At 43.3% G+C, this 72,089-nt stretch overlaps 2 long non-coding RNA genes across 2 annotated transcripts; both read right to left on the bottom strand.

Annotated features, from left to right (window-relative positions):
* Positions 1-407: 407 nt before the first annotated feature.
* LOC120638257 lies at positions 408-4,286 on the bottom strand. The gene is made up of 2 exons (XR_005659824.1): positions 4,225-4,286; positions 408-1,323 (listed from the first exon to the last, which is right to left on the bottom strand). It is a non-coding gene; the product is annotated as an uncharacterized LOC120638257 (long non-coding RNA).
* Positions 4,287-23,239: 18,953 nt separating this feature from the next.
* On the bottom strand, positions 23,240-54,113 carry LOC114810256. Its single transcript, XR_003757975.2, has 4 exons — positions 53,922-54,113; positions 30,309-30,434; positions 24,798-24,967; positions 23,240-23,416 (listed from the first exon to the last, which is right to left on the bottom strand). It is a non-coding gene; the product is annotated as an uncharacterized LOC114810256 (long non-coding RNA).
* Positions 54,114-72,089: the final 17,976 nt, after the last annotated feature.

Below are 72,089 nucleotides of genomic sequence, written 5' to 3'. Positions count from 1 at the left end.
CGTCCAATAGAGGACATAATGCCTTGGAAAACGTTAACAATCCCTTCACTGCCCCCTCTCCTTTAAAGTAAAGAAATGACCTGCTTTATGCCGGACAGAGAAAGAGCCAGGGTGAGACATATCCTCCAAAGAATGTTGGTTAAGTGCATTCCTTCAGGGTTTTCATAGAAACTGATGTGGAGCTGCATTAGTGGCATAAGATGTGAAAATGCTGGAAAAAAAAAACCTCTCTCAAAAGGATTCTAAAATAACATTTTGCATCCTCAAGTAATTCCCAGCTCTCCCTGGCAACCATTCATTTCTTCCGAACAGCAGAAATTTGCAATATGAAAGTGGATTGGCTTGCTTGTCCCATGGGGCCCCTGTATCTCTTCATCCAGCGCCTTGGGTAAAAAGCAATGCATACGTTTACAATATAAATGTGATTTAATCGACCTCCCTGTCAGCGAGAAATGGCAAGCATATCAAACAAGCCCAAGATGTTAGAAAGAAAAATCATAAATTATTCCAGTGATGAGTTTCTGAGCAGCATTTTGGACTACCAGATTATTCTATATAAGGCTGTTCCTTGAAACAATAATTAAGATAATTCTGTACAACAAGGAGAAAAATGTTTGGCTTTGTATGAAATGTGCTTTATGTTAGCAAGCCGACTAGTCCGTATTGATCAGAGCTACCCTCGGCCTCTGCATGGCAAAACTGAAATTAATTGAATGATGCAGCATCTTTTCTCTCAAATCCTTAGTTACCGTATGCACCTCTTGGAAACCCAGCAAAGAGGGTTGACTTCTCATTCAGGAGATTTGATATGTTCCTTTGAGGTGTCTGGAGAAGAAAACTTACCCTGTCTAAAATGAAAGCGGTTATGAGCGCTGACTACCGTGCCACCTATAAATCAAGAACAAGTTCCATTTTCAAAAAAAACTTCTGGGAAGTCTGAATATCTCAATTAGGAAGTAAGGCTTTCCCCGGTACACAAAAGAACTGTAGAAGAGTTTCTTCCATCAGATGCAGCTCCGCTTCAGGCCGCACGGTCAGTGATGATGTGTTCCTTTGTGGAATTCGAGGTAAAGAAAGTTTCCTCTGGTCTCCTCCTCTTCTACGGACCAAGTGATAAGAAGGAATCATGGCCCCTCTCCTTCCATTTCCACAGCTACATCCATTTTGCTCTTCAAATGTCTATTCCTACTTTATGGTTCTTGTTCGATTTGCTTTCTCAGTGACCTGATAGCATGGAAACAGCCCCTTGGAAGCTCTTCCTGCAGCACTCAGAAAGCCTCGGGCAGTTAATCTACATCATCGCCTTCTTGTGCGGAAGGGTGGCTGTGGGGATAATTGTCATATTTGAGTGAAAAAGCAGAGGTAGAGAGTGAGATGGTTTTGCTTAGAGTCACAATCTCTAGGAAGCAGGATCCGCAGGACCTAAGGGCACTTAGGTGTCTTAGACTACATCCTTAAGAAACAGTTTGGCCTAGTGGCGAGAGCATGGGCCTGGGAGTCAGAGGACCTGGGTTCTAATTCTACTTCCACTACTTGCCTATGTGACCTTGGTCAAGTCACTGAGCTTTTTTATGCTTCAATTTCTTCATCTCTTAAATGGAGATTAAATACCTATGTCCAACCTAGTTGGTATCTACCTCAGCATTTAGAACATTGCTTGGAACATGGTAAGCACTTAATGAATACCACTATTATTAATATTATCATTATTATTCATAAACTTACGCTGAGATCTTAAATGTCTTTACTCCTGAATGTTGCTCTACCTTCCAAATTCAATTTCAATCAATCAGTGATATGTATTGAGCAATTACTGTATAGAGAGCATTGCGCTAAGCCCTTGAGAGAGGACAGTTCAATAGAGTTGGTAGACGTGTTCCCCACCTACAAGGAGCTCACAATCTAAAGGAGGGGACAGACATAATTAATCAATTATACTTGTCGAGCACTATGTGCAGAGTGTTATATAAGCGCTTGGAATTCATTCAATCGTATTTATTGAGCGCTTACTGTGTGCAGAGCACTGTGCAAAGCGCTTGGAAAGTACAATTCAGCAACAGAGACAATCCCTGCCCACAATGGACTTATGGTCTAGAAGAGGGGAGACAGACATGAAACTAGTAAAAAGGCATCAGTAGCATCAATATAAATAGAATTATAGATATATACACATCATTAATGAAAATAAAAATAAATAGAATTATATTTATAAATATGTACATATATATACACACCAGTGCTGTGGTGGGAGGGGGTTAGAGCAAAGGGAGCAAGTCGGGGCAATGGGGAGGGGAGAGGGAGCATTATAATAGAGCTGGTAGATGTGTTCCCTGCCCACAAAGAGCTAACAATCTAGAGGGGGAGGTGGACATTAATATAAGTAAATAAATTACCTAAGTGCTATAGGGCTGAGGGTGGAGTGAATATCAAATGTTTAAATGGTACTGATCCAAGAGCTTCAGTAGTATTTGTTGAGCATTTACTTTGTGCAGAGCACTGTACTGGATGCTTGGGAAAATACAATAATAGAGTTAATAGATGTGATTCCTGGCCCCAGGGTGCTTATATTCTAGAAGGGGAGCCAGGCACTAAAATAAATTGCAGGTAGGAGAAAGCAACCAAATTTAAAGGTACATAAATATATGCTACTGAGGGAGAGGAGGGGAGTAAATACCCAAGGGTGATATAGAAGTGCTGAAATGAGAGTGGGGAGGGAAATAAGGTGAGGAAATAAGGGTTTAATTGGGAAAGGCCTCCTGGAGGAGATCGGATGATAGAAGAGGTTTGAAGATAGGGAAAGCAGTGGTTTGCTGGATGGGAAGGGAGAGGGACTTCCAAACTAGATGGAGAGCATGAGCGAGAGATTGACAGTGAGAGAGATGCGACTGAGGCACATTGAGTATGTTGGCTTGAGAGGAGCGAGGCACGTGAGCTGGGGTGTATTGGGAGAGGAGTTAGGAGAAGTGAGTGGGACAAGAAAGCTGACTGATGCTTTAAAGCAGATCGTGAGAGTCTCCTAGATGTGGGGAAGAATGGGCAATGATTGGAGGTTTCTGAGGAGCAGGGAAGCATGCCCAAAATGGTGTTTTAGAAAAACGACCCTGGCAACAAAGAAAAGTATGGACTGTTAGCTCATTGTGGGCAGGGAATGTGTCTTTTTATTTTTATATTGTACTCTCCCAAGTGCTTAGTACAGTACTCTGTCACAGTAAGTGCCCAATACATACAATTGAATGAATGAATGCCTGGAGAAGGGAGAGGAAAATAACCTGGCAAGCACATCCTTTTGAAGAGGAACGTTCTTCTCCCTGCATCTGACACAGAGCTGGAATTGACACTCACAGCTCCTTGTGGACAGGGAACAATTCTACTAATTCTGTTATATTTCCAATCAGTGGTATTTATCGAACAATCATTGTGCAAAGCACTGCATTAAGCAGAGCACTGTAGTCACCACTTAGGAGAGTATAGCAGAGTTGGTAGTCACGTTCTCTATACTCTGCACACTGAAAGTGCTAAATAAATACTATTGACTGATTTATTGACCTAGTGATGTTTACCACATTTATGCTTAGTGCATCAACTCAAGAGCTATTTCAATAGTGAAGTGCGTACAACTGACTACCAGTTTTTAATACTGGGATTCTGGAAAGTTTTCACTTCTGCTTTTAATGGGTTAGCACATTCATTTAATAATAAAAATAATAATTTTTGTATTTGTTAAGTGCTTACTCTATGCCAGGCACTGTACTAAGCTCTAGGGTGGATAAAAGCAAATTGGGTAGACACAGTCCCTGTCCCACATGGGGCTCACATTCTCAATCCCCATTTTACAGATGAGGTAACTGAGGCACAGAGAATAATATTATGGTATTGTTAACTTCTTACCTTGTGCCAGGCACTGTACTAAGCGCTGGGGTGGATACAAGCAAATTAGGTTGGACTCAGTCCCTGTCCCACATGGGGCTCACAGTCTCAATCCCCATTTTACAGATGAGGTAACTGAGGCACAGAGAAATGAAGTGATTTAGCCAAGGCCACACAGTAGACAAGTGGCCGAACTGGGATTAGAACCCATGACCTTCTGACTCCCAGGCCTGTGCTCTAGCCAGTATGCCAGAAGTGAGTTGCCCAAGGTCACAGAGCATACAAGTGACAGAGCCGGGATTAGTACCCATTACCTTTGAATCCCAGGCCCCTGTTCTAGCCTGTTCAACTACTTACCTCAAGTTAGTTAGCAGGACAAATGTTGAGATGATCGAGTTGGAAAATTGCTTTGAGCTCCTGGGTGTGATGGATAGGATGGAGAGTGAAGTCACAATACAAGAACTAGAGAGGAAGATCCCACTGCGTACTTAATTCCGGAGTTAATCATCAATCAATCAATGGTATTTACTGAGGACTTGCCAAGTGCAGAACACTGAACTAGAACTCGGAAAAGACTAGCATAACAGAGTTGGATAGATATATTCCCTGCCTACAGTGAACTTACATGCCACTAAGTAGACACAGTCCCTGTCCCACATGGGGCTCACTGTCTCAATCCCCATTTTGCAGATGAGGTAACTGAGGCACAGAGAATAATAATTATTGTGGTATTTGTTAACTTCTTACCTTGTGCCAGGCACTGTACTAAGCACTGGGGTGGATATAAGCAAATTACTGTGTCTACTTACATTACCTTACAGAAGGTTATCCTTCTGCTACCCAGGAGGCCTGTAAAGCTGGGTCATTATTTGGTAGGGCCTGACAGTGGAAAATAGAACATATTTCTTTCCTTTATTCCCCCTGCACTTCATTACTGCCAGAGTCTCTAATATTATATATACCCTGTAACTTAGACACTGTGTCCCTTATCCTTTCTCGTCCCTAACATCCTGTCAAAACTCAAATTCCTTGCCTTAAGCCAATTACCCCTCTGATTAGCTCCTTCTTCTGGATCACTAATGAAAATCAGCATCAGAGTTTTTAAGACCCAATTATTCTCTTTTGAACATGAATATTTTGAATTATTCCTAATTTGGAAGGCAATTAGTAAATTATTATTATTAGTTTCTTATTTAACACTGCCCTCTTAGAAGCTAAACAACTCATTGTCTTCTGATTGCTCAGCTGTAGTGATTTAATCAAATTTCTTCAGCAACTGAAGTACTTTTTAAGGAAATTGAATAGCTGATAGAAAGATACATGCTCTTTGAAAAACTAAAGCATTATTATCATTATTATTATGGTTATTGCTATTAATGGCAGCGCTGGGTTAATTTCACATACACCTCTCTGGCAGCTTACAAGTTAACTCAGCTCTCTCCAGACCTGTTCTCTTCTAGCCTCTCACGAGTTTATCTGGCTTTAAGCGCGTGCAGACTTCAGTTTAGTGAAGGGTTTCTTCCTCAGCGAAGCACTGAAGCAATCCTCCATCATTTCATTTCCATATCACACCACCATTATCTGAGAAAGAGGATCCTCTGGCAAATGTCAAAAAGAGAGACATATAAATCTGGGGAAGAATGAAGAATATCTCTGGAGGGAAATGTGGGTTCCAACCTGGTTTAAAGATTCGGATCCCACCAGTTTTAGTAATAGTACTAGTAGTGGAAAAAAAAAAAAAGATATTTGTTAAGCACCTACTATGTACCAAGTACTATTCTATGAGCTGGGGTAGATACACGGTATCGGGTTGCCCCATGTGGGGCTCACAGTCTCAATCTCCATTTTACAGAAGCAGCGTGGCTCAGTGGAAAGAGCACGGGTTTTGGAGTCAGAGGGCACTTTTATTTTGCTAATGAATTGTACATCGCCTTGATTTTATTTAGTTGCCATTGTTTTTACGAGATGTTCTTCTCCTTGACTCTATTTATTGCCATTGTTCTTGTCTGTCCATCTCCCCCGATTAGACTGTAAGCCCATCAAACGGCAGGGACTGTCTCTATCTTTTACTGACTTGTTCATCCCAAGCGCTTAGTACAGTGCTCTGCACATAGTAAGCGCTCAATAAATACTATTGAATGAATGAAAGGTCATGAGTTCGAATCCCAGCTCTGCCACTTGCCAGCTGTGTGACTGTGGGCAAGTCACTTCACTTCTCTGTGCCTCAGTTACCTCATCTGGAAAATGGGGATTGACTGTGAGCCCCACGTGGGACATCCTGATTCCCCTGTGTCTACCCCAGCGCTTAGAACAGTGCTCGGCACATAGTAAGCGCTTAACAAATACCAAAATGATTATTATTATTATTAGATGAGGTAACTGAGGCACAGAGAAGATAAGTGACTTGCCCACAGTCACACAGCTGACAAGTGGCAGAGCAGGGATTCGAACCCATGACCTCTGATCCCAAGCCCATGCTCTTTTCCACTGAGCCATGCTGCTTCTCAATAATCATATTTGTTAAGCTCTTACTGTGTGCCAAGCACTGATCTAAGCGCTGGTGTAGATATAAGGTAGCAGAGTGTCCCACGTGGGGCTCAAAGTCTTAAGCTCCATTTTACAGATGAGGGAACTGAGGCACAGACAAGTTAAGTGACTTGTCCAAAGTCACACAGCTGACAAGTGGCAGAGTCAGGATTAGAACCCAAGACCTCTGACTCCCAAGCCCATACTCTTTCCATTAAGCCTCGCTGCTTCTCATAAGGCATTTGCTAAGCATTTCCTATGTTTCAAGCACTGTTCTAAGAGCAGTGGTAGACATAAGATAATCAGTATGGACACGGTCCCTGTCCCACATGGGGTTTACTGTAGAAGTAAGAGGGAGAGGGATTTAATCCTCATGGATGAGATGAGGTAACTGAGGCACAGAGGAAGTACAATGACTTGCCCAAGGTCACATAACAGACACGTGGCAGAGTCAGGATTAGAACTCAGGTCCTCTGACTCCCACCTGACTTCCCAGTGTATCACACTGCTTCCCACAGTGATAATCAGAGTCAATGAGAATGGTGGCGATCCTGCTGTTGATCCAGGAGAAAGAGTACTGCTCTGGAAATCAGGAGACCTGGGTTCTTTTCCTTGTCTTACCTGCTGGGGCTATACTAGCAGTAATGAAGATTTCTGACTGAAGAGCCCCATAAAGTGTTGCACAATGTGGGGACTGGAATGGGAATCTTGAAAATAGCTGGATAACGAGGACAGCAGAGACCACAACAGGTAGCGAGACAACTGCCTGCTAGGTTACGGCGCTGTGGCTTAGTATCGGCATCATATTGTGGACACTCAGATGTAAGTAAACCTGGGTTCTAATCCTGGTTCTAATCCCAGCTTCACCACTTGCCTGTTTTCTGTCTGACCTTGGGCAAATCACTTAATTTCTCTGTGTCTCAGTTTCCTCATCTTTGAAGTGGGGATGACATACTTGTCTCCCCTCTTTCTTAGACTGTGAGTCCCTTGTGGAACAGGGGTTGCGTCTGGCATGGCTTTCTTCTCTCTACCCCAGTGCTCCATACAGACCTCGGTACATGGTAAGCATTTAATAAATACCACAATTATTATTATTAAATAGGTCCTGCATGTGAAAACACTTTGTGAGTATTTCACAATAAGCTGCTTCACTATCCTCCTACTAGCGTCTTTTATTTTTAAAATACGGTATTTGGTGAGCACTTACTATGTGTCAGGCACTGTATTAAAAACATTGGAGTAGGTAGAAGATAATCAGATCGGACATAATCCAGGCCCCACATGGTGCTCAGAGTCTTAATCCCATTTTATAGATGAGGTAACTGAGGCACAAAGAGATTAAATGACTTGCTCAAGGTCACGCAGAGGTGGAATTGGGCTTAAAACCTACCTCTGTCCTCTGACTCCCAGGCCGGGGCTCTTTCCACTAGTCATGTTGCTTCCCTAACTTGTCGCATTCTGCGATTAGGCAGGGAATGTGTTTGGAATGGAAGAAAAAGGGCAACCCAATTACCTCTGTATTGGCTCAGTGGAAAGAGCCTGGGCTTGGGAGTCAGAGGTCATGGGTTCGAATCCAGGCTCTGCCACTTGTCAGCTGTGTAACTGTGGGCAAGTCACTTTACTTCTCTGTGCCTCAGTTACCTCATCTGTAAAATGGGGATTAACTGTGAGCTTCATGTGGGACAACCTGATTACCCTGTACCTACCCCAGTGCTTAGAACAGTGCTCTGCACATAGTAAGATTATTATTAGTTATTATAGTAAGATTATTAATAGTAATTATTATTATTACTCCAGGTTAGTATAGTGCCTGGCACAAAAAGAGCACTTAACTTCCACAATTATTTTAAATATTACCAGCAACTGCTAAAGCACTGTCAATGTAATCGCTGCGACTGCACTAGTTCTGAAGAGAAAGAGAGAGGGAGAGAAAGAGGTAGAGAGAGAGAGAAGAAAAATGAAAATGAACCATAAAGGACCATGAAAAAACATCTGATTCAGCCAGTGCCCAGCTTTCAGGAAAATGAATGACTGAACTATTTACAATATTTATTCTTTTCTTAAAAATCCCCTGGGTTTAAGAGATCTGTAATCCATTCGTAAACTCTTGTAATCTCTTCCAGTTTTATTTCCTTCATAGTCAAGATAGACAAAAAGTTGTTCCACCTGCAGTTGTTTTGGGTCTCAATTTTAACTTATTTCTTCTTATTCATTCTTGATATGAGAACAACTGAACAACATCTCCCCATAAAAATTTTCCTTGCACTTGAAGACAATATTTGTCACCCCTTAGCATTCTCTAACCTTGGTTAAAAAATTCCAAATCCTTTTACCTATTCCTCAGAGGAAATATTTTATATTCCTTTAATCATATTTGTCACTTTTCCTCTGGAAAAGTGAAATGGGAGACCACCATTAGTCGCAGAACTAATAAGGGTCTGGCCAATGCAGAGAATAGTAAAATCAATCACTTAGTTGATCAGTAGTATTTAGTGAGCACAGCACTGTACTAAACACTTTGGAAAGGACAATATAATAGATTTGATGGACACGGTCCCTGCCTTCAAAGAGTTTACATTCTACTGGGGAGGACAGGGAACGTGTCTGCTTGTTGTTATATTTCCACTTTCTCAAGGTCTTAGTACAGAGCTTTGCACACAGTAAGTGTTCAATAAATATGATTGAATGTATGAACGAATGACAGACATTAAAATTAATTACAGAGTAGAGGAAGCAACAGAAATGTAGAAGGATATATACATAGGTGTCATGGGTCTGGGGTTGGAGTGATTAAAGAATACAGACCTAAGTGCATAGATGACAGAAGGGAAAGAGAATAGGGTGGGGAAATGAGAGGCTAGTCAGGGAAGGCATCTTGGAGGAAATATGATTTTAATAGGGCACTGAAGGTGGGGAGAGCGATGGTCTGTCAGATATGAATGGAAAGGATGTTACCAGCAGGAGGGAGAGCCTGAGGAAGGGATTGCAGTTGAGAGAAGAGAGATCAAAGCAGGGTACGTAGATTGGTAATAGAGGAACCATTCACCGTAGTGAGGGATGTTAGAGATTCTATCTGAAGGAGGACTTGATTGAGTGTTTTAAATCCAATGGTAAGGAGTTTCTTTTTGATATGAAGATAGATGGACAACCATTAGAGGTTTGTGAGGAATGGGAAGAATCACACAGATTTTTTTTTGGAAAATGATCCAGGCAGCAGAGTGAAATGTGGGCTCAAGAGGGGAGAGGCTGGAGGCAGGGAAGTCAGTGAAGAGGCTAGGGCTGACGAAAGGCGGGACATAGACTGTACGGTAGCAGTTGGAATGAAGAGAAAGAGGTGGATTCTAGAGACGTTATGAATGAAGAACAGACAGGATTTGGTGATAGAATGAATATGCAGGTAGAATGATGGAGATGAGTTGAGTATAATGGTCAAGATTACCGGCTTGTGCGAGATAGTGTTGTCTACAGGGACGGGAAAAGGAGGAACGGGTTAGGGTGGGAAGATGAGTTCTGTTTTGGACATATTTAGTTTGGGGTGTAGGCAGGACATTCAGGTACAGATGTATTGAAGGCAGGAGGAAACCTGAAACTGCAGAGAAAGAAAAGAGAGAGATTGGGGCTCGAGAAATAGATTTGGGAGTTACCTGCATAGAGATGGTAGATGAAGCTATGGTAATGCGTGAGTTTTTCCAAGGGAGTGGGTGTAGATGGAGAAAATAATAGAACCTAAATTGAGACCCAGAATCAACTCCCGAGGGACTCCTACAGTTAGTGGTGGGAGATAGAGGAGGACCCAGTGAAAGAGTGAGAAGGAGGAGAGATAGAAGGAGAACCACTAGAGGACAGTATCAGAGAAGCTAAGGTTGGAATGATTGCTTCCATGATTCTTAGTTATTCCCCTGTCGATAGGAGAAAGAGGAAGAGAGATAACGATGCATGAATGTCTGTGAGAATTAGGTATTGTTAGTGGTAATGATGGCTATGATCAACACAATCAGATTCATTAGAAAATTATTCAAGCTTTTGTCTTGCTCTCCAAACACTCTGTGCCTCTCTAAAACCTAAGAACTCTTCACTTACTTTGTTTCTTTCATGGACCCACTCACTAACCCTTTTTTGGGGGCCATTCTTCATTGGAATTGAGCCAGTAAAAACAGGGCCCTCTGTCCAGTTTCCACTCCCTCTTATCTGGCAGCTATTAGATCTCTCTTGTGCATCCTTACATTATGAATTCCACTCTTACATCTCCATCTCTGATATCATATTGCACCAGGATCCATCCATCTGCATAATCATCTTAACCTGCTCCCCAAAGAGAGTTTAAAAGGTCTGCACTGTTGGAAAATGACCATTAAGTCAGGATGAGCATATCATTTCAGCAGCAATGCCAACATCTAGCTAAGAGTAATTAGATGAGAAGAACAAAACTAGCCAAACACCACATCTAGTAGCTATATCGTTCTGGGGGTCTATTATGCTTGGGGAAAGTGGATAGACTAGAACAGCAGTTGTTTTCTCCATCCTACATTTTCCTAATCTGTTGTCACTAGAGATTTATCCATCCATCAGTGGTATTTATTGAGTGCTTACTATGCACAGAGCATTATTCTAAGCACTCTGGAGAGTACAATACAAGAGAATTAGCGGACACGTTCCCTGCCCATTTCAAATTTACAGTCTAGAGGAGCAACAGATTCCAACTTCCCCCCACCCCACCTTCAACACACTCAGTCCTAACGTACCGGGAAACAGAACCTAAACACCTTTTGAGGGGGAAAATGCCAGACAAATTTCATTAAGAAATAACTTCCCTCCTTTTTTTAAATTCTATTGCAGAGCAGCTGGGTGTAGGGAGAGACAAGCAGCCTGCTGAACCTACAAAAAACAGTTTCTCAGTTGGGGAAGGAACAGGGAGACTGGATTCCGAGGATATGGGGATTATCAAAGTGCTTATGGGGTATATTCATCCATTCATTCATTCAATTGTATTTTTGAGCACTTACAGTGCAGATCTTTCTAAGATTTAGTCCGAGTTTACACACTAACAGCTAATGATCTGTTCCCCAATCAGCTCCAGGCCTCGCTTTTGCTGCCAAAATAGATCTCCTCCATTTTTTTCTACAAATAACAAATAACTTAAAAATTAGCTACAAACAGTATTTGCTAAGAACTTACTATGTGCCAGGCACTGTACTAAATGCTGGGATAGATACAAGATAATTGAATTGGACACAATCCCTGTCCCACAGTCTTAATCCCATTTTACAAGTGAGGTAATAATCATAATAAATAATAATTATGGAATTTGTTAAGTGCTTACTATGTGCCAAGCACTGTTCTAAACACCAGAGTAGATACAACGTAATCAGGTTGTCCCATGTGGGGCTTACAGTCTTAATCCCCATTTTACAGATGTAGTAACTGAGAATGCACAGAGAATGTAAATGACTTGCCCAAGGTCACACAGAAGACAAGTGGCGGAGCTGGAATTAGAACCCACGTCCTCTGACCCCCAAGCCAGTGCTCTTTCCACTAGGCCATGAGGCAAATAGAAGTGACTTGTCCAAGGTCGCACAACAGACAAATGGCAAAGCTGGGATTAGAACCCAAGTCCTCTGATTCCCAGGCCCATTCTCTTTCCACTAGGCAATGCTGCTCTCCTACTTTGCTAGGAGGATTGCTATTCTTTGAAAATGAATGACATAACCTGAAGGTAAAGACTAGAAAATGATCCTGCCTTAGGAAGTAAAGAAAATGAAAGCAAATCTCATGACATGAATATCTACTGACCATATATTGTCAGTGGTATTTATTGAGCTCTTACTATATGCAGAGATTTATACTTAGCATTTTGGAGCGTATAATAAGACAGTTAGTAGACATGTTCCCTGCCCACAATAAACTTACAGTCTAGGGGGTAGATAGACATTAATATAAATCATAAAATTAGGCTATGCACATAGGTCTGTGGGGCTGAGGGTGGGGTGAATACTAAGTAGTCTAGAGAGAAGCTAGAGAGAATACTAGAATACTAGAGAGAATACTAGAAGAGAAGAGAGAATACTAGAGAAGCAGCGTGGCTCACTGGAAAGAGCGTGGGCTTTGGAGTCAGAGGTCATGGGTTTGAATCCCGGCGCTGCCACTTGTCAACTCTGTGACTGTGGGCAAGTCACTTCACTTCGCTGTGCCTCAGTTACCTGATCTGTAAAATGGGGATTAAGACTGTGAGCCCCTCGTGGGACAACCTGATCTCCCTGTGTCTACCCCAGCGCTTAGAACAGTGCTCTGCACATAGTAAGCGCTTAACAAATACTAACATTATTATTATTATTATTAAGTGCTCAAAGGACAGCAGCAGCAGGTCCCCTTAACTTCTGACAACACTAGCTCCTTTCATTTCAGGGGTCCCTAACATTGGTGTTTGTTAAGCGCTTACTATGTGCAGAGCACTGCTCTAAGCGCTGGGGTAGATACAGGGTAATCAGGTTGTCCCACGTGAGGCTCACAGTCTTCATCCCTATTTTACAGATGAGGTAACTGAGGCACAGAGAAGTTAAGTGATTTGCCCATGGTCACACAGTTGACAAGTGGCAGAGCTGGGATTCAAACCCATGACCCCTGACTCCCAAGCCCAGGCTCTTTCCACCTAGCCACGCTGCTTCCCTAGGCACCGGACCCCCCTCCCCAACCCTACATACAGGCAAATCTCAGTTATTCGACTCTAGGCAACTCACCTCAGTAATCTCTAGCCCACACAATCCCCCATACAATCCCTCTCTGAGGTTTAGGTTTCAGTTACTAATGTTCTAATATAATGTGCATTTCCTGGTTTCAGTAAGTCAGATGCTATTCTATTATTTCTTGAACTAGCAAAATGTATTTCCTTCAGACTCATGCCCATACTGTCAATTTAGACTAAGGCACGTGGTTTCCTGACTCTGACCCACTTTGAGTTACAAATCATTCTCTTTTAGTCTTGAATAAATTGCCATTATGACTCAGAGACCTGCCATTCAGTCTCTTTTACTGACCCCCTTGTTCTTTATCAGCTTGAAAATGTATTGTTTTTAGTCTTTAATCTCTCTTTCTTCTTCTATCATTACTTTGTCATGCTCTTCCAACTTTAACCTACAGTTTTCGGCATCTTCTCCCACCTGGCCTTTTATTTCTTTCCTTCTCTCCATTTCTGTGTTGGCAAAATTTTGGGCTCTTTGGCCTTTATTCTCCCCTAGACCGTATATGCTGCCAAACTCAGGTTCTGAGATTGAACTCACGGTGGAATTTCTCCCTTAAGACCGAGAAGCGTGTTCCATGTAGATGCAGCAACTCTCTCACCCTACAGAAGTAACCAGGAAGTAGGGGTAGGTTTTGAAAGTCAGGAAGCAGACACTGCTGAGCTGGGTTATCCCTTTTAGGCAAAAAGAGGTTACTCCTCCCTACCTTGAACAGCACTGAGTGTCAGGAACCCAGTTGTTGTAAAAAAAAAAATTCTTTACTGCTCTTTCCTGCAGTATCACAACACTAACTGCTGTTGATGCTTTTTCCTGCAAAGCGGGACCTTTCCTGACCATGAGCTAACTCCCAAAGTGTTGGGTTGAATCCTGGAATTAGAATACTCTTTGTTCAATCAAGCAATTAATCAATCAGTAGCATCTATTCAGCATTTACTGTATGCAGAGCACCTTTCTAAGCACTTAGGAGAGTATAATACAACAGAGTTGGTAGACACCTTCCCTGCTCACAAGGAGCTTATGGTCTAGGAGGGAGACAGACTTTAATATAAATTACTATGTTCATAAATGCTGTGGGGTTGAGGGTGGAATGAATATCAAGTACTTAAAGGACAGAACTTCGGGCAGAGATTCCAGTTTATTGCGCGGAAGGCGGCAATAGTAAACCACTTCCGCATTTTTACCAAGAAAACTCTATGTATCAGTTACCAGAATAATTGCAGATGGAGAGCAGGGAGTTCTGGGAGAGATGTGTCCGTGGTGTCACTATGGGTGGGAAACGACGTGCCGGCATAAGACAAGACAAAGGGTACAGACTAAGTGCATATGTGACACAGAAGGGAAAGGGAGTAGGGGAAAAGAGAGTTGAATTGAGGAAGAGTTCTTGGAGGAGATGTGATTTTAATAAGGCTTTGAAGGTGTATATGGATGGGAAGGGAGTCTTAAGTCAGAGGGAGGACAAGGGAACGGGGCAGATGAGATTGAGGTACAGTAAGCTAGTCTTAGAGGATAAAAATGTGCAGATTGGGTTCTAGTAGGAAGTGAGCCAAGGTAAGGTATGAGAGAGTGAGTTGATTGAGTGCTTTAAAGCTTGTAGTAAAGAGTTTCTGTTCTATGTGGAGGTGGATGGGCAACCCCTGGAAATTCTTGAGGAGTTGGGAAACGTGGACTGAGTGGTTTTGTAGAAAAATGATCTGGGCAGCCTGGTGAAGTATGGACTGGAGAGGGGAGAGAGGAGGCAGGGAGGTCAGTGAGGAGGCTGATTCTGTAGTCAAAGCTGGATAAAAAATTGCTTGGATAAGGATAGTAGCAGTTTGGATGGAAAGAAAAGGCAGGTTTTTAGTGATGTGAAGGTAGGTCACTGTTCAGATAGATTTAACTGGGCTGCTCACCAGTACAGTAGATTTTAAATCTGACCAATCTGAGCTTACTCTCAATCAATCAGCCAATCCTAGTAGTAGGAAATTGTTTATTAGGTGCCTTCTTGATATGGTTCATTGTAATAGGTCCTTGGGAAGTACAAATAATAATAATAATAATGTTGGTATTTGTTAAGCGCTTACTATGTGCCGAGCACTGTTCTAAGCGCTGGGGTAGACACAGGGGAATCAGGATGTCCCACGTGGGGCTCACAGTCTTAATCCCCACTTTACATATGAGGTAACTGAGGCACAGAGAAGTTAAATGTCATACCCACGGTCACACAGCTGACAAGTGGCAGAGCCGGGATTCGAACTCGTGACCTCTGACTCCAAAGCCCGTGCTCTTTCCACTGAGCCACGCTGCTTCTCTTACATCCAGGAGACATGTTTCCTGCCCACAGGGACCTTACACTCTCACAGGGGAGGCATACATTAAAAAACGTATAATAGTTAATATCATTTAGTGAGCACTTATTTGCAGAACACTGTATTAAGCAGCATAAGAGAAGCAGCGTGGCTCAGTGGAAAGAGCCTGGGCTTGGGAGTCAGAGGTCATGGGTTCGAATCGCAGCTCTGCCACGTGTCAGCTGTGTGACTGTGGGCAAGTCACTTCACTTCTCTGTGCCTCAGTTACCTCATCTGTAAAATGGGGATTAACTGTGAGCCTCACGTGGGACAACCCGATTACCCTGTATCTACCCCAGCGCTTAGAACAGTGCTCGGCACAAAGTAAGCGCTTAACAAATACGCTTGATCCTTGTCATCGAGGGCTTTACAATCTAGAAAAAGACTCCCCAGTCTGACACTTTCGGTCTCTTGAATCCTCAGCCGTATTTTAAGCTCCAAACTTTGATTGATCACTTTAGCAATCATCTCACTCTATCAACTTGAAGTCTCTGCCCTAGGCTCTACTTGAAGAGCATCCCTCCACCTCATTCCCACCACTACTGACTCCCATCCAATCTGGCTCCACCTCTAGACTCATATCTTTCACTGGTTTACCTTTCTAGGGTCAAGAACCAAAGATGGCTGTCAGACCAACAGCCTCACTAGGTCTTACTCTTGCTTTCAGTGAGAAATTTTGTCACCTGTATCAGGTAAGCAATATTTGCTCTTCATTCCTCTCAGCCTTTCTCCTTTTCTGCCCCTGCCCCAACCACATTTGCCTTGCCCTCCCCTTCTCCATCATACTTTTTTAAAAACTTGCAACTCCTCCATCCCTCTGTCCCATCTCCGCCAGTTTAATGTCAGCCCCATCCCAATCTTACTGTGGCCATTCCCCATTCCTGCTACCTTACTGTGTCCCCTCCCAGACAGGTTCCCTGCCCTTCCCTCGTAAAATGCCTCCAAACCAGTCGCCCAAAGCCTCAGAGATGGTAGGTGGTAGAGATGGATACATGAGATAAGAACTGGTGAGATGATGAGGGCTCAGAGTTTTGTAAAAACTGCTCCAGCCCAGGAAGGACTCAAACAGTAGTAGCATAAGGCCCTCTCAATTTTTGCAACCCTCAGGTCACTGGGGTAGCCTCCACTGTAGTTTTTGAGACTGTCCATCTGACCCATGAGGAGCCTGAATTCCTGCTGCTATTTTTGTGTCCTTTTCTTTTATATTTTCTTTATGTGTCACCATCCCCCTTCCTGCTTTATTCTTAGGTCCTGACCCTTTGGGGGCCAGGGACCATGTCTATATCCCATAAAAATAATTATGGTATTTATTAATTACTTTTTATTTCTGACATTATGTGCCAGGTTAACAGTGGGAGTAGACATACTACAATAAGATCAGACATTGTCCCAAATAAGGCTCACAGTCTAAAGGGGAGGGAGAGCAGGTATTGAATCCCCATTTTATGTTTTTGAGGCCCAGAGAGGTAAAGCGATTTGCCAAGATCATACTGCAGATCTATGGCAGAGCCACAGAATCCCTATTGTCTGACTCCCAGCATTGTGCTCTTTCCACTAGGCTGACCTGTCGATCTCATCTATGCATTGTTTCCCAGCTCACAGGATTTTGTACATAGAAAGTACTTAATATTTTTTATGGCATTAAAGCACTTTATATGTGCCAGGCATTGTACTAAGTATTGGGATAGATACAAGCTAAGCATGTTGAACACAGTTCCTGTCCCATGTGGGGCTCACAGTCTTAATCCCCATTTTACAGATGAGGTAACTGAGGCCCAGTGAAGTGACTTGCCCAAGGTCACAAGGCAGACAGGTGGCAAAGCCAGGATTAGAACTCAGGTCCTGCTGACTCCCAAGTCCATGCTCTTTCCACCAGACCATGCTGGTACCCAGCATAAACTCTTTTATGCTCATAAGCTCCTCCTCACTACTATTACTCGAAAGGTAGTCTGGCTGAGGTTGGCATAGTGGAAGGGTAAGTGGGCTGAAGAAGAAATGGTTTATCTGTCGACACTAATCATGCTGGACGTAGTAACGACACCCGGCACCAGAATATGGCGACAGCCTGAACCACTTCTGTGCTGTCCTCTGATGGCTTCTCCGCACCTGCTGTGCACCAAAGATGAAGGTAGATTTTATCTGAAACTGCAGGCCTCTTTCTCCCTTCTGCATCACCCGTGCATTTGGATTCGCACCCTTTATTCACTCCTTCCTCTCTTCACATCAGTAGAAGCTTTGAAATCAGGCAGTATGAAGGGAATCTTCCTTAAAAGTGCCTGTTTACATGGTGACAGTTAGATTTTCAAGAGGATAGCAGCTTATTCATGTTGAAGAAGATAAAATCAGAATTCCAGGAAGTTAAAAGGCAATATATGAAAAATGATAGTGAAAAATAGACTTTAAAATGCCTTTCCAAGGAGTGGTGTCTTCCTAGGACTGGTGAATTTAAGAATCCAAAGACATACAGATATCCTTCACTTTTTACCGGGTTGCACTGTAGACAAGGTCACCAATGATCTCCTTTGCCATATCCAATGGTCTCTATTCCATCCTAATCCTCTTCTACCTCTCAGCGGCCTTTGACACTGGAAACATTATCTAACTTTGGCTTCATTGACACCATCCTCAAACATTATCTAACCTTGGCTTCATTGACACCATCCTCTCCCGATTCTCCTATCTCCCTGGCCACTCATTCTCAGTCTCTTTTGCCAGCTCCTCCTCTGCCTCCCATCTTCTAACTGTGGTAGTTACATGGACATCCCACAAACATCTCAAGTTTAACATATCCAAAACAGAACTCCTCATCTTTCCATCCAAACCCTATCCCCTCCATGGCTTTTCCATCACTGTAGACTGCACCACCACCCTCTGTCTCATCAGCTCTAAACCTATTCAATCTGTCACCAAATCTTGTTGGTTTAACCTTCAGAATATTGCTAAAATCTGCTCTTTCCTCTCCATCCAAACCACTACCATGTGTAATCCGATCATTTAACCTATCCCGCTTTGATTATTGCATCAGCCTCCTTGCTGATCTCCTGCCTTCTGTCTTTACTACCTCCAGTCCTACTTCACTCTGCTGCCTGGATCGTTTTTCTAAAATAAATTTTCAGTCCACGTTTTCCTGCTCAGGAACTTCCAGGGGTTGCCCATCCACCTCCTCCTCAAACACTCAATCACTTTGCCCCCTCCTATCTTACCTCACTGATTTCCACCTACATCTCAGCATGCTCACTTTGCTTTTCTAACACCAGCCTACTCACCGTACCTCAGTCTCGTCTATCTAATAATAATAATAATAATGATGATGATGGCATTCGTTAAGCTCTCACTATGTGCCACATACTCTTCTAAGCGTGGGGGAAGATACAAGGTAATCAGGTTATCCCACATGGGGCTCACGGTCTTCATCCCCATTTTACAGATGAGGTAACTGAGGCACAGAGAAGTTAAGTGACTTCCCCAAAGTCACACAACTGACAAGTGGTAGATCTGAGATTAGAGCCCATGACCTCTGGCTCCCAAGCCCCGACTTTTTCCACTAAGCCACACTGCTTCTCAACTGAGCCCTTACCCATATCCTGCTCCGGCCCTGGAACTCCCTCCCTCTACATACCTGAAAGATAATCACTTCTCCCACATTTAAAGCCTTGTTAAAAACCACATCTGCTCCAAGAGGCCTTCCCCGACTAAACCCTCAGTTCTCCTACTCCCTCTTTCTTCAAGTTCACCATTGAACTTGGATTTGTACTTTTCATTTACCCCAGCCCCTCAGGACTTATGTACATAGGGAAGCAGCATGGCCTAGTGGAAAAACACAGGCCTGGGAGTCAGAGGACCTGGGTTCTAATCCCAGATCTGCTATGTATCTGCTGTTGACCCTGGGCAAGTCACTTCACTTCTCTGTACCTCAATTCCCTATCTGCAAAATGGGGATTCAAAACATGTTCACTCTTTTACTTAGACTATGAACCTCATGTTTAACCTGATTATCTTGTACCTACCCCTGTGCTCAACACAGTGCTTGGTACATAGTAAGTCCTTAACAAGGATCACATTTATTACCATTATTATCTGTAATTTATTTATTCATTTTGATGTCTGCCCCTCCCCAACCCCAGTAGACTGTAAACTCCTTGTGGGCACAAAAAGTGCCTACCAACTGTATTACATTGTACTCCCTAGATTTTAGGACAGTGCTCTCTGCACATAGAAAGTACTCATAAATATGATTGACTGATTGAAAAGAACATGCCAAGTGAATCAGGGTACAGTGAGTTTATATATATATAGTTAAAGGAGAGGTTAGGCTCCTGCTTCTCTCTGCTTCCTACTTTACCCCACCAAAGCAGTAAAGTGTATGTTGATGGTTGGCTCTATCACCCTTTCTGGGCTGCACTCCAGAAAACAAAAACAGATTTTCCCCTCCAGGGAGTTAAATAGCAGAAAGCTCACTGGGGGAGGCAACTGGTACCCAGATTCAATTAATTACTTAGAAACTTCCCTGACATGAGGCTGGCTCTTTGAAATGTACTTTTAAATGGATTTTTCCAGCCTCTGACACTGTACCGTTTTTAGCTCCTGTGAAGTGTCAGCTGATCCTAAAGTGAGGCACCTATCGTTGAGACTGGATCACAAATGACATGAAAAAGCAAACTCTGTAAGTAAGCAAAAGCTTTAATATATCTGTCATAACTGAAGAAACACTGTAGTTAAATGGCACGCAGGAACTGATTTTCATGAATTGGCTACAGAAATGGCATGTGTCAATCAGAGTATGTACTGGGTGACTGATTCAAGGAGAATAATTGAAGATGTATATAGATGCAAACCAGCATGTGAATGAATACTTAGTAGCAAGTGGAAATTAAGTTCGCCTTGGGAAAATGCTTGTTTTTCCTTCAGAAGAGATTTTTTCACCTATTTAAAATGTGGAAAATTATCCTCTTCTTCATTAGATTAATAGTGCCCAACAGTTGAAGTCACACCATAATGTCAAATGAATAGAAGTAGTACTAATCGTGCTTATTAAGTACTTACTGTCTGCAGAGAACTGCACTGAATGTTGGGATAAAATACACAGGTGAGAATTAAACACGCTCTCTGGCCCTGTCTGATGGGTCTCTCTGTCTAAAAGTTTAAGTTGGGAGAAGGGATTGGAGACATATACAATGGGAGTGATGAAATGTTAAAACACAACCCACATAAACAGAAGACAAAGATCCTTAAAAAATCCCACCATCCCACAGCCATTTGTCCTTAAAAATAGTATGGCAAGGAGAGACAGAGCAAGCCCACAAATCAGCATTAAGTAGCAAAGAAACTGTCTTCTTGAACAATAAAACATGGTAGTGAAAAATCTGGTACTTTCTTTGTAGCAGTGCGGATATTGCTGTAAGCAGATGGACTTTAAATGTCTTGTAGTACAAGTCTTTTTTCTACTCACAGAGCACGATGTATGGAAACTCCAAATTTATCAATCAACTAGTCCTTATTGCTAGAATCAGTATTTCTCATAATGACAAACATAATAAAAATTATGGTATTTTTGAAATGCTTACTATGTGTTAAGCACTATACTGAACGCTGGGGTAGTTACAACAATCAGGTCAGATCCAGCCCCTGTCCCACGTGGGACCCCCAGTCTAAAAGAAGAGGTGGAGCAGAGATTAGAACCCAGAACTTTCTGCCTCTCAAGTCTTTACCCTATTCATTAGGCCATACTCTCTCTTGACTCTTCACTTGATTGCTGTGTGACCTTGTCTAAATCACTTAATCTGTGCCTCTGTTATCTCATCTGTAAAATGGAGATTAAGACTGTGAGCCTTCTTCATTCATTCATTCAATCACACTTATTGAGAGCTTATTGTGTGCAGTTCACTGTACTAAGCGCTTGAGTACAATACAATAAACAGAAACATTCCCTGCCCATAATGAACTTACAGTCTAGAGGCAGGGAGACAGACATTAATATAAATAAATTAAAGATATGTACATAAGTGCTGTGGGGCTGGGGGGGGGGCGGGGAGGAAAGTACAAAAGGTGAAAGTCAGGGTGGTGCAGAAGGGAGGGAGAAGAGGAAAGGGGGCTTAGTCAGGGAAGGCCTCTTGGAGAAGATGTGCCTTCGATAAAGTTTTGCAGGGGAGGAGAGGAATTATCTGTCAGATTTGAGGCGGGAGGGCATTCTGGGCCAGAGGCAGGTTGTGGGAGAGGAGTCCGAGGCTAGATAGACGAGATCGAGGTACAGTGAGAAGGTGAGATTAGAGGAGCAAAGTGTGCGGACTGGGTTATAGTAGGAGAGTAGAGAGTTGAGGAAGAGGGGGCAAGGTGATTGAGTGCTTAAAAGTCAATGGTGAGGAGTTTTTGTTTGACGTGAAGATGGATCGGCAACCACTGGAGTTTTTTGAGGAGTGGGGAAACACGTCCTGTACGTTTTTGTAGTAAAATGATCTGGGCAACAGTATGAAGTATGGACTGGAGTGGACTGTATCCGACCAGATTATCTTTTATCTACTCTAGCGGTTAGTACAATGCCTGGCACATATTAAGCACTTAATAAATACCATAAATAAAGGTCAGGTTTCTCCATCCAGGAAACTTTTTTTTTTTTTTTTTTTTTTTTTACAGTAATTCAAGTTTTGCCTTTCGTATCTAGACCTCTTATTCACTTTGCCTAACTCGAGACAGTTTGATTTTAGTTACAGGAGGAGAACTCGATGCTGAAGACTCAGGTGTTGGGATATTTAAATTCATCTGGATTTGGATATGGTCTTCCATTCTGGGGTCTCTTGCAAACTTGGATTAAATTAGGAAAACCCAACACTGATGCTAAATCCTTTCCAGAACATTCAAATCAACTTCCAGGTGCTGCCCTAATAAAGCATATTGGTTTAACACAGAATGAATTTTAGTCAGATGTAGGAATTGGTCACTGTCATGATTCTAGGAATCCTCAGCTGAGTTACTAAGGGTAGCCTTAATTTCAGTTTTCCAGTCTATCGGATTAGTGAATTCTCTGTGTCGACGAGATTCCATAAGGCTGAGAGAGGCCCGGGAAACCAAAGTGTATTTCTCACTCCAAGAGGCCTTAGAGTTCAATCAGTTAATCAATAATTACAATACAGAGCTAAGTGTTTAGTTCAGTTCTCTGCACACAGTAAATGCTCAATAAGTCCCAACAGTTGATAATTAATGTGTCTGGCACAAAGTGAGCTCTTTACACACGCCACCATCATTATAATAAATTAAAATCCATAATTACAATACTTTCCAGATACTTGCACATATAAATTTATGTATAGAAATTTGGAGCTGTATTTTTTGATTTTCCACTTTTTTCCTTACCCTATTCTCCCTCCATTCTGTGTTATCTACGCACTTGGGTCTGTGCTCCTTAAACACCTTGTACTTCCCACACTCCCAGCCCTAATTGTCCATATCCTTATGCTCTGCTGCTTTCCTTATCTGTAATTCATTTTAACATCTGTCTCCTTCACTAGATTGTAAGCTCCTTGGGGGAAGGGATCATATCTATCAACCCTATTGTATCGTACTGTCCCAAGCACTTAGTAGACAGTACTCTGCACACAGCATGCACTCAAGTACCACTGATTGATTAACTGTGAAAATTTCTGTTCCTACGCCTTCGCCATTACAGGGAAAGCTCTTTATGGATGGAGAGCACTTTCACGAGCCCCGGGCCCTGAAGCAAATGTACCAACCAGGTGTTTCCTACACCGGGTACTCTGTGACAAGTCCCAAGTGAAAAACCAAACCACCACTGTATACTGTGCAAAGCTTTACTTGATTCCCAATCTAATTGCAGGAGAGGGACACACACACATAGTCACACACACTGTAACGAATGTAGCTGTCCGCTCCGCTGTTTCATCAAATCCCTGCAGATGATCCCATGTCGGAAGAGTTGGAGAAATTCCTGGCTGTTCGGGGCGGCCGTGCTGGCTGAAAGCAGAGGTACAGACTTCTGATGCAAGCCTCCACAACTTCCTTCTCACTTTCCGATTCAAAGCGGCCGCCATTTATCTGCCTTGAGCATTGCAGCAGTTCTACCTGACAGTTGTTGATTGGGCCAAGCCCGTTACTGGGTAGAGGAGCGAGGAAAGGCCACCTCTCCCACTTGCCTCAAGTGCGGATCGCCTTTGCGGCAGTCCGTCTTGGAATAGAGCAGCCTAGCTCCTTCGTGAATTCGTTCATCGCTGCTGCGCATGGGATCCAAAACTGTCACTTGTAAAATGGCTTCCTCTGTGCTCACAGAAAGCACTTCTTGTGTTCCTGTGTTAGCTAGTTATGGGCAGGGAATAAGTCTTTACTGTTACACTGTACTCTCCCAAACGCATAGTACAGTGCTTTGCACCCAATAAATACTTAACAGCTTATTAGAGTGCATTGCATTCAGGAGGAGCACAGTAAATTCCACTATTAGTATTGCTGTAATTACTACTACCATTCTTCCTTCTCCTACTATTCCTACACTTCCATACCATTACTAGTATTTCCACTCCTCCTGTTCCTCTTGCGCCCATCATTCTTACTACTATTTAATTCACTCACGGATATGGAGCTAGGGAAGGATCCCACTGAAGAATCTCACCAGTCCAGGTCATATCTCGATTCTATTTATTGCTATTGTTCTTGTCTGTCCGCCTCCCCCGATTAGACTGTAAGCCCGTCAAAGGGCAGGGACTGCTGTTACCGATTTGTACATTCCAAGTGATTGGTACAGTGCTCTGCACATAGTAAGTGCTCAATAAATACTATTGAATGAATGAATGAATTTCCGGAGGTGTGCATGACCTGCAGAGTAAAGATGATGGTGGATAATCCGTCTGGGGGCTAAATGTGATACAACAGGCTGTTGTATTGGAGTCGAATTGAGCAATCCCAGTCACTTTGCTGATAATTACTACTATGACTCCAGGGAACTGTTGACAGAGTTGTTTGGTTCGAGATCATATAAATATCAAAGAAGAGATTAGCTTGGAGCCCTTAACGGTGTTCTATTTGCGACCATTGTTTGAGTATAAACGCCTCCGATGCTGTCAGCTTTATATCTACTTCTTTTCATCAATACCAGCAAATAATTCTCTAGACATTTATCATTTTAAACTGTCACAGTCCAGTGCTTTTCCCAAAGACCAAAATCAATACTGATCTTGGTTTGAATACTTTTCTGACAAGGTTCTTATTTGTAGATTCACAAGTAGAACTAATGTGTGTTAAAGCTATTCCGCTTGGCATTTTGCAGCCCCATTGACACATTAAATATAGGCATTCACCATGACTATTAACCTTACAACTATTAAGTAATAAAAATCCCACATACATATTTATTAGTTGAATATCATCCTTCGGCAGATGCCCTACCAAACAGGAGGGAAAGAAGTGCAGACAGGACTGTGGGAAGTTCAGCTTGCCGTTAGCCCATAGGTTTCAGAACTCCGTAAGTCTTTCCCCTGAGGAATGGAAACCATTCTGAAAAATCAAAGGGTTGATCTGAAATGGAAATATTAGGATTAAAGGAGCCTCTCTCTGATTTTACTGGAAGAAAGTAAGCTACTAATTCAATTTTCAGTCCATTGCTTGGGCCCAGAAAATGTCCCTAGAATAATATAATTCAGGCATTTGTCTATCGACAGTTCCCTCTTCCCATTATTTTTTTTAAGATTGAGAGCCCTCCTGCCCTCCGAGGGATAAGAACTATGCCTAATCCTACTTGTGTATTCTTTCTCAGTGCCTAGTACAGTGTCTTGCACATGATGAGCATGTAACTGTTACCTCTACATTATGAACAAAGCATTTCTCGATCCATACATAACATGTGGGTAAACATTTATGGATCCCAAACTCTGTTTTCAGAATTTAGAAAGCAGATGAACCAATAGGATTTACTGAGCCTTTACTCTGTGCAGAACCCAGTACTAAGCACTTGGGAGAGTACGATAGTGTCAGTAGGCATGATTCCAGCCCTCAAGGAGTTTACAGTCTCAGAATAAAATGGCCTTTCCCTGATTGGGAGTGCTCTGCACACAGTAGGTGCTCAATAAATACTACCGAATGAATGAACCTAGGTTTTGGTGGTGAAGGCACCAAATCCTGACCTCCTAGACCAGAGACTGATCCTATGAATGTATTTAACAGTCTTCAAACATTAAAATGTGTCCATTAACCGAAAAACTGAATTCCTCATCTTCCGTCCTAAATCCTCTCCTCCTTACAATTTTCTCATTGCCTGGAAGTAAGAAGGACCCAGGTTCTAATTCTGGCTCTGCCACTTGTCTGGTGTGTGACTTTGGGCAAGTCCCTTAACTTCTCTGCACCTCCATTCCTTTATCTGTAAAATGGAGAATTCATTCATTCAATCGTGTTTGAGCGCTTACTGTGTGCAGATCACTGTATTAAGCACTTGGAATGTACAATTGAGCAACAGTTGAACAGTCCTGGGGAATGAGATTAAGAGCCCTGTGTGGGACAGGGACTATTTCCATTCAATTGTCTTTGACCTACCCCAGAGCTTAGTACAGTGCCTGGCACATAGTAAGTGTTTAACAAATACCACAATTATCATTATTATAACTTTGCTACTAGTTCATCAATGAAATTAAAATGATCAGGTGTGAGCTCTCCAAAATCCCCCCAATCTTATCCAATTCTTCTCTCCTTCTGCGCCTTCTTCAATTTTTCCATCCTTTCAAGTACATGTCAAGAGATCTCCTGTCTCCTCTCAAATTCTCCCCTCTCTCCCTGTGCCTTCTACCTTACCCTTCTGTGTCCTGTTAAAACACTTGCCCGCTCCTTTCTTCCCTCCCTGACCTCCATCTTCAATTGCTCACTCTCCAAAGGCTCCTGCTCCACTGCTTTTAAATGTGCTCATGTATCCCCTAGCCTAAAAAAACCCCCACAAAACTCTCAACCCCATGGCTCCTTCCAGCTATTGCTCTATCTCCCTTCTCCCATTCTTTTCCAAACTCCTCGAGAGTTGTTTACACCTGCAGCTTTGAGGTCCTGTCCTGAGACTGTCTCCTTGACAACAAGCATTCTGGCTTCCACCCCCCTCCAATCCATGGAAACTGTCCTCTCTAAGATCACCAATAACCTCCTTTTCACCAAGTCCCATGGTCTCGACTCCAGCCTAATGCTCCCAGACCTCTTAGCTGCCTTTGATGCTGTAAACCACCTCTTCCCCTGGAAATGCCATCTAAGTTTGTCTTCACTGATGCTGACCTCTCCTGGTTCTCCTTTCTCTCTGGACTCTACTTCTCAGCCTCTTTCACTGGTGCCTCCCCTGTCTGATCTCCTAAATATGAGAGTCCTTCAAGACTTAATTCTGAGTCCCCTTCTACCTTCTATTCTCCATCTATATCCACTCTTTTGGGGAACTTCCATAGTTTCAACTACCTCTCTATGTGGATAATTTCCAAATCTACCTCTCCAGGCCTGTCCCCTCTCTTAAAAGCCTCACATTAATTCCTGCCTTCATGACCTTTCTTGGTTGAATGTTTCACTGACACCTTAAACTTAACATGTTCAAAATAGAATTCCTCACCTTCCCACCCAAACCCTCTCCTACCTGTGACATTCCCATCATTATAAACTATTCTCCCTGTCTCATAAGCCCATAATTTTGGCATTATTCTTGACCTACCTATCTTATTCAACCTGCATATTCACCAATTCCTCTTGGTTTTATCTTTACAACATCTCTAGAGTCCACCTCTTCCTCTCCACCCAAACTGTTACCATGGTGGTCCAAGCACCTATATTCCAACTATTGCATTAGTCTCCTTGCTGACCTACCATCCTTTATCCCCCTCTCTCCAATTCATACTTCATGCTGCTGCCTGAAGTTCCCTCCCCTTTCCTAACCTCACCTCACTCTACAACCTATCTCTCTAACACCAGACTACTCACTGTGCTTTGCTCTCATCTCTTTTCACTGATCCTTTGCTCACACTCCCCCTTCCTTCCTGGAATTCCTTCCCCATTCGTATCCAATAGCTTACCATTCTCTCCATCTATTTAGCTCTCCTAAAATCTCCTTTTCTCCAGAAAGCCATTTCCAACAAATCTCTCAACTCCCTATGCCATTTACCTTCCCTTCTGCCTCCCCTATGTAATTGAGTTCTCCCCCTCTACACTGTGAGCTCAATGAAGGTGGGGAATGTGCCTGTTTATTGTTATATTCATTCATTCATATTTTTTGAGAGCTTACCAAGTGCAGAGCACTGTACTAAGCCCTTGGAAAGTACAATACAGAAATAGAGACAATCACTGCCCCCAATGGGCTTATAGTCTAGAGAGGGGGAGACAGACATCAAAACAATTAAACAGGCATCAATATAAATAAATAGAATTATAGATACATACATATATACATAAGTGTGGGATGGGGAGAAGGGGGAAGAACAAAGGGAGCGACTCGAGGTGATGTGGAAGGGAAGGGGAGCTTAGGAAAAGGGGGCTTAGTCTGGGAAGGTCTCTTGGAGGAGATGCACCTTCAGTAGGGCTTTGAAGGAAGGAAAAATGATTGTCCGGTGGATTTGAGGAGGGAGGGCGTTCCAGACCAGAGGCAGGACATAGACCAGGGGTTGGCGGCGAGTCAGGAGAGATGGAGGCACAGTGAGAAGGTTAGCACCAGAGGAGGGGAGTGTATAGGCAGGGATGTAGAAGGAGAGAAGGGAGGTGAGGTAGGAAGGAGCAAGGTGAAGGAGAGCTTCAAAACCAACAGTGAGGAGTTTTTGTTTGATACGGAGGTGGATAGGCAACCATTGGAGATTTTTGAGGAGAGGGGTAACATGCCCTGAACATTTCGATAGAAAGATAATCCAGGCAGAGGAGTGAAGCGTGGACTGAAGTGAGGAGAGGCAGAAGGTCTAAACATAGTAAGTGCTCAATGAATGTGATTGAGTCAATATCCCTTTAGAAGTTCAGTACTTCCAATCCCTACAGAACTTAAGTACTTCATTACTAATTCCTATTATTATTATTATATTTTAGTGCTGTCTGTGTCTCAAGTACTGTTCTAAGCACTGGGTTAGATAGAAGTTAATCAGGCTGGACACAGTCCCTGCCCACATGTGGCCCACAGTCTAAGTACATATACTAATAAATCTTAAAAATTAAAAATAAGTTGTGGTATTTGTTAAGCACTTACTATGTGCAAAGCACTGTTCTAAGCTCTGGGGGATACAAGGTGATCAGGTTGTCCCACGTGGGGCTCACAGTTTTTTGTTTGTTTTTTTTTTAAATATCTTAAGTAGATGAACATATACCTATACTAGTTTTTCCACTCTAACTGTAATTTCATTCAATCATATTTATTGAATGCTTACTGTGGGAGAGCACTGTACTAAACTCTTATTTTGACATTTGCCTCCCATGCTAGATTGTAAATTCCTTGAGGGTAGGTGTCATTCCTACTTAATCTATGGTACTGTCCCAAGCCCTTGGCACAGCGCTCTGTACACAGCAAATGCTTAACAAATACTATTAATCGATTCATCGATTGTCGGAAGTGGGTTTTAGCTTGATGACCTGTAGAATTTTATGAGAATAAAGATCATCAAAAATAAGATTTGCATCAAAGAAAATTGTGAAACCTCTTTTCTGGAGTGTTTTCAGAGCAAGAAAGTCACCCATCAGAGGGCTGACAGCTGCAGTCCAGCTAGAGACAGGGCATGGCAAACTCTGTTATATTGAGCTCTTCCATGTGCTTAATGTAATGCTACGTGTACAGTAAATGCTCATTAACTATGATGGATTGGTTACCCATCGATAGATTGATGGGCAAGCTGGTCTCAAAGATTATTTGGGAACTAGGTTCCTAGGATTAAAAAATGAATGACCCTCCCTCTCAGGCAGTTGGCATGAACACAGCAGAGTCCTCAAACAGGCCTAAATCCCACATCTGAAATAAAGAATTTCAATCAACCAGACCCCAGTGGGATGTAGGAATGTTCCACCTTCTCTTGGGTCCCGAAGACTTCAAAATCATGGGGTTACTTTCACGGACAGATATTCCTTTCGCTGAAGTTTTAGCGTGACTCCCCACAGAACAAGTGTTCTTGTAAAGCCCTCCTCCAAATGACATGCCAGCTGATGAATATTTGTCCTTTAGTATCCCCACCAGATAGAGAATGATCTGCTATCAGGTGTTGCGTCAGTAGGGCTCCCAGATTCATGTTTTGAGTGAGAGGGGAGGTTCCTGCCAATGAAAGCCTGGCTTTTACTCCTCTCTGGGCTGCAGGAAGCACAGCTCATTCACACCCCAAATGTTCAACTTGAATGATGCCCAGAGGAAACTCAGTTTTATCAGCTCAGCCATAGGACATTTAAGATAGGTGAGTCATTAAAAAAAAGAAAGAAAAAAATTAGAAAAAAACAGATTGGGTAAATTCAAAAATCCAGTTTAACAACATTTCAACCTTGGTCTCAAGAAATTATTTGGGTTTTTTACTTGACTTATCCACTCAGATTTTTCTATAGAAAATGAGTAGTTTCCATAGCAACTGCCACATTACATGGTTCTGTACTTATGATGCCTCTGAGATACAGAACAGCTTCTCAAAGAGATACACTTTTCAACATGTCATGTAAAATTCTGTACTTATTATTAAGGAAAAGCAGATTGCTAGCAAAGTGACATGTTTCTGCTCGGTTTGGAGACTCGCTGTGCACTTCTTTAAACAAAGAATTTCATTTCCTCCCACCCCCTTCCCATTTGTTCTCCCCCACATTTTTTTTTTCCACCCCCCGCTTTACATGAGGGACAAAGAGGAGATGAAACATTGCCTTTGGGAGGTAGGGGATTGGTGAGGGAAAGGCAGTGATTTCATACCATGTAAAAAGGAGCATTTCCTCTCTCTGTAGCAGAGCTACGGGAGTTCAGCAAATGAGGTACATCCAGCAGCCTGAGGACCATGGGATGGGTAGATTCTTCCTCTTAATCTTAGTATCAGTCAACCTAGGCAGAGCAGAAGACTGACTGTCCTAATTTGATTTTACCTTCAACGGGTTTATTTGCGAGATGTCCAGAAGCTGCTCTGGAACCGTAATAATCACTTTTCCATGATTTTCCATTGTGAGTAATAATAGTGATAATTGTGGGAATTAAGAACTTACTATGTGCCAAGCACTGTTCTAAACACAGGGGTAGATATCAGGTAATCGGGTTGGACATGGTCCCTGTCCCTCATGGGGCTCACATTCATAATTCCCATTTTACAGATACGGTAACTGAGGCACAGAGAAGTGACTTGCCCAAGGTCACACAGACGACTTGTGGCAGAGCTGAGATTAGATCCCATATCCTCTGATTTCCAGGCCCGTGTTCTTTCCACTAGGCCATCCAGGTAAAATCCTGGAAACACCCTCTTTCCTCCAAGGATTTGTTGCTCCCTCTGCTGCCTCTCTGCCCCCCCTTCACCTCCCCTCAGTTAAGCCCCCTTCGCCCCCCCCCCCCCGCTCCTCCCCCCTCCCTCTCTCCTCAGCACTGTGCTCGTCTGCTCATTTGTATATATTTTTATTACTCTATTTTGTTAATGAGATGTACATCCTCTTGATTCTATTTATTGCTATTGTTTTTGTCTCTCTGTCTCCCCCGATTAGACTGTAAGCCCGTCAATGGGCAGGGATTGTCTCTGTTGCCGAACTGTACATTCCAAGCACTTAGTACAGTGCTCTGCACATAGTAAGCGCTCAATAAATACTATTGAATGAATGAAATTCCATTATCCGCATGGCTAAAGTTGTACTTTCCCAAGTGCTTAGTACAGTGCTCTGCACACAGTAAGCTCTTGGTAAATATGATTGATCGAGTGCATACCGGAGGCATTCTCCTGGATCTGCCAGCCCTTTAACCACTCTCTCACTCCGAGATCTTTGACGTCTGAAACGGACACAGGCTCACTTTGTTCTCCTAAACGCAAGCAGCTGAAATTTTTAAAAGAATTCTTGTCTCACTGAATATTCACTCGTGTCTGTTTAACATCAAAGATGTATCTTTCACTGGGTGCAAAGACTCCCGTGTCTTCCCATCACGCAGGTTCTTACATCAGGTGCAGGAAAGAATGACATTTAATGTGTGACAAAATGAAACACTTCCACATCTCTTCTCTAGTTAGGAGTTATTCCCCTATCCTAGATGGGTAAGCTAAAGAGTTGCTCACCTGCACTCTTTTCAAGGGGTGTGGCGATTAATGTCTGCTTCTCCTTCTAGACTGTGAGCCTGTTAGGGGCAGGGACTGAGTGTTTACTGTTGTGTTGTACTCTCCCAAGCACTTAGTACAGTGCTTTGCACTCAAAGAGGACTCAATAAATACAATTGAATCAAATTAAGAAACTGGACCATCTTTCTCTTCTTCCTGCTCTGTATCTTTTTCTAGGTCTGCATATTTCTGTCATTTGTCTTTTCAGCTGAGATGACATTCACTAGAAACCCACTGGAACTGAGTAGGGTTCGGTTAATGGGGGAAGTGAAAAATCAATAAAGACACAGTGGGTGCTCAATAAATGTCAACAGGGAGCAGCAGGAGAGCAAACACCAATGGTAGGAAGAAATAAGTGGAGGGAGGAGGTTTGTTTAAAAAAGCCGCTGCAGCTGTTTAGAGCTGCCTTGTTCCGGTCCTTGGGCGCCAAAATGAACGAGAGTTCCTATTTGATACTCTCCCTCCTCCCTAAGCAATCAATCAACAACTAGTGGTATTTATTGAGTCCTTACTTTGTGCAGGGGACATTGCATTTGCAGTCGGCAGCCCAGATTCCTGTCTTGGTGGAACTTATGGCCCACCAGGGAAGACAGACTTTAAAATAAATTACTGGTTAAGGGAACGAACTGAGTATAAGGTCTCCCATCCAGGCTTGGACGTAGAAGCTGAGAATTCTAGGAACTTTCTGATAGAGAGCAGCACTGATTGGGTTTTGGTTTGTATTTGCCTGACTCCTCCGTTATATTGGATGCTTAACGATTGCAGGAACTATCTCTGCTCCCATTGGCCAATACTGTCAAGTATCATTCAACTGACTTTTCCTTTATTTGTGGGGGAAAAAGTGATCTGGTTGTACCCAAACCAACGAGCTGGATGGTCTAGGACTTTTCTGAGAAGCAATACGGCTTAGTGGAAAGAATATGGGCCTAGGAATAGGAGGAGTTGGGTACTAAATCCTACTGTCCCCTCCTTAGACTCGGAAGACCTTGACAGAGAGGGTTTGTGTCCCACCTCATTATCTTGTACCTGTCCCGGTGCTTAGAACAATGCTTGGCACATGGTAAAGTGCTTAACAAGTACCATTATTATTATTTTCCGGCAGGCTCCACAGAAGCTTGGTACAGCACATAGTAAGTGCTTAGCGAATACCATAATTATGTAAGAATTATTCTAATTACCATTATTATTGTAAGAATTATATAAGTCCCCCCTTCTAGACTGTGAGCCCATTGTTGGGTAGAGATTGTCTCTATCCCTATATTTGTATTTATATATATAGTATATATTTTTATTGTAATTATATATACTTTTACAATATATACAATATATGCAATTACAATATATACAATGTAATTGTATATATTTTCATTATCCTATTTGTTAATGAGATGTTCATTCCCTTGATTCTATTCATTGCTACTGTTTTTGTCTGTCTCTCCCGACTGGACTGTAAGCCCGTCAATGGGCAGGGACTGTCTCTATCTGTTGCCGATTTGTACATTCCAAGCACTTAGTACAGTGCTCTGCACATAGTAAGCGCTCAATCAATAGTATTGAATGAATTGTGAATATTCATTGCTGAATTGTACTTTCAAACCACTTAACTGTGTGCAGAGCACTGTACTAAGTGCTCAATAAATACCACTGAATGAATGAATGTAGCAAGTGCTTAAATGCCACTGTTACTATTATATGTGGTGAGCCCACAACAAGCTGCCTTGTTAGTGATTATTTGTGATCCCATGAACAACAACAAGGATGACACTGGCTAAGGCACTGATGGGCTCTACCTGAGACAAGTGATTGTGGGCCTGTGGGGGAGAAGCATGGAGGGAGGTGGGGCTCTCTCTCCCTGTTCTACCCCATAACGGACCTGGATCAATCAGTGACTGCTATGTAGAGACACAACTGCAACCCTAAGGCAGATGGGAAGCAACGTGGCTCAGTGGAAAGAGCCTGGGCTTTGGAGTCAGAGATCATGAGTTTGACTCCCGGCTCTGCCACTTGTCAGCTGTGTGTCTGTGGGCAAGTCACTTCACTTCTCTGGGCCTCAGTTACCTCATCTGGAAAATGGGGATTAACTGTGAGCCTCACTTGGGACAACCTGATGACCCTGTATCTACCCCAGCGCTTAGAACAGTGGTCTGCACATAGTAAGCGCTTAAATTCCAACATTATTATAAAAGGTGCTCGTTTTGAGCAGCACGGAGGCAGAGGGGGCGGAAGCATACAGGGAAGGAACACAGAGGCAAGAACCTGGAGCAGACGCACGCAAAGGAGAGCAGAAGCAACAGAAAGCAGCAGAAGGCAGCAGCACTTGGAAGCAGAAAGAAGAAACAATGGCAGAAAGGGCTCCTTTGGCCACTGACTGGTATTGGACCCTTGGTGGAGTGAGTGTACGTGTCACTCCTGTGCACGTTGGTAAAACTAAATTTTCCACAGTAACCTTGGGGATCAGAGATGATAATGTTGGTATTTGTTAAGCGCTTACTATGTGCCAAGCACTGTTCTAAGCACTGGGGTAGATACAAGGTAATTAGGTTGTCCCACATATGGCTCAGTCTTAAGCCCCATTTTACAGATGAGGTAACTAAGGCACTGAGAAGTTAAGTGACTCGCCTAAAGTCACACAGCTGACAAGTGGCGGAGTAGGGATTAGAACCCATGATCTCTGACTCCTAAGGCCGGCTCTTTTCACTGAGTCACGCTGCTTCTCAAGATGTGGTTTGACTTCTACTACGTGTCACCAAGGCTCCCCCTGTCCAGGAGGATCCTGGTTGGTGCAAACCGGGGGCTCGTGACAATACAACAATAAACAAACCTATTCCGTGCCCACAGTGAACATACAGTGTAGAGGGGGAGACATAATATGATAATAATGACTGTGGTATTTGTTCAATGCATACTATGTGCCAATCACTGTACTAAGCACTGGGATAGACACAAGGTGAGCAGATAAGACAGTCACTGTCTGCTGCCAGTCTTGCTTGTTCCCCATCCATGAGGAAGAAAATGTGGATTGCTGCCAATGGGGCAGACATCCATCTGCCTCTGTCTTGCCCACTTATCCCCGTACTCCAGTCATGTAAGGTTAGTCGGGCTGGGGTACCTTCAGCACCCCAAACGTCCATAACGGAGCTCAGACAGGCAGCCAAGAGCAGCAGATATTTACATACCACCACCACCTACCTACCCTACTTGAGTGTGGCTTAGTGGATAGAACACAGGCCTGGGAGTCAGAAGGACCTGCGTTCTCATCCTGACTCAGCCACATGTCTGCTTTGTGGCCTTGGGCAAGTTACTTAGTTTCTTTGGGGTTCAGATACCTCATCTGTAAAATAGGGCTGAAGACTTTGAGCCCCATATGGGACAGGGACTGTGTCTGAACCGATTAACTTATATCTCCCCCATCGACTGGAACAGTGATTGGCACATAGTAAATGTTTAACAAGTGCCATAGATATTATTAATGTTACACTGCTAAGTGTTTACCAGTGCAGTGCTCTACCCCCGCTAAGTGCTTGATAAATGTCATCGCTTTGATTAGCTCTGTTTGGATTCAACAGCCAAGAGTTGAAAAAAAAGTCTTACTTTGAACATATTTTATGCCACTCACCTTTAGACCAGAAGTCCTAAAAATGAGTTCCAAATTGGTTCAGAAACACAATTCCAACTGAAAAGATATTGTAAAGTAACCTGCAAAGTTTTCACCAGCCCTTCCCTCAGATGCTATCTTTTCCACTGGGGTTGGAATGATATAATAATGTTGGTATTTGTTAAGCGCTTACTATGTGCAGAGCACTGTTCTAAGCGCTGGGGTAGACACAGGGGAATCAGGTTGTCCCACATGGGGCTCACAGTCTTAATCCCCATTTTACAGATGAGGTAACTGAGGCACAGAAGTTAAGTGACTTGCCCACAGTCACACAGCCGACAAGTGGCAGAGCCGGGATTCGAACCCATGACCTCTGACTCCAAAGGCCGTGCTCTTTCCACTGAGCCACGCTGTTTCTCTGAATGCATATCAAATGATAAGCATTTGATAGATAGCCACATTGACTATCCAGATAACTTTGGGATGCTTTTCCTTTGAAACTGTGAACAAAAAGGTGAGATATGCAAGTATCTGGGTGGTTTTCAGGAAGTGTATCAGGTGATTGGATTTGGTGATCTGTAGGGGCCATTCCTCTGATCCAATTATTTGGGACAAACGGTATTTACTCATTCAGAAAAAACAATTAAAAAAACAACAACCACCACCCAAACCCAAAGACACCCAGCCTCGTACAACTGCATTGGCAGAAAAGGATTTCAAAATTACAAAAGTCAACATAGCACTCAGTGAAGCTGGTGAGAAACCATAAATCATTGGGTGTAAGTTGATGTGTGAAAATTCCTCCTCAGTTCTGCCAACGTTAACTCGCACATACTTGATCCAGAGTTGGTGAGTGTTTTGCCTGCACAAAGGTCCTGAAATGAGCACACTCCTCCCAGAGCTGGTGAAACAAGCCCTGGCTCTTAATCTCTCTCTCCCTGGAGAGGTCTTGAGTTGCCACTGGACAGTTTTTATTTATTACCCTTGTGCAAGCATCATAACTTCAACCAGGGAAGTTTCCAAATTTTCTCTACAACCCAGTTTACCGCAGAGCAGGGCTTTCCATGCACTGGGATTCATTCATTCCATATTTATTGAGTGCTTATTGGGTGCACAGTACTGTACTAAGCACTTGGAAGAGAACAATATGACAGTAAACAGACACCTTCCCTGCCCATAACAGTCTTACAGTCTAGAGTGGGAGACAGGCATTAGCATAAATGACAGACAATAATGTGAATATAATATAAATAATATATTACCAATATAAATAATATATCATCAATATAAATATGAGAAGCAGCATGGCTTACTGGAAAGAGCCCGGGCTTGTGAGTCAGAAGTCATGGGTTCTAATCCCAGTTCCACCACTTGTCAGCTGTGTGACCTTGGGCAAGTTAACTTCTCTGTGCCTGTTACCCCATCTGTAAAATGGGGACAAAGACTAAGTCCCATATGGGACAGCCTAATAATAATAATAATGTTGGTATTTGTTAAGCGCTTACTATGTGCCGAGCACTGTTCTAAGCGCTGGGGTAGACATAGGGGAATCAGGTTGTCCCACGTGGGGCTCACAGTCTTAATCCCCATTTTACAGATGAGGGAACTGAGGCACAGAGAAGTTAAGTGACTTGCCCACAGTCACACAGCCGACAAGTGGCAGAGCTGGGATTCGAACTCATGAGCCCTGACTCCAAAGCCCGTGTTCTTTCCACTGAGCCATGCTGCCTGATTAACTTGTATCTACCCCAGTACGTAGATCAGTGCTGGGCACATAGTAAGTGCTGCATAAATATCATTATTACATAAATAAATATATTACGAATAGTAATAATAATAATAATGTTGGTATTTGTTAAGTGCTTACTATGTGCCGAGCACTGTTCTAAGCGCTGGGGTAGACACAGGGGAATCAGGTTGTCCCACGTGGGGCTCACAGTCAATCCCCATTTTACAGATGAGGTAACTGAGGCACCGAGAAGTGAAGTGACTTGCCCAAAGTCACACAGCTGACAAGTGGCCGAGCCGAGATTCGAACCCATGACCTCTGACTCCAAAGCCCGTGCTCTTTCCACTGAGCCACGCTGCTTTTGGCTGGGTTTCGTAGAGAGTAACGAGGTGAGGTAGGAGGGGACAAGGTGATCGAATGCTTTGAGGCAAATGGTGAGGAGTTTTTGTTTGATGCAGAGCTGGATGGGCAGCCACTGGAGTTTAAGGAGTGGGAAAACATGTCCTCAGTGTTTTTACAGATCAGGAAACTGAGCCATGGGGAAGTCAAAAGAGTGGTCATACAAAAGGCAAGTGGCAGGCCCAGGATGAGGACCCAGGCCTTGTGACCCTAGGCCCGATGATGATAATAAAAATAATAGTAATAGCAATAATAATATTTGCCAATCGAATTTATTGAGCACTTACTGCATACAGAGCACTATACTAAGCGATTGAGAGAGTACACTATAAAGCTGCATTCCCTGTCAACAACAAGCTTACCATCTAGAGATTGTCTCTTTGTTAAGTATTTATTACTTACCGAGCACTGTATCTTAAGTGCTGGGGCAAAGAGAGGATAAATGGAAGCAGTGTGGCCTAGTGGAAAGAGCATGGACCTGGAAGTCAGAAGTCCTGAGTTCTAATCCTGACTCCCTCACATGTCTACTGTGTGACCTTGGGCAAGTTACTTAACTTCTGAGTGCCTCAGTTCCTTCATCTGGATAGTGGGGATTGAGACTAAACTCCCCCGTGGCACGGTGACTGTCTTCAAACCAATTGTCTTGTATCTACCTCTGCACTTAAAACAGTGCTTGACACATAGTAAGCACTTAACAAGTACCATTGTAAGTGTTACAAATCATTCATTGGTATTTATTGAGCGCTTGTGTACAGACCACTGTACTAAGTGCTTGGCAGAGTACAACAATAAACAGACACATTCCTTGCTCACAATCACCTTAGAGTCTAGAAATAGATAAGACACAGCCCCTGTACCACAGTAGGCTCACGGTCTAAGGCAGAGGCGCTCTTTCCACTAGTTCATGCTACTTCTTTAACAGTGACAAGGTAAGTTTGTCTCGTCTTATGCTGTCGAGTCATCTCCGACCCTTAGCGACCCCACGGACACATCTCTCCCAGAACGCCCCACCTCCATCTGCCATCGTTCTGGCCGTGGGTCCATAGAGTTCTCCTGGTAAAAAGTATGGAAGCGGTTTACCATTGCAGTGAAATTGAGTCTCCGCCCTCGACTCCCATGCCGCTGCTGCCCAGCGCAGGTGAGTTTCGACACGCAGCAGGTGGCCTTGGGCTCCCTAACCACTGCCCAAGCTAGGAATGGAAGAGGTATGCCTCTCCGTGATTCTCCCTCCCCTAGTCGAGACTGGTAGAGGACTGGAAACTCTCCAGGTGCAACCCTGAGAGGCAAGGTAAGTTTAGGGTGTCTTAAAGGGTCTCTTGAGTTTACATTTCTGTGGACTCAAGTTCTGTGGAAAATTTCATTCATCTGGGAGAAGTCCAGGTGCCGGGTTCTAAATGGATCCAAATTTTAAGCTCTGAAGGCTTTGAAATGCAAATATTTTGAAGGAAACATAAGGTAAACATGAGTGCTTATTTTCCCCTAATGAAAACAATATGCTGTTTGCTATGAAATGTAAATAGGACCTAAATTACTTTAAAAACGAGGAGCTGTGTCTCTTTAGTGATATATTATATTATTTCCATTAGGCATTATGCATAATACCCTGCAATTCAAATCGTATCTTCCTAAATTTTGTTACTATGCATCCCTCAACACAGTCTTGGATTCCTTATTTTAAATATTTATGTTAAAGAATAGTACCACCTTCAGCTTTTCCCTGCTTTTCCAAAGAGGCACTTTTTTCCCGGTGAAACAATTTTTTTTTTCAATTCTCTCTCCATACTTAAAGGAAAATAAAAATCTGTAGCTGAAGGCATTTCACTGACTTGAAAGATTTTATGGTGCACTGAGTTCTAATCAACTATAATCTGAATTTAATGTTTTAAAAATACTTGGGTCCCAGTCCTGGGTTTCTGGTCACAGTATCTTACAATGCCCCTGTTGTCTAAAATGTAGAATCACATCCCGTGGCAGAACTTGCAGGAGCTAGGATTTTTTTCACCACCAGTTCAGATAAATGAATAATTAGTGATTGGAACCTATAATAATGAGGAACTCTGTGATCCTCCATGGATTCATTATGCACATCTATCTTCCTAATTACTATACCCAGCAGCAATAAGACAATGTAGTGCAATTCCACTTGGATTGTGTTTTGGCTCCTAATTTTTAACCAAATGAGCAGAAAAGTAGGATCAACTTTCATCACTCTAAATCATTTCTTTTCTTCAGAAGAAGGTTTGGAACTTGATGTCTCTTTCCCCACCAATTCTTCCTCTCCTACATCCCATCCTGCCCTTTGCTCGGGGTCTGAAGGGGTGCTATCATTACAGTTTTGGGAGGCCCACTCTTTTACTGAGTCTGTGAGCCTTCATGAGACAGAAATGATGTCCAATCTCATTATCTTGTTTCTACCCCAATGCTCAGAACAATGTTTGGCACATAGTAAACACTTAAATACCACAATCATTATTTTGGTATACCCACAGTTGCCCAGCTTTCCTAAGTCTTTTTTTTTTCATGACATCTAAGTGCTTACTATATGTCAGGCACTATATTATTCACTGGGGTAGATACAAGTTAATCCAGTTGGACACAATACCCATCCCAAATAGGACCCAGAGTCTTAATCCCCATTTTACAGATGAGGTAACTGTGGCCCAGAGAAGTTAAGTGACTTGTTCAAGGTCACATGGCATAGAAGTAGAGGAGCTGGGATTAGAACCCAGGTCCTTCTGACTCCCAGGCCTAAGCTCTATCCATTAGACCATGCTCCTTCCTTAGTCCTCATTCTTTTGTTCAATTGTATTTATCGATTCTTACAAAAAGCGCTGGGAAAGGAAAGGCCCCCAAACAATCTGTCAAAGTTAGAATGTGATTTTCTCCTTAGCAGTTTAAATGAACTTTGAAAGACATATCTACTTAATACAGTGGATGGTTCAGAGCATTTCTATACACACAAACTTGCCGTGGAATTATTTTAAAAGCAATTTGGTATATACCTCACATAAGAGGATCTTATTCTTTGGTTCCACCCAGAATTGGGGTGGTGTCCCAACCCACCTTCTTAAAGTGGATTTTAATCATCAATTCTAGGAGAGTTTAACATATAATCCAAAAATTAAAATTGACATTCTAGAGGTGGTCTAGCTCCCCGTGCATTTCTACACCTAATTTATGCCAGAAAGAAATAGTGGACTGGGGGAAAAGAGATAGAGGAGGTATATGATTGAGTCTATCCTTAATCACCTCTAGAAAGAGATGTTACTCAGCAACCCCGCTCTCCTTTTTCTTTCAGTGTTTTACCATTCTTTTGTCTGTAAGCTTAGCCATTCATGAAGAATAGAGTCAAGTTCAATTCCTCAAAAACCCAAGGGCTTTGCTCTAAACCCAAGATACATTAGCAGGAGCAGCTAATGATCAGAGCAAAAGAACAAAGACGGGGCAACATCCTTAAATTTGTCCTAAGCAAGGCCTACACACCCTGGAAGGTGCCGCTGAGTTCGGAGCCCATCACTGATGGAAGAAAGTGAATTAAAGAATGGAGCAGATGCATGGGAAGCAGGATGGTCTAGTGGACAAAGCATGGGCTTGGGAGTCAGAGGACTTGGATTCTAATCCCGGGTCTGCCATATGTCGGCTGTGTGGCCTTGGGTCATTCACTTCACTTCTCTGGGCCTCAGTTACCTCATTTGTAAAATGGGGACTCAGTGTAAGCCCCATGTGAGACAGGGACTGTGTCCAACCTGATTATCTTGTGTCTATTTCAGTGCTTAGAACAGTGCTTGACATGCAATAAACATTGGAATCCACAATCATCATTATTATTACTATTTACTTCCACCTGGTTTACCAGCTCCCAGCATAGTATATTTGGAGATGCTGCTTATTCGTGGGCACCAGAACAGTGCTTGGCACATAGTAAACACTGAACAAATACCACAATCATTATTATTATTAAGCTCCACCTAGTTTTCCAGTTCCCAGCATGGTATATTTGGAGACGCTTCCTACTCATGGGCATTAAGAATCTGCTGTGTGATCTTGGGCACATCACTTCACTGTGCCTCAGTTACCTCATCTGTAAAATGGGGAATGAGACCATCAGCCCTATGTGGGACAGGGACTGTGTCCAACCCAAATTACTTGTATCCACCACAGCGCTCATTCATTCATTCAACAGTACTGAGTGCTTACTATGTGCAGAGCACTGTACTAAGCGCTTGGAATGTACAATTCAGCAATAGATAGAGACAATCCCTGCCCAGTGACGGGCTCACAGTCTAATCAGGAGAGACAGATGAACAAAAAGACAGCATAATCACGATAAATAGAATCAAGGGGATGTACACCTCATTAACAAAATAGGGTAATAAAAATATATACAAATGAGCACAGTGCTGAGGGGAGGGGAAGGGAGAGGGGGAGGAGCAGAGGGAAAGGGGGCTTAGCTGAGGAGAGGTGAAGGGGGAGAGGGAGAGGGAGCAGAGGGCAGAGGGGGAGCAGAGGGCAGAGGGGGAGCAGAGAGGGAGCAGAGGGAAAAGGAATGTTCAGTCTGGGAAGGCCTCTTGGAGGAGGTGAGCTCTCAGTAGGGCTTTGAAGAGGGGACGAGAGTTAGTTTGGCGGAGGTGAGGAGGGAGGGCATTCCAGGACAGTGGGAGGACATGGGCCAGAGGTCGACGTTGGGATAGGTGTGAACGGAGGACGGTGAGGAGGTGAGCGGCAGAGGAGCGGAGCGTGCAGGGTGGGCAGTAGAAAGAGAGAAGGGAGGAGAGGTAGGAGGGGGCAAGAAGGGGAGGGAGAGCCTTGAAGCTCAGAGTTTTTGTTCCATGTGGAGGTTGACAGGCAACCACTGGAGGTTTTTAAGGAGGGGAGTGACAGGCCCAGAGCGTTTCTGCAGGAAGATGATCTGGGCAGCAGAATGAAGAATAGTCTGGAGTGGGGAGTGACAGGAGGAAGGGAGATCAGAGAGAAGGCTGACAGCGCTCAGTACAATGCCTTACACGTAGTAAGTGCTTAACAAATACCATAATTATTATTATTATTAGGAGTGTGCTCCTATTTCACATTCCTCCCCTCTTGCACTGGCACAAGCCAAACACAAACGGCGATGGGATGTGAGTCAGAAGTCTTTTCAGCAACTCTGGGAGCTCAGAGCTGCTTATCCTTGAAACTCTTGGACACCAAGTGTACATTCATTCTTTGGTGCAGCTCATTTAGAAATAACACAGCACCATAGTTGAAAAAGGTGCGAAAACACCCTGGAGTGTAGATGCAGGCTACGTCGACTAACATAGATGTTAGATGCTTTTTAGTGGGGCTCCTTCCCGAAGGCAGCGAAAGCCTCGGTCACTGAAGCGTGGGAGAGGGAGATGAGAGGAGAAGGTGGCAGCTGCCCATCTGGGCTCCTCACAAAGCAGAGGAGCAGCTGACTGGAAGCCCCCCCTCCCCCCACCGGCCTGGACCTCTACTTTGGTGTGCCGCCTCTAACGAGGGCCAGCGCATTCGATTCACAGGGCTCCCATTGACCGCAGTGGGAGCTCTGCTCAGGGCACAATAGCAGGATTAAACTAGAAATTTACACGGGACCAGAGTATTATTCTCATTGAGCATACGCACACACACACACAGCAAGCTGTTACAAAGCTTGTAGATGGTTTGTTAAAGGTGCATGGTCAAAGTCTCGTATTCAGTATTTTTTAGTCTCCAGATTCACCCACCTCCCTCTGTCAAAGTCCTAAATACTTGGCCCATACCTGTTCTCCCTCCTACATAGACTGTGAGCCCCATGTGGGACAGGGACCGTGTCCAACCTGATCGTCTTTTCTCTGGTCCAGTGCCTAATACAGTGCTTGGCATGTAGTAAATGCTTAATGCTACCCCTACTAATAATAATGATATAAAAGCCTCAAACAATCCTGTGGGCAGAGCGCTTTTTTGTTCACTTTCAAATTACAGGGTGTTTTTTTCCTGCTTTCCAACGTTGGAACTTGCGTTTCGAGACCGTAAACTCATTGTCTGCAGGGAATGCATCGACCAACTCTGTTGCAGTGTATTCTCCCACACACTTAGTACAGAGCTCTGCGTACTATATAATAAGTGCTCAATGAATACCATCGATAATTGTGATATCTAAAGGAGGGGGGGAAAGACATGAAAATAAATTGGGAGAGTATAATAGAGTAAGTAGACATAGTAATAATGGTGTTAAGTGCTTAAAAGGCTGGGGTAGATACAAGGTAATTGGGTTGGACGCAGCCCCTGTCCCACACAGGGCTCACAGTCTTAATCCCCATTTTACAGATGAGGGAACTAAGGCACAGAGAAGTTAAGTGATTTGCTCAAGGCCACACAGACAGGTGGCGGAGCAGGGATTTAAACCTATGACCTTCTGACTCCCAGGCTGTGCTCTATCCACTAGGCCATGACACGATTGCTGCCCTCTGCCTCAGGAAACTGCTTAAACAGCTGACAGTCTCCAATTTGTCCTCTCATCCAAATGCTGCCCTGAGAAATCTCACAGCAGGGCCCCAGCACCGGAGGCAAGCTGTCTGTGGAGAGGAGAACGGCATAAAAACACCAAAACAAACTGAGCTCAGGGTCCCAAAACCTAGGCAGGCTGTCTGTGGAGAGGAGAACGGTGTAAAACACTAAAAATCCCTGACCTTAGGGCCTCAAAACCCGGGCAGGTTGTCTGTAGGGAGGAGAATGGTGTAAAACACTAAAACACCCTGAGCTCTCCAGGGATGCCTGTCAGATGAACAGACTCCCAGACTGAACGTACAGGAAATTGCAAGCACATGGTTAACATCCACACATTGCCCAGGCGAACACAGGAGAAACGTGACCATTTTATCCATATTTCAGGACGGCACATCCCAAATGTGTGGGGCAGCAAGCCGGGATTGCACTAGCAGGTGTTCGTCTTCACTGCCCCCCCCCCCGGTTGAGGGATTTTTCTGACGGAGTTGTGGTGGGTTTGTGGGGCCCAAGCTCAGGATTCAGCTCACTGGAATTGAGTGAGCTGGCCTTGTCTTCGACCAGTGACCCTTCAAATGCCTCATTTGAAAATGAAACTATTTGTCCCTGGTAGGAGTAGCAAGATCCCAGAGCAGCTGAACCCAGGATGCTTTTGTCTTTCCCGCAAATTCAATCCAGTCTTGCTATTGTTTCTCTTTGGCGAGTATCATTTAAAATGTGGCACAGATGAGAACAGTATGTCTTCTAGGACAAACCAAGATGTAAGTACCCATTTCAAACATCAACTCAGTAAGAATCCAGGGTAGCAAGCTTCAGTGACTCCAGTAATTGAGCCATTTAATATTAAATTGTAGTATTTACCATGCGTCGGGTGTCACAAGCCCCCAGTTGGTACCAACCAGGACCTTCCTGGACCAGGGGAGCCTCGGTGACACGTAATAGAAGTCAAACCACACCTCTGATCACCAAGGTTACTGTGAAAAGCTTTTACTCAGTTTTACCAATGTGCAAGGGAGTGACATATACATACACTCACTCGGTCCACTCCACCCAGGTCCAATACCAGTCTGTGGCCAAAGGAGCCCTTTTGGCATTGCTTCCCCCCCCTCCCCCAAGTGCTGCTCTCAGCCCTTCCTTCTTACTTCTGCTCCTCTGCACGCTGTCTCCAGGTGCCTCCCTTGTCTACATGCCCCCGCTGCAATTCAAAGGGGCCACCTTTTTATCTGCTTTAGGTATGTGAGCTGTGGCACTGTATAGAACAGGGAGAGAAAGCCCTGCCTCCCTCCATTCTACAACCCAACAATCACCTGCCTCAGGTAGAGTGCATCAGTGCCTTTGCAAAGTCTCTTTCTTGTTATTATTCGGGGGATCACAAAGAGTTATGAAAAAGGCAGCTTGTTGTGGGCTCACCACACCAAGTACCTTTCGATCAGATCAGACAGACTCTCTATCCTACATGGGCCTCACGGTCTAACTGGGGATGGAAAACAAGTATTGAATCTCTATTTTACAGATGATGAAACCGAGGCACAGAGAAGTTAAGCAACTTATCCAAATGACACAGCAGGCAAGTAGCGGAGCCAGCATTAAAACCCAGATTCTCTGATTCCCAGCCTTGTGCTCTTTACACTAGGCCACACTGCTTCATCTTGACACAGGATATGATTTTCAAGGCCTAGTAGAAAGCAGGATTGCCTAGCGGAAAGAGTATAGGCCTGGAGATCAAAGGAACGGGGTTCTTATCCTGACTCTGCCACTTGACTGCTGTGTGACCCTGGGCAAGTCACTTCTCTGTACCTCAATCTCCTCAGACTGTGAGCTCTGCAGGGTTAGGGACTGTGTTCCCTCCTGATTTTCTTCTATCTACCACGGCACTTAGAACAGTGCTTAACTATTAGTATTATTACTGATATTAAGGACTCACCAGTGAACATTTAAGGTGTCTTCTGGGTGTCTAATTCATCTCAATTCAGTGATATTGATTGACCACTTACTGTATGCAAAGCACTGTATTAAGCCCTTGGGAGAGTACACACAGAGTTAGTAGACATATTCCCTGCCTATAATGAGCTTACAATCAAGCAGGAAAGTAGAAAATTCTGGGATAGTAGAATGTCAGATTTGTGCCCCATCTTGGACAGCATGGTGAACCGGCAGTCATGTTGGAGACTTGGACACTTACAAAGAAAGAAGATAAGCTCACTCCTTATGGAACTCACTATTGAATGGAGCCAAAACATGAACCCTTTTGGAAAAGCTTGGCCCCAGTGGCCAAACTCTGCTTGAAAACAATGGCCCAAGAAGTTTTCCTGGAACACAGATATCATAGAATCAACCTGAAAGTCTGACATGGCCAAAAGGAGATCTGGATTAGATAGAGAGGACATCTTGAGTTTACAGTCCCAGAACAACCTGGCTAATTTTCATCATTCTAAAAAAAAAAAAAAAAAAAGAAAAAGATTTTGAAGGCCAGATTTCACCCAAATGAGAATTTCAGATGATTTATATATCCTAGCAGAACAGAGCTCTAACCACTAGAAGGTTCTGCATGTATATCTGCAAAGAGAAACATACCTAAGGAATAATATTTATTCTTCAAAGCCTTCAATTTAAGTGTTTTATATCCATTTTTACAATACTGATGTTTTATTCTTGCACTGAGAAGTTCAAAAACAAATCTGTCTTCTATTCTGCAGAAGCATGCATAAAGCTGATGGTCTAAATTCTAACCATCTTGACTGAGCTTTGCAAATATTACTGACAAATGTGATCTTTCCCAGAATCAACACAAATGTCAGGACTCCCTGACATTCCCAGATCCAGACCTGAAGGTTTGAATAGTGGTGAAAAAATTAAAGTGATGAAAACTGGAGCAATGAATCAATCGGTGCATGGTACGTGTTAAGCACTTACTGTGTGCAGATCACTATTAAGAGCTTGGGAGAGGACAACATGACAGAGTTAGTAAACTCATTCTCTGCCCAAAAGGAGCTTGCAGTCCAGAGGGTAAAAGAGACATCACAGGAGATTAGGGAGAGGGGTAATAGTAGAATATCAAATATGTTTGATTATCAAAAAACTCCTCACCATTGACATTAAAGCCCTCAGTCACCTTGCTCCCCCCCCACCTCACCTCACCACTCTCCTAATAAAACTCCAGCCTGCACACTTCACTCCTCCTGTACCTCAATCTCATCTATCTCACTGCTGATCTCTCACCCACATTCTGCCTCTGTCCTGGAATGCCCTCCCTCTTGACAGACAATTACTCTTCCCTCCTTCAAAGCCTTTTGGAAAGCACATCGCCCCCAAGAGACCTTCCCTGATTAAGCTCTCCTTTCCTCTTTTCACACTCCCTTCTGCATCGCTCTGATTTGTTCCCTTTATTCATCCCCCCTCCCAGCCCCAAAGCACTTGTGTACACATCTGTACTTTATTTTAATGTCTGTTTGTCCCTCTAGACTATAAGCTCATTGTGGGCAGGGACTGTGTCTATTATATTGTACTCTACCAAGAGCTTAGTACAGAGCTCTGCAGACAGTAAGTGCTCCGTAAATACTATTGACTGATAATCAGACACTCAAATTATTTCTGTGAGAATTTTTTTTCCTTTCTAGAACTACATTATAGTATTAAAACAAATTCATTTTCACACTTGGTACATTTTCCTTATATTGGCATTTCACTCAGAGTGAGACCAAGCTGGCCAATTTCTACTATGTTCACCTACTGGTTTTTAGGATTAATTCTTGAGATTTGGTAGCAAATGTTGCAGAGTGATATTCCACTTCTCAGTACTGCTAATTTCCCCAAATTCCCTAGGAATCACATTCTAGAAACAAAACTTACATTTGTTGGAGGTTTTGTTGAAGCAGCATGGCTTAGTGGAAAGAGCACAGGCTTGGGAGTCAGAAGACGTGGGTTCTAATCCCAGCTCTGCCACTTGTCACTGTGGGACCTTGGGCAAGCCACTTCAATTCTCTGGGACTCAGTTACCTCATCTGTAAAATGGGGATTGACTGTGAGCCCCAAGTGGGACAGCCTGATTACCTTGAATCTACCCCAGGACTTAGAACACGGTTTGGCACATAATAAGCACTTAAATACCAACACCAACCAATAACCAATACCAAATATGAACAACCAATAACAAAGAAAGCTTTTACTTGCCCTGCAATATCCACTCAATATAAATCTAATAACTTTACTTTTAGCAACTATTTTGTATCTTATCTGATGAAACCAAATTTCTACTTCCCAACTCCACCATCAGATCTTCTTACTGAAAGTAGGGTGAAACCAGAAAACGCCCCCCCCCCCCCAAAATTTGGGTTGTGTTTCTTCACATTTTCAATGCCAAAATATTAATTTTGCTAATAAATTCATCAGGGAAGAATTAGGATGTAACACTTTGGGGTGAGAAATTGTTAATGTCATCAATATTACCAGTATGCTTTCTGGAATCTAGAGTCAGAAATGTTTAGTTATTTGGAAAATGCATCAATTTTTTTTTTCTGGGATTATTTCCATTCTCTCAACAACTCAGCAAAAGATTTGAAATTTCTCTGGGTGTCTGGACCCCTTCACGAGTCCCCCAGGCTCATACCAAGACCTTTCTGAACCCGGAGCCTCAGTGATACATAGTAGAAGTCAAACCACACCACTGACCACCAAGGTTACTGTGGAAAGTTTGTTTTTTTTTTTAAACTTCATTTTGTCAATGTGCAAGGGAATGACATCCATACACATTCACTCCACTCCGCCAAGGGTCCAATACCAGTCTTCTGGTCAAGGGAGCCCATTCTGCCAATCCTTTCTGCTTCCAAGTGCTGTTGCCTCCTGCTGCTTCTGCTTGTCTCTCTACTTGCTTCTGCTCTAGGTGCTTCCTTGTGATTCAAAACGAGCCCCTTTTATCTGCCTTAGGCATCACAGCTGTGGCTCTACATGGCAGTCATTGATTGGTCCAGGTCAAACAGAGAAAGGCCATGACTCCCTCCCCAATCAACTCCCACAGGCCAGCAATCACCTGTCTCAGGTAGAGCCCATCAGTGACTTCACCAATCTCTTCCTTGTTGTTGTTCACAGGATCACAGTCACTTGAATTGTGTATTCCAAGTGCTTAATACGGTGTTCTGCACATAGTAAATGCTCAATACTATTGAATGAATGAATAATAAGGCAGCTGATTGTGGGCTCACCACAGCCCCAGCCGTCAGCTTTGGCTCATCTCTTATGGGAAAGTAGGTCAAATCGTATTTAGCACTTACTGTGTGCAGAGCACCGTACTAAGCATTTGGGAGAGTACAACAATAAACAGACAATTCCCTTCCCACAAAGAGTTCACAATCTAGAGAGTGTCATCATTCTTGCTCCACAATTGATCCTAAAAGTCTAATACAAATGTCCATGATCACCAGAGAACAAATTAAACTCAAAGTCAATCTCAGTGCTCTGTACACAGTAATCATTCAGTAAATACCATTACTTGACTGGTGATTGGTTGATTGATCTCTACACTGTTGGTATTGGAATAATAATAATGATAAGCACATACTATATGCCAGGCACTATACTAAGTGCTGGGGTAAATACAAGATAATCAAGTTGGACACAGTCCCTGTCCTGCATAGGGCTCAGGTGACCTGTGATTGTAGCTAGAATTGAATTCTTTCTGCAGATCTTAAGAACCCGGTGAAGTGCATTTTGAAACTTTCATAATATTCAGTTATCAGACACTTTGATTAAGAGGTTGGATGCTTACATTCTTAGGGCTGCTTGAGAACTGCAGTGTAACCGCTTCATAGAGGGATATGAAGTTTCAAGGTAAATCTTTAGCTTTCTTTTCTTAAGGCTTAGGCTGCCAAACATTCATCTGACTCAAGCAGGAAATATGAAATTTCTAAATTTCTTCTCAGGATAGAATAAAAAAATCAGGATGAACTATACTTTTCCACCCCCCCCCCCATATTTAAGGTGTTGAATGAAATTTTTAGGAATCATTATCAGTGAAGCATTTTAAAAAGGATACATTCTCATTTACCCATTCAACTCCACATCAAACAAAAAATTCCTTCCCACTAGCTTTAAAACATTTCCATCAGCTTTCATATTACTGATCTCCTCTTTTCTCCAACTACACACAATGCTGAATTCCCTGTTCTTTTCAAGATAACTTTCTCTCCATGCCTCTCTTGTCTCTTCCATTTCTGACCCCTAACACATTCTTTTTTGTGCCTCCAAATCTGCCAGTTTCTCCCCAGTTTCCAAAGCCTCCTGAAACCCCACCTCCTCCTGAGGATTTCTCTGATGAGTTCTTCCCAGATCACATCCTCTCTTCAATCATCTCATCTTAGAACTTTTGCACTTATTTCCTCTAATTGTACTTCTGAAAATACTGTTTTACATTCTTTTCTATTTGACTGTTTCTTCCTTCTATCTGCAAATTATTTAATGTCCCCCTCTACAAGATTACAAACTCCTTGTTGGCAGGGAACTAATTCTTCTTCCCAAGAGCCTAATACAGTGCTCTGCTCTCAGAAAGTGCTCAGTAAATACTGCTGTTTAATTGATTGATTGATATATTTTCCTCTGTGGTCCTGCCTAAACCCTAATGATTTGATGAACTAGGAAGGAGAAGGAGAGTCTCTTCCAATCTGAGGAGAGAGTCCTGTCAGGGGGTTTAGGTGCTGGTGGTAATGGCCAAGTGCTTACTATGCTCAAATAACTGTTTTTTTAAAATGATAATGATATTTGCTAAGTGTTTACTGTGTGTCAAGCACTGTTCTATGTGCTGGGGTAGATACAAGGTAATCAGGTTGTCCCACATGGGGCTCACAGACTTAAGCACTGGAGTAGATACACACTAATCAGGTTTGACACAGTCCACGGCCCACATGTACTCACAATCTTAATCCCTATTTTACAGATGAAGTAACTGAGGCCCAGAGAAGTCAAGTGAGTTGCCCAATGTCACACGTGCCAGATCTGGGATTAGAAGCCAGGTCCTTCTGACTCCCAAACCCATGCTCTGATACAAGATAATCAGATGGGCCCAGTAGTTGGCTTATATGGGGCCAAGAGCTAAAGAGAAGTTTGGTCAATTTTGGTTGGGTTGAACTAACCAGCTTCTTCCTTTGTAGGTTCATCTATGGCTAATGACCAGTAGGGCCATTAGAGCATAGGCTCCTTTTTATGGTATTTGTTAAGCACTCACTACCAATCAGTGAATCAATCATATCTATTGACCATTTACTATATGCCGGGCACCATACTAAGCACTTGGGAGAATATAACACAACAATATAACAAACATTCCCTGGTCACAATGAGCTTACAGTTTGGAGGGGAAGACAGACTGACATAAATAAATTACAGATATGTACATAGGTGCTGTGGGCTTGGGGGAGGGGGGCAAGGGAGCAAGTCAGGATGATGCAGAAAGGAGTGGGAAGAGAGGAAATGAAGGGGCTAGTCAGGAGGAGGAGATGTGCCTTCAGCAAAGCTTTGAAGGTGGGGAGAGTAATTGACTGGAAAGACCACGGGCTTGGGAGTCAGAGGTCATGGGTTCTAATCCCACTCGGCCATTTGTCAGCTCTGTGACTTTGGGCAAGTCACTTAACTTCTCTGGGCCTCAGTTACCTCATCTGTAAAATGGGGATTGAGACTGTGAGCCCCACGTGGGACAACCTAATCACCTTGTATCTACTCCAGCGCCTAGAACAGTGCTTGGCACATAGTAAGCACTTAGCCAATACCATCATTCTTATTATTATATGAAAAGGAAGGGCATTCCGGGCCAGAGGCTGGATGTGGGCGAGGGGTTGGTGGTGAGATAGGTAAGATTGAGGTCCAGCAAGAAGGTTGGCATTAGAGGAATGAAGTACGCAGGCTGGGTTGTAGTAGGAGAGTAGTGAGGTGAAGTTCAAGGGGGCAAGCTGATTGAGTTCTTTAAAAGCAATGGTGAGGAGATTCAGTTTAATATGGAGATGGATGAGTAACCATTGGAGGTTCTTGAGCAATGGGCTATGTGCCAGGCACTGTACTATGAACTAGGGTAGATACAAGCTAACCAGGTTGGACCAAGTCCAGTCTTTACCCCCTTTTTACAGCTGAAGTAACTGAGGCCCAGAGAAGGTAAGTGACTTGCCCAAGGTCACACAGCAGACAAGTGGCAGAACTGGGATTAGAACCCAGGTCCTCTGACTGAGGCTCTTTTGGGGCAGGGGTTGTTTTGTGCTTCTGTTGCTCATTTGCACTCAGGAAGCATTCAGTAAGTACCATTAGCACAACCACTACTGCTCTTCTTCCAGCACAGAGGAGGGAGCAATGAGGTTCCCACACTAGGGATCCACATAAACATAGATATATCCTCATCAGATGGAAGGATAATAAGGTATACTTGAACATACTGCGTATATTTACGAGGGTCCCCATGGCAAATAAAGCCAGAGATTCATTCCAATCAGACAATCCATGGTATTTGAGTGCTTACTGCATGCAGAGCACTGTTTTAAGTGCTTGGGAGAGTACAGCCTAACAAAATTGGTAGACACATTCCCTGCCTACAATGAGTATACAGTTACCACGATCCCGGGACCCAGCTCAGGCTAGACTGTGGAGAGTAAGGCTTGGGTAGAGCTCAAGATTTTAGACCTGTGAAGGGGTCTAAATCTTCCAAACTGGGTTTGTTACAAGGTAGATTGAACTTCAGAGAGAATGCCTATTTTTGCAGGCATGCAAAGCCTATCATTGAAACAACTTGTAAAACGACCATGTAATTATAGATTGTGCTTATTTTCTTTTTTTAATATGCAGTAAAGCTCATTAAAACTTATCAAGCACAGCTGAATTTTAATGCTGCTATCAAGACTTTGAGAACCACTCATCTATAGGAGCTGATATGCTCACCAATCAATTGGTATATGGAGAGCTCAGTCAGATCACTAACCCTTTTGAACATTGCTGCCCAAACCTTCTCTTGCTACCTCATCTGAATGAAGGTGGTGAGATGACTGTTTCGAAAATGTCTATTTGCAAATGTACTGGACAAAATTAATCCTGAAAGCTAGATTTAAAAAAAATAGGCAAGGAGTTAATTATTCAAATAAAACCAAGGAGAGTCAAGCATTAAGATCTGTATGTTTTACAGCCCATCATCGTTGTTTCTCTTCTTTGTTTATGGCAAGGAGATGAATGAAATATTTAACCGTTAGTCCAGAGATAAGGATTTTCCCTTAAAAGGCTATGAAAAATGTAGAGACTTCGGGGTTTAGAGAGAGCCCCACCGGCAAAGATAATACAAGCACTGACCCAAGCATGCCTACACTCAAGAAGATTCTTAAAAGTGGTTTTAAAATAAACATGTTGGTATGGGTGTTTTGGGGGTTTCTTTTGCAGAAACCCATTTCATTCACATCTTATTGAATCACTCTTGAACAAGCCCAGGAAATTCTAGAAATTGGTCTTACCCATTCCTGTATAGGAGGCTCCTGATCCAGACTGACCAAATCTAGAGCTTGAAGGAGATAGGGAACTCAGAGAAGCACCTGAGAAGAAACCAGAAAAGCTATAGCCTCCTCCCTCAACACCTAAGGAGACCCAAGAAGGTTGGAAGAATTTAGTAGCAGTCCCTCCTGCTCCTGACTGTAAGCCCATCAAAGGGCAGGGACTGTCTCTGTTAATAATTTGTCCATTCCAAGCACTTAGTACAGTGCTCTGCACATAGAAGGAGCTGGCAGAGTTAGTTGTGGGGAACTTCAGGGAGAAAGCAGGAGCCAAGAAAGGGATCCCCCCACCCTATTTTTTTTTTAACATTTGTCAAGCACTTAGTGTGTCAGGCACTGTACTAAACACTGGAGTAGATAGAGGCTAATTGTCATAAATATCTCCCCACAGTTCATATCAACCAGGACCTTTATCGACCAAGGAACCCTCAGTGACTCAAAGTTCAAACTACACCTCTGATCACCCAAGTTACCATGAAAAGTTTTTCTACTTAGCTTTACCAACATACAAGGGAGTGACACATACACAAAGACTCACTCTTCTAAGGGTCCAGTATCAACCTGTGGTCAAAGGAGCCCATTCTTCCAATGCTTCTTTCTGCTTCCACGTGCCACTCTCCAATATGCTTCTATGCCACCATGCTGCCTCCAAAAAAAAAAAAAAAAAAAATTCCATTTATGCCTCAAAGCAACCACCTTTTATCTGTTTTAGGAACAACAGCTGTGGCTCTGTGTTACAATCATCACTTGGTCCAGGCCCTTTATGGGGTAGAACAGGGAAAGTCCCCCCTCCCTCCATACTCCGCCCCCACAGGCTCACAGTCACCTGTCTCAGGTAGAGCCCATCAGTGGTTTCTCAAAGTCTCTTCTTTTTTGTTGTTTATGGGATCACAAAGAGTCTCTAACAAGGCAGCTTGTTGTTGGTTTACCACACTAATCAGGTTGGAAACAGAGCTTGTCCCCCATGGAGCTCTCAGTCTTAATTGCCATTTTACAGGTGAGGTAACTGAGGCCCAGGGAAGTTAAGTGACTTGCCCAGGGTCATACAGCAAACAAGTAGCAAAGTGGGGATTAGAACCCAGGTTCTCCTGATTCCCAAGCCCGTGCTCTATCCACTAGGCCATGCTGCTTCTCATAAGAGGAGAGGAGCAGTGTGGCTTAGTGGAAAGAACATAGGTTTGGAAGTCAGAGGTCATGGGTTCTAATTCCAGCTCTGCCACTTATCAGCTGTGTGACTTTGGGTGAGACACTTGACTTCTCTGTGCTTCAGATACCTCATCTGTAAAATGGGGATTAAGACTTGAACCTCACATGGGGCAACCTGATTACCTTGTATCTAGCCAGAGCTCAGAACAGTGCTTGGCACGTAGTAAGCACTTAACAAATACCATCATCATTATTATTATAAGAGACTCTTTTGACAGGTCTCTGGGCAGGCCTCCTGCCTCTCCTCCCCCAAGATCCTGTAATGTGGTTCTGTCAGTGTTTGACACATAATGCCCTCCAAAATACACACCCCCCCCCCACCAAAGGAGTCCCCACCCAGTGGAGATCCCCTACCCTCGAATTAAGAAGACATTGTCGTAGATATGATTCTGTAAGGCTTATTTCCTATCCAGTGAGGATGAGGCTCAGTGGAAAGAACGTGGGCCTGGGGGTCAGAACCCCTTGTTGGGTAGAGATTGTCTCTATCTGAAGCCAAATTGTACATTCCAAGTGCTTAGTACGGTGCTCTGCACACAGTAAGCGCTCAATATATATGAATGAATGAATGAATGAATGGGTTCTAATCCCGGCTCTGCCACTTGTCAGCTGTGTGACTTTAGGCAAGTCACTTGGAAAGAGCACGGGCTTTGGAGTCAGAGGTCATGAGTTCGAATCCCAGCTCTGCCACTTGTCAGCTGTGTGACTGTGGGCAAGTCACTTCACTTCTCTGTGCCTCAGTTCCCTCATCTGTAAAATGGGGATGAAGACCGTGAGCCCCACGTTGGACAACCTGATTCCCCTGTGTCTACCCCAGCGCTTAGAACAGTGCTCTGCACATAGTAAGCGCTTAACAAATACCAACATTATTATTCTCTGTGCCTCAGTTAACTCATCGGTAAAATGGGGATGAAGACTGTGGGCCCTATGTGGGAGAACCTGATTACCTTGTATCGTCCCCAGTGCTTAGAACAGTGCTCGGCATATAGTCAGTACTTAAATGCTCTCCTATAATCAGTGACACTTACTGAGCACCTGCTGAATGCTAGGACCTTAGGAGATGACAGCACACAGTCCCCGCTTTCAAAGAGCTGATAATGGCCCTTACATCTAGATTTATACCTTTTATTCACCCCTCTCTCAGTCCCACGGCACTTACTATACCTATCCATAATTTGTTTTAATGTCTGTCTTCCCCTCTAGACTGCCAGTTCCTCATGGGCAGGGAACATATCTACCAACTCTCTTACATTGTACTCTCTCAAGTTCTTAGTACAGTGCTCTGCACACAGCAAGCACTCAATAAATACCACTGATGGATTGATTGATTCTGGTGCTTCAGGAAACTGTAGGCTGGAACTTCAGAGTGATTCCTGAGCAACAGCAGGCTCCCTCTCTCTCTTTCTCTCTCTCTCACACACACATTAGACTATATCCCCAATCTGCTCTTTGTCTTACTCAGAAGCCCAGTGAGCACTGTTAGCCTCATAGCCTATAATTTCTTTCTTTTCTTTTCTTTTCTTTTCTTTTCTTTTCTTTTCTTTTCTTTCCTTCCTTCCTTCCTTCCTTCCTTCCTTCCTTCCTTCCTTCCTTCCTTCCTTCCTTCCTTCCTTCCTTCCTTCCTTCCTTCCTTTTTCTTTCTTTTCTTTCTTTCTTTATGTCTGTCTCCCCCTCTAGACTGTAAGTGCATTGTGGGCAGGGAATACATCTATTTATTGTATATTGTACTCTCCCAAGCACTTAGTACAGTACTTTGCACACAGTAAGATAGGGCTTTGCACACAGTAAGTGCTCAATACATAGGATTAAATGAATGAATGAATGTGCACCCTGTATCTTCACTCAGTGCATGCAGCCTTTGGCCTCTGTGCAGGATCCTGCATCATCTTGGCCTTTTTGCAATATCTCTCAGGGGGCATTGATCATCAGATTGGTCAACCCAAAAACTCCCTCCCCGCAGTTCTTCCTGGAACCTGCTTCTTATGGTTCTCTCAACTCAATCAATCAGTTGTATTTATTGAGCACTTACTATATGCAGAGCACTGTACAAAGCAATTGGGAGAGTACAATACAACAGAATTAGCAGGTACGTTCCCTGCCCTCTCCGGACTCTGGGTTGGGCTCTTCTGAATTTGCCCAGGTGTAAACACGGGGGCTTTTCTGGGTGTGTTATAGAAACTCATCACTATTCATGTCTCCCCCAGACAAAGAGTAGCCTGCTTCTCCTGAACACACACTATTCTAATTGTGGTATTGGTTAAGCATTTACTATGTGCCAAGCAACCTATTAAGCTCAGGGATTGATGTGAGTTAATCAGATCAGAAGGTCACATCATCGCATGTGAGTCATCCTCAGTTTGAGTTGCCTACAGCCCCCTAATCCTTCAGCAGCTCTGACTGCCAATTGCACAGTTTCCCCACTGGTCCCCAGCCTCGCCCCTTGTTCATTCATTCCTTCTTTCATTCATTCATTCAATCACATTTATTTAGTGCTTACTATGTGCAGAGCACTGTACTAAGCGCTTGGAATGTACAATTCGGCAGCAGATAGAGACAATCCCTGCCCAATAACGGGCTCACACTCTTAAACGGTCTAAATATCATCCTTGTTGGATGAGGTTTCCAGACTAGTTAACAGTAAAGCGCTGGCTAAGCCCAGCTTTCATGCATTTAGAACATTTCTGCCAAGGTCTAAATACTTATGCCTATATATTTTTTTCATTATAAACTCTTCCTTCCTTCCAATGGAAGTCTAAAGAGTTCAATGAGCTGACAGTACTACTACTACTACTAATAATGATGATGGTATTTGTGAAGCGCTTATTATGCGCCAACCACCCTTCTAAGCACTGAGGTAGATACAAGGTAATCAGGTCATCCCACGTGGGGCTCACAGTCTTAATCCCCATTTTCCAGATGAGGTAATTGAGGCACAGAAAAGTTAAGTTTCTTGCCCAAAGTCACACAGCCGACAAGTGGTGGAGTCGGCATTAGAAACCACAGGCTCTGACTTCCAAACCCGTGCTCTTTCCACTAAGGCATGCTGGGTACAGACAAGATAATCAGGTTGGACACAGGTTGGGGCTCATATGAAAAGAGAACGGGTAGATCATCCCCATTTTGCAGATGAGGAAATTGAGGCCCAGAGAAGTTAAGTGACTTACCCAAAGTCACCCAGCGGGCAATTGAAGAAGCTGAGATTAGAACACGGGTTCCCTGACATCCAGGTCCCACTTGTCAATCAGTCAATCCAATGCATTTATTAAGCACTTGCTGTGTGCAGAACATTATACTAAGATCTTAGTACACTGGTTAATTCAGAGTTTGGGAAATTTACAGGCTACTCGTCTAACTCAAGAATTAAGTGTCAGGTTTCAGTTTAAAATAAAATTCGAAAACTTACAAATGATTTGCTGCAACGTTCCAACATATGTGTGGGCAGATGTAAGCTCGTTGTGGGCAGGGAATGTGTCTGTTCATTCTTATACTGTATTCTCCCAAGCACTCAGTACAGTGAGCTGCATGCAATAAGCACTCGATAAATTTGACCGAATGAATGAGTGAATGCAGTGAGTATTGGTTTGGAATCTGGGCTGCTCCAGGACTGCTTCCCCCACTAGCTTGTAAGCTCACTGTGGGCAGGGAATGTGTCTGTTATATTGTAGTGTCATAATCTCCCAAACATTTAGTACAGTGCTCTGCACACAGTGAGCACTCAGTAAATGCAATTGACTGACTGACTTTATGGAGCATCCACTTTACTAGATGCTTGGGAAGTAAAGATTAAAGAAGGAACATGTTCCCCATCCACAAGGAAATGACGCTATGACGGACTACTAAAGCTCTGGGGGAGCTGACAATGTTCTGCTCTGCCTCGTACCTCCTCAGGCCTTATGTTCCCTTTCCAAACAATCCTTGCTTCCTGGCTGACACCTTTTCCAACAGAAGCTGCAATTTTGCCTTCACTCTTAAGTGGAGTCATTAAATGTGAAGCAAGATGCATATGGGAAATGTTGCTCTAAGTCATTCATGTAACGTCTTATGGCTCTCCCTGGCTTTCTGCCTCATTCAAAAAGCGATGGGTGCATAACTCATGTAATGGAAGGTTGACTCTATGCCAATCACCAGAGATGTTTTGATTGGTTTTGAACTAGAGTTATGATCTCTGCTTCCAGGGCTTGCCCCAAAGCTGCGGAAATGGAAGCGAATGGATTTGTTTCATTTTGTGATGCATAGGGGCCCCGGTTGCTATGTGGAGGTCTAACGTGGCAGAGTGACTTGCCTGGGCTCCGAGTCTTGTGTTATGGAATGAGGCCTTCTGCTGACTTGTTTACAATCTGCGTTCTTTAATCTATAGTTTCCCAGATGCCGCTGCAGTCAGCATATTTTATATGCCCACCAAAGAGCCTGGAAAACCTGCGGTCACAGGAGGCCACATGACCAGCTGGCTGAAAGGAGGCTAATTTCCACCTGGTATACCAAAGGCAGGACCGAACATCATAAGTGCAATTGGTTCTCGGAGATATTCTCTGTCTTGTTCTTTACCAGCGGTTCCGTTCCCTGACAGAAGAGAAAGCAAAGATTTATCTTTTTGTTGTTAGCCGGTGACGCGTGCACAAATTAAGTTGGGTGTCTTGTCCCACGTTGGCTACCCTGGGTGCTGACCATTAAAACCCTTCTCCCTTCCTGTCCCTACACCCCTTCCACACACCTCTTTGATACTTTCCTGCCTTCCTCCACCCATAGGTCTTTAAAACTGTTCTCCTTGGGTACCTTTTCTCTGTGACTCCCACAGTTCCCAGGCTTCACCACGCTTCCTCTCCCAATTCCTGCATTCTCCCCACCTCTTCTCCAATTCCTCTCCATACCAATGCTCATATTCCTCCTGCTTTCCTCTCCTCCCTCACCACCCACCTCACTCAGCCCAACTTTAAAATTTATTTATTGTACCTTGTTCTAGTTCTGCCAGTCTTAGCCCGGCTTGCAGTTCCCACTTCCGGAACCATGCCAGCCGTGAGGACCGGTGTGGGGATCAGAGTATGGTCAGTCTTGAAGGAGGCCCAAAATCAATCAATCAGTGGTTTTTGGTGAGTGCTCACTTTGTGTAAAGCATTGTACTAAGTGCTTGTACAGGGGCATCACTGCCCTTCCCACATCCTGCTCCCATTCAACCCCTTCCCTATGACCCCCTTCCCTATGACTTTGGTAGTTCCGGAAGCAGGATCTGTGAACCAGGGAAGGACCTGCCCGCAGCCTAACAAGAATTAAAAAGATGGATTGGGAGCAGGGTGTGGGTAAAGGAGGGATGCAGAAATTGGGAGGGGGCAGGGATTTAAGGGGTGAGCATGAGAATTGTGGAGAAGTGGGGAGATGAGGGGATGGCTAAGGGGTGCAGCAGGGGCACATGAGGAAACTGAGGGACAGAAGAAAGTGCTTTTAGAGAGCCGCAGGGCAGAGTGGCGTGAAAGTAGAAGGCAGCGTGGGGAAGTGGACTGAGGGGCTGGCTGAATGCCTTTCAGAAATGTCGGTATGACATCCCATAAGCATATTTCATTCAGAATAAAAGTCTCCATACCATTGTGGAACTAGGGAGATTCCATTTTAGGATAACTGACTTAGTTACCTGTAGAAATGATATAAAATTATGTACATAGAGTTCTTAAAAAGGAAGCAAGGCTGGACTGGCTCAATGGGATACAGAGAAAAACATGGCAGCCTGGTGCTTGTGAGGGACACATCTGAAGCCCAGCTGCTCCTTTCTTTCTCAGAGTAACTACAGAGCCTCTCAGTCAGGTTCCTTAGAAATCCTTAATGAGAAATCCTAGTAGAATCCTGAGTCAACCCAGCTCTGGAGAGATATCATTTGTCCAAATGTTTGTCAGACAATTGCTTTGAGACACTGAACAACTTTCCCCTGATAGAAATGTGGGGCGGGGACCATGTCCGACCTGACGACTCATATCCACCCCAGTAGTGAGTAGAGTGTTTGGCAGGTAGGGTTTGATTAATACCATCACTACTATTATGAGCTCTTCTCCCCTTTCAATACACCCACCAAAATTCATTTGGTAGTACCTAGTATTGAAACTAGAGGCTTTCCACAACTCTATCACTTTGAATCAATAAATGAAATCTTTCCCGGTTAGTGAAAGATCAAGATCGGAAACAGTTACGCAGGGGCCTGGACAAAGAACACAGCAAGATCTCCAACTTCACTGCCTTTATTTGCGCCACCTGTCTTTAAAACATTTTATGGGTTTGTTTTGGTTTTCTAAGCTGTACCGTGGCTGCTTACTTTGCAGTTATCGGGTACAGTTTGAAACTTTGTAGCTCAGTCTCTGCTCTTGATCCCTCCAGAGACATTTCCAAGCAGATGACCGGTAAAAAAAAAGCCACCCCGTAAGCTTACAGCCAGCCACCAGCCAGTGAGTGGAATCAATGAATAATATTTCAGTCACCCATCAGGTCGAGCAAAATTTCCCTTTCCTGACCTCCTGCATTTTAAGGAGAAACAAATCTGAGACAAATCCATGAAGCATTTTCAATTGGGAGGCTCTGCCTTTGAGGCAGGTTTAGTTTCACCTCTGACTTTGGACCCATGAAGGTAATCAATATAAACTCAAGAAGAAAAAGGAAACTCTCAATGGGAAGATAATGGCACATACTCTTCACTCAGAAACTTTTCTTCACTAAAAGGGTAGCAGAAAAGTATCACTCCTGTTTTCCCCATTCAGACCTCACACAGTCTCTCTGAAAGAAACTTGCTATTCCCCATCTCATGGTTTAATCTCTTTCCCAAAGTGATGATAAGAATTATCTTGGAGGACACTTACAGGAGAGAAAGTGTGACCTCTTAGTCATCGAATAAGTGGCTCAGTACCTATTATTTCAAGCCTGTTGAATAAAGGACCAAGATTTTTTTCTACTGTGAGATTCGATATGAACTAAAACACTTAAAAGGAGATGGAGAGGCAGGAAAGGGGAAGGGGGACCAGTTAGCAGGGAGGGACCTCAAAGAAGATTGTCCTTTCAGTGTTCAGGTGGGATCTGGCTCCAAGCAGATAGAGCACAGAGCTGAGAGTCAGGAGGATTTGGGTTCTAATCCTGGCTCACTGCTTGTCTGCTGTGTGACCTTGGGCAACCTACTAAACTTCTCTGTACCTCAGCTACCTCAGCTGTGAAATGGGGATTAAAACTGGGAACACTATGTGGGACAGGAACTGTGCCCAACCCAGTTTACTTGTATCCACCCCCGGTGCTCAGTACGATGCCTGGCACATAGTAAGTACTTAAATGCCACAATTATCATTATTGTTATCCCTCTGTTCAGTTTGGCCTTTTTTAATGTTATTTGTTAAGCTCTTGCTATGTGTCAAGCATCATTTTAAGTACCATTCTAAGGCTTCCTGGGGAACTCCCACAGTAAATAGGGATGAGAACAGAGAGTCAGACTACAAGCAGTACTTTCAAGGCTAGGTCGAAATATGGACAGGACAAAACTTTCTCATCTTTACTGTGATTGACAATAGAGCAATACCAGAGAAATGATATTATCAGATTGGACCTACTGCTAAGTAGGCAATAACATCCAGATACAGGATAGGGGATAGTCACAGTTCAGCTTAACCAAATACATATATAGTTGTCCCTCACAAACAAGATGCCACATTTAGAGAAGCCGTTTGCAATCATTTGTCTGTCTTCTTGGGTACAATGCTCAAGGGTTCAGTTATCTGTAGTTCTTGAATGACTGCCTCTAGGACTTTAGAAGTCTGTGGTGTTGGAAGAGTTCCTCTTCAGTGAGAAAACATATACTAAATCCCCATCCAAGTCTGTTGTTGTTAGAAGCAACCTGGCCTAGTAGAAAGAACACAGGACTGGGAGTCAGAAGACTTGGGTTTTAAACCCGGCTCTGTCACTCAATTGCCTGTGTGATAGAAAAGGCAATGTGGGCCCTAAGCCATATTGTGCAGGCAAAAAAAAATTCCTTGTTGGGCTCTGAAGTCTGTGGCACCTGCTGTCATTCTGCTTTTGCTTCCTTGTCACTCGATTCTTATAAAGTATAATGATAAAGCTATTAGTTCAGTGCTTTGCACACAGTACTTGCTCAATAGATAACATGATTGATTGAATAATTATATAGCTCTGCTTACAAAAAGCCACTCCCTTCTTGATTGTGGTATACCATACAACTGACTCCCAAATTTGAGCTGGATTGCAGCTTTGTCTGAGGCTTTGTTTTACTGTGTTCTTTGAAATGTTTTCTCTGCTCTCTTTGCTTTTGGTTTCCTAGTACCAGCACACCAAACAGCAGATGTTGGCTTTGCTGCTGTTCTTTTTCCTCAGGGTTCCTCTGGGTTTAGCTGAGGTCAGCAGGGCTTCAGTGTTAGAGATTAACTTTGTTCCAGAATTTCATTGTTTGTGATCCTTTCTTGTCACCTGTACATGATGCTGGTAGAATTGGTTAAGGAGTTAAATTTGGCATTCATGTGAGAGTCCAGCTCTCATAGTCAATCATTAAATCACATTTACGGAGCACTTACTGTTTGCAGAGCACTGCACTAAATACTTGGGAGAGTACAACACAACAGTATAACAGACACATTCATAGAGGGAGGTTGGACAAGATCTGTTGCCCTTATGTTTGGTCTGTTACCTAATAATCTGTTTAACAGTGTTCCAACTGTAACTTAATTTTGTGATCACATTTAGGTCTGCGTTGCCAGTATAATTATTGGGCTTCGTGCGTGACTTACTTGATGCAAGGCTGATACAACACCTCGATTTTCAGACTAGAGTGTCTGGCACATCTGAGGAAGTGGTTTACAATCACTTGCCTGTCTTCTCAGGTATGGACCTAAAGGGTTCGGATGTCTGCAGTTCTTGACTGACTGCCTCCAGGACTTTAGATGCCACTCAAAGTCTGTTGTGTTGGAAGAGTCTCCTCACAGTGTGAATGCATATTCTAAATCCTAATTTCACGTCTCTAATTGTGAGAAGCAGCCCGGCCTAGTGGAAAGAGCACAGGACTGAAAGTCAGAGAACCTGGGTTATCATCCCATCTCTACCACTTGTTTGCTGTATGACTGGGTGATTCACTTAAAATCTCTTGCCTCAGTTTCTTCATTGGTAAAATGGGGATTTGATACCTGTTCTCCCCCCTATTTATAATGTGAGCTCTGTGTGGAACAGGGACTGTGAAAGATCTAGTTAACTTATATCCACCCCAGCACTTAGAATGGTGCTTGGAACATAGTAAACTCTTGTAATAATAATGATAGTACTTGTTAAGCACTGATTATGTGCAAAGCACTGCTCTGAGCTCTGTGGTAGATACAAAGTCATCAGTTTGCCCCACGTGGGACTCACAGTCTTAGTCCCCATTTTACAGATGAAGGAACTGAGGCACATAGAAGTGAAGTGATTGGCCCAAGGTCACACAGCAGACAAGTAGGGAAGCCAGAATAAGAACCCAGGTCCTCTGACTCCCAAGCCCGGGCTCTTGCCATTAGGCCACGCTGCTTTTCTTTTGATTGCCACAATTATTGTTATTATTAATGTTGTTATTATGATGATGATAATGATGTTGATGATGAAGATGCATTTTGGGCAGGGAACATGTCTAACTGTTGTATTGTGCTTTCCCAAGCACTTCAGTACTCCACACATAATAAGCGTTCAATAAATACCACTGATTGACTGATTGATTGATTTTCTCCCTTATGATGGAGAAGGGGTAGGATACAGGCCCCACAGGTCGAACCTGGCCAAGTCATGCCACCATGAAGAAGTCTCAGAACCTTAATGGGTTTTTCAGGGCAGCTGGACTTGCTAAATCATTTCCAGAGTCCAGCTCTATTGACAAAATGAAATGCTTTTGTAAGGTCTTAAAAATCTTGGCATTTCTCCCTCCATATTTCCTGTAACTAGTGCACAGCACTGATCACCTGTGCTGTTTCAGGTGGTGATCTGGAACCACACTGTGATTCTTGGAGCGCGTGTTCATTGTCAGATCCTGCCGGCAGGAGAGAGTAAGGAGATGTCTTGATAATTGCCCCATCCAATCTTTCACTTTTCTTTTTGAAAGTGGTGATGATGGTCCTTTCCTTGAGACATCAAGGTGGTGTTATTTCCTCAGTGCTCCATGTGTTCACAAAGACAACAATCCTTGACATATAGCAAGCATTCAACAAATCGATAATAATAATAATAATAATATGAGAAACAGCATCGCCTAGTGGACAGATCAAGGGGCTGGGACTCAGAGGGGCCCAGGTTAATAATAATAATGTTGGTATTTGTTAAGCGCTTACTATGTGCAGAGCACTGTTCTAAGCGCTGGGGTAGACACAGGGGAATCAGGTTGTCCCACGAGGGGCTCACAGTCTTAATCCCCATTTTACAGATGAGGTAACTGAGGCACAGAGAAGTTAAGTGACTTGCCCACAGTCACACAGCTGACAAGTGGTAGAGCGGGGATTCGAACCCATAACCTCTGACTCCAAAGCCCGTGCTCTTTCCAGTGAGCCACGCTGCTTCTCCAATTGGAACCTATTATTAGGTTCCAATTCCCCAACTGCCAAATGCCTCCTGTGTGATCTCAGGCAAATCACTTAATTTCTCTTTGCCTCAGTAGCCTCATCTGCAAAATGAGGATTAAGATTGTGAGCCTTATGTGGGACAGGAACTGTGTCCAACCTGAATAGTTTGTATCTACCCTACTGCTTAGTACAGTACCTGGCATGTAGTAAGTGCTTAACAAATACCATAAAAAAAATTACAGAACCGAGTACATGCTTAAGCAGAGTGCCCATTCTGTGCTTTCAGATAACAATGGGCATGGCATCAGACCCAAGTGTTCTGACATTTTTCATGGCTCTGACTGTTGTGAAGACTTCTGGGGCAAGTCTGTGTCTTTACAGATCAGCAGACTTGTTGAGGAGAACACTGAAATTTGTTTGCTACCTCTACATAGTCAATCACTAAATATGGTAAAGCCATTAAGTATATTTGGTGGAATTACTGTGATCGTCAGACAATGCTTTACAATAGTGAGCTTCATCTTTAGTCAGATGAGTGTTATTTCTTGCTTTTCTCCATACTTTGCTTTTCCCTTTTCTATTTTCTTCTTTGAAATAAGTTCAGTGTTTATCAACATTGCTAGGGTATTATAAATTGAGCTTCTGTGGAAACCATGCTTCCTTTAAGCAAGGCATCCTTTATTAAAGATGTTTAATCTAAGTCCTCTGTGAATGAGAGTTTGTTATTTCTCTGCCATTTAAGGGAATTCTAGTTCTTGCTCATCTCCCTTATTTCAAACATTTCAGAAGAAAACAATTCTCCACACTCCCCCTGCAGTGAACCTGTGATGAAGTCCTGTAGTCAAAGACACTTGGATTTACTTGATAAAATCAAAACAGGAAATTAGCTTCCATTTGCCGTGCAGACTGCTTTCTCTATTTGTATTCTTCAGTACTGGCAGCTAAGTATTTGCGAAGTACAACTTGTCCCAAATGAGCATATGTTTTGCTTTGCTCAGTACAGCCTTGAAACTCCCAACAGACCCTCTGCCTACACTGGCAAAGTGTCTTCTTCCAATTTCTGTTGAAACGTCTTCAAGCAAGGCTCTTCATTCTGAATTTTCAAGCAGGATTTGTCGAGTCATTTCAGCTAGAGCAAAAGAGGGAAGTGTACCGCTCTTCCACCAAGACATAACATCAGTCAGTCAGCCATATTTACTGAGCACTTACTGTGTGCAGAGCACTGTACTAAGTCCTTGGGAGAGTACAATATAACAATAAACAGACTCATTGCCTGGACAGTGCATATACATTTCAGTGATGTCTCCATCTGGTTTTCACACATTTCTGATGAAGATGGATTGCCAAGACATTGGTGATTGATTGATTGAATGAATGAATGAATGAATGAATGATTGGAAAATGCCTTGTGCATTAAAATACTATCTGAACTGCCTTTGAGCCCTCGATTCCCATGATAGAATCTGGAGATAATTGAAATGAACAGCCTGACAATTAAACATTCCACTAATGGAAGCATTTCTACTGGGAAAGGTCAAGAAGGATAATGAAAGGATTGCTCCACATGGAATGACTGGGGTGGACCTGAGAGAGTGAGGAAGAAAGGCCATCTTCACGGGGAAGATTTACAGAGTCACAGGGGTGTAAGGAATTTCAATGTTCATTTCTTTAGGGTAGGATATTACTAATAGAAGAGACCTCTTCTGGGGTTCAAACCACAGCATTGTTCAAATGCCCTTAATAGCCCGTCTCCACTAATGAGCGGTATTTCTGACAGACCACAGAAAGATGAGGGCAGTTCCAACACAGCTGACTGAAGGAAATTGCAGAGAGAAATGTGACTACATTTGGAAACAAGTTCAGTGATCTCTGGCATCTCTAAACAGCTGGAATGCCCAATTTCCATTTTATGGCAATGTGGTTGATGGCAATCAATTAATAAATCAGTCAAGTGCATCTACTGAGTGCTTACTGTGTGCAGACCTCTGTACTAAGTGTTTGGGAGAGTACAATATAGTCGAGTTGGTGGTCATGTTCCTGTCCCATGGAGAGACAGACATTGATATAAGTGAATGTACTATAGATAAGCACATAAGTGCTGTAGGGCTGAGGGTGGAGTGAATTAAGTGTGCAAATCCAAGTATAAGGGTGATGCAGAAGGGAGAGGGAGCAGGGGAAATGAGAGGAGGATTTATGGAGGAGAAGTGATTATAATAAGGCTTTGAAGGTGGGGAGAATGATGGTCTGTAAGGTTTGAATGGGGAGGGAGTCCCAGGACAGAGGCAGGATGTGGACAAGAGGTAGGTGGTGAGATAGATGAGATCAAGGTACAGTGAGTAGGTTGGCATCTGAAGAGCAGAGTGAATGTTCTGGGTTGTAGTAGGAAATCAGCGAGGTACAGTGGGAGGGACTAAGGTGATTGAATGTTTTAAAGCCAATGGTAAGGAGTTTCTGTCTGATGCAGAGGTGTATGGACAATCCCTGGAGGTTCTTGAGGAGTGGGGAAACAAGGACTGAATGATTTTGTAGAAAAATGATCTGGGCAGCAGAGCAAAGTACAGACTGGAGTGGGGAGAGACAGGAGGCTGAAAGACCAGCAAGGAGGCCGATGCAGTAATCAAGGTGGGAGAGGATAAGTGCTTGGATTAATGCGGCAGTAGTTTGGATGGAGAGGAAAGCGATTTTAGCGATGTTGTGAAGGTAGAACTGACAGGATTTGGTGACATTAAAAATGTGGATTGAATGAGAGAGATGAGAAGGATAATGCCAAAGTAATGGGCTTGCGAGACAAGGGAGATGGTGGTGCTCTCTACAGTGATGGGAAAGTCGGGAGGAGGACAGTCGTTTGGGTGAGAAGGTGAGGAGCTCTATATTGGACAAGTAAAGTCTGAGATGTCCGTGGGATGTACAAGTGGAGATTTTCTGAAGGCAGGAGGAAATACGAGACTGCAGAGAAGAAGGAATATCAGGGCTGGGAATGGAGGTTTGGGAATCATCCTCATAGAAGTGGTAGTTGAAGCCATGAGAGTGAATGAGTTCTCCAAGGGAGTGGGTGTAGACGAAGAATAGAAGGAGACACAGAACTGAGCTTGAAGATACTCCCCCAGCTAGGGGGTGGGAGGCAAAGGAGAAGCTTGCAAAAGAGAGTGAGAATAAGGGTCCAGAGAGATAGGAGGAGAACCAGAAGAGGGCAATCTCAGTGAAGCCGAGGTTAGATCATGATTCCAGGAGAAGGGGGTGGTCCATGGTGTCAAAGGCAGCTGAGAGGTCGAGGAGGATTAGGATGAGTAGAGGCCATTGGATTTGGCAAGAAGGAGATCGTTGGTAACCTTTGAGAGGGCAGTTTCTATGGAGTGAAGGGGCAGAAGCCAGATTGGAAGAGGTCAAGGAGAAATTTGCAGGAGAGGGATTGGAGGCAGCAGGTGTAGATAACTTCCTCAAGGTGTTTGGAGAGGAATGGTAGGGGGGCAAATAGGGCAACAGCCAGAGGGAGGATGGTTTTAGAATAGGAGAGACATCAGCATGTTTGAAAGCAGGGGGGAAGAAGCCTTCAGATACTGAACAGTTGAAGATGATGGTCAGGGAGGAAAGAAGAGTAGGGGTAAGTATTTTGATAAGGTGGGAAGGGATGGGGTTTGAGGTGCAGGTGGATTTTGAAAGGAGGCAAGGGATTTCTTCTCAAGATATTTGTGAGGAAGGTGGGAGAGTCAGAGAAGAGGCAAAACGAGGGAGAGACTGGAGAGGAGCAGGGGATGGTGCAAGTTGTGATGTTTCCACAGTCTCCTGCAATATTTAATCTATGCAGATATGTTAGGCAACTCTGCCTCCCAATCCTCCTCCCATTCACCCTGTATCTGACAAGCAAATCATCCATAATGAAGCAGCGTGGCCTAGTGCTAAGAGCATGGGCCTGGGAGTAGAGGATGTAGTTTTTAAACTTGGCTCTGCCTCATGCCTTCTGGGCGACCCTGGGCAAGACGTTTAACTTCTCTGTGCCTCAGTTTCCTCCTTTGTAAAATGGTTATTAAATGTCTGTGCTTCCTACTATTTAGACCGTGTTACTGGGTCTGTTTCCAACCTGATTAACTTGTTTCTACTCCAGCACCTAGAACAGTGCTTGACACATAGTAAGCGCTTAGCAAATATTATTATCATTATTGCTATAATAATTATTATTGTTACTATTACTATTATTATTAAAAAGATCTTTAGGCAACAAGGTTTCAGGTGGGTAATGTGAGTAGTGGATGCTTAACGTGATATTCACCCATTTACATTAAGTTGGGCTGTCCAATGAAAAACACCTAAAAAATTATTCAGATTGTCATGTATCTATTCCATGAAATTGAGTCTTGGCTGAAAAGTCACACATCCCTCTCTCCCTCCTCACCCATTCTGACATTTTCCTCCCTCATTAATTTCACTTTTTGAAATGCCCCATAAAAAAGAGTGTCCTCCTGCAGAAGAAAAGCTTTTTTAGATCTATGGTCTAGTGATGAAGATCAACCCATCCCCAATGATTTCTTCAACCAGCAGCAAGCATCACCCTATCAGTAATTCAGATCTGCTCTTCAAAATGCTCAGTGGAAAATGGAACCAGGACATCCCACAAACCCACCCTTGAATCTGATCCCCCTTTATTTATGGAAAAGATGAAATGTAATAATAAATTCTATCAAGATGATTCCTAAAGGAATCTACTGATTAGTTAATCATTAATTTTTCTGCACAATGTTCTCAAGGCACTAAGTTTGGTTTCCATTTTTCCTCATGGAACCAACATTCAGGAAGAGATAGGCAATAATAAACATACAAAAGAACAATGAATCTGCAGTAATGTTCTATGTGTCTTTTTTGTCTGTTTTGTTTAATGCCATGACCTGTACCCATTGCAGAATTACTTTTCTCATTTTCTTATTCATTCATTCAATAGTATTTATTGAGCGCTTACTATGTGCAGAGCACTGTACTAAGCGCTTGGGATGAACAAGTCGGCAACAGATAGAGACAGTCCCTGCCGTTTGACGGGCTTATATGATACTGAGAACACACTTTTTCCTTCTTCTCTAAACATGGGGTATGCTTTAATTCCTCCGTTGAAATTAAAACACTTGGGGGACTTCAAAGAAAAACACATCCTCCCCAGTGCTATTTAAGCTCACTTTAGCACAGCCAAAAGAACAGAAGATACTTATGGACCTCAGAGAGCTTGTTTCTAGATTCATCACCGATTAAATTCACACCCCAAATCATAATTTCTTCAGCATTCATTCCACTTCTATTTAGGTGCAAAATTTTGCAGAGGAAAGATGAATTTAAGGTCTCATTTCGAAGTTATGGTTCTCTGGATCGTCATGGTCATCAGATTACTTTGCAACTTAAGTATTTGCAACTTAATGAATCTCCCACACCTTTTTTTTTGTTCCCAAACAATTCACTGTGAGCTAAATGATAGCCTCGAGCTCCATAAGTAGAATACTGTTTTCAATTTGGGGGTCAGAGCACCTAGTACCCTAAGGATCCTTGTTATATAAACAGCCAATATTTCCTTTACTATGAAGAAATATGCATTGAGAAGTGAGGAGAAGGAAGTGGTCTCTGCTTCCTGAGAAGTGGCTTTTTTTAAAATGGTATTTTAAAATTTATGGTATTTGGTACCATAAATAGTATTTGTTAAGTGCTTACTATATATCAAACACTGTTCTAAGCATTGGGATAGATACATGCTAATCAGTTTATGTCCTACATGGCAAATTGTAACTGAGGCTCTGTGAAATGAAGGGACTTTCCCAAGTTCATACAGCAGACAAGTGGCAGAGCCGGGATTAGAACCCAGGTCCTTCTGACTCCCAGATCCATGCTCTATCCAGTAGGCCATGATGCTTCTCACTAAAAGGCATGAATAAAATAGTCCGTCCTCTTAGGTAGCATCGACTCCTTTTCTACACATGCCCTTTCCTCCAAGAAGGTCAAATGAATGTGTGAAGGTCAGTTATATGTAGGAGTAAGCCATACATTTGGCATGTTAATAACCCCACTGTGAACCTCGTGTTTCAACCAACAGCAGAATCTGTTTTCAGACTGACTCAAAGCCACAAGAAAGAGGGGAAAAAGAAGACATATTCTAAAATGAAAACCAGTTAACAATCACAATGGCACTAATGACGGTTTGCCCTCCGGTACCCATGTCTGTTTTAATAGTCAATCCTACCCGTAAATCCTCTGCATGGCCTCTGTAATCTTTATTGACCAGCCAGAAGACATTTAAATAAGGTATGGACGCACTACCAGAATGATTGTAGATGGAGGTGGGACGTTCAAGGACAGATGTTTCCATGGAGTCGCTATGGGTCGGAGACAACTCGACAGCATAAGACAGACAATAGGAAAAGAAGCTAAATACCAGGTGTCAAGAAAGTATGTTATTCACACACGTGATATATGGCCTGCAAAGCATGTAACATATGTGCTTGGAACAAACAGACTTGAAAGTGGATAATTTATTTTACTTCGGTTTCTGCTCCCTTGGCCTGGAAGCCCCGGAAAACAAGATGGCTGATAGAAGGGGGAAAAGCCCTCAGTTCATTCATTCATATTTATTAAGTGCTTACTGTGTGCAGAGCACTGTACTAAGTATTGGGAAACAAGTGCCATTCCCTTCCCACAATGTGCTCACGGACTAGAGATGAACTCAGTCACTTTGACATCTTTCTCCACTTCCCAGGCCTCCACTGGTTGCAGTAAAGGAAGGAGGAAGAGGGCATTTGGGCTTTATTTTAGAAGTAGTTGTGGATTCTGCCAGGTGAAGATGTGACCAGATATGCTGCTTGCAACCTCTGTCTCCCGCTGTAGACTATTGCCTTGTGGGCAGGGGCCACATCTACCAACTCAGTTGATTTGTACTTTTCCAAGCACAAATTGGAAATTGAATATAATTCAATTCAATTCAATAGTATTTATTG

Source organism: Ornithorhynchus anatinus, chromosome 3, assembly GCF_004115215.2.
Source record: "Ornithorhynchus anatinus isolate Pmale09 chromosome 3, mOrnAna1.pri.v4, whole genome shotgun sequence".
NCBI lineage: Eukaryota > Metazoa > Chordata > Mammalia > Monotremata > Ornithorhynchidae > Ornithorhynchus > Ornithorhynchus anatinus.
Note: the sequence above shows the minus strand (reverse complement) of the source record. Positions and strands in the feature narration are given on the sequence as shown.